We start from the raw sequence: 72,089 nt of genomic DNA, 5'->3' as shown, positions 1-72,089 counted from the left end.
CAGTTAGAATGCTCTTCCCCACATACTATGCTCATTCTTCAGAACTCAGGCTCAATGTCACCTTCAGAGAAGCCTCCAGTGTCTACCACGTTAAGTAAACTTTATTATATCCTATCCATCTTCTTGGGCCCTGGATTATTCCTTTGTACTTTATTATAATTTTTTTCAGTTTACCTTTTCACTGATAGCCTCCCCAAATAGAATGTAAGTTCCATGATGGCAGGGAAAGTGGTCAGTTTTGTTCTCCGTTATATTCTCAATAAGTAGCACAGTGTTTGGCATTTTTAAATACTCAGCAACTATGTGTTGAATTAATAGGTAACTTAGTGTAGGCTTTTCCACCAAAGACCTGTGTCCCATAAGGAGTATTCCATTAAACTAGAGAGAATCTCCAAGGGAAATCAAATGTAGACAGGTTGACAGAAAGAAAAAGCAACAAAAATGAATATTTGTGAAAGTTAGGACCTATTAGAAAAACGAGGCTTCCTAGTATTAATGTTATTTGCCCGTGTAAATACGCAATTATAATTTGTTATATACATCTCATAACAGAGGTCCTCCCATTTTGCCTAGAATTTTTCTTTGAATCCTTTCTTGGACATGACACAAATGTCATCTCCTCCAAGAACACTTTCCTGGCTCTCTCCACTGGGGTAGGGTGCCTTTTGTGTCTCTAAGAGCAGTGAATTGTCAGAAGATATGGGTGGGGAAAAGTGTTAGGAATAGATTGTGCAAATTTTTACATTTCATGCTAGAACATTTGGAATTTATCTACGGAACAACAAGAATATAACCGAAAGCATGATCAGATTTGTAGTTCAGAAAAAAAATGTTCTGATTAATCTGTGAGTAGAGTGGATTCAAAGAAAGGGAGACTAAAAAGTGAGAGGTGGTTGATATGCTAGGGTCAAAGATGATGAGAATCTGAACTAGATCAATAGCAAAAGCAATAAAAAGATGGGTATGGATTCAAGAATTATAAAGAAGGTGGATTCTACAACACCAGGCAATCGTTCTATAGGAATGAGCCAAAAAACGAGTTGTTTAAGAGAAGCAGCTGGGTTTGTAGAAAAGAGAGAGAATTTTACTTGGGACAAGTAGAGTTTGAAGTGTTGAGGGATATGCAGGTAAAGATGTTTAGTGGACAATCATAGATACATACCTGGAACTCAGGCAAGCTAGTGATATAAATTGGAAGCCATTAGTAATGATATAGTTCACTCATAGATGGATGACTTTGTTGATGACCCTTTGTACAATGAAAATGCTAGGCATAGTGATTATGAAATTTATCAGAATATTCTCCAGGGCAGAACAACCTAAAATAAATGGCATCCTAATTGTAAAATAAAAAAACCTACATACTTTATGCTCAATAAATAAAAGATACTTACTCGTATGAATTACTAAAACTGAAGACAGAACCATAGATCATTAACCTTTGTTTCCTACAATTTCTAGCACTTGGTAATTACCTCCAGGTACCCAAGAGAAAGCCCTCTGACTGTAGAAATACAGATATAAAATGCTGGAGTTCACTGAAATATGTTAAACACTAATTTGCTGATGTGTTCCAGATGTGTTTGGCACTTCCCATAATGAAGATGAGTTTGCTTATACATTTTGCTCCTTTTGCTCAAAAGTTGCCATTACAAGTTTCACAAAGCACACGAATACATTCTTTGCATCCACCTAAGTCTAATCATGAATTTTAGCTATTTATAATATATGGTAATACTGTGACTGAATTCAACTAACTTACTTAAAGAAAATGGCATTGAAGAGAAAATTAATTGTGTACAAGTGCAAAATTATATGAATTTACTATAAACCCAGTTCACTCATTTGGTCTTTAAAACAACCATAGGACATGTTAACATCATCCCAATTTTACATCCCCACAAAAAAAAATCTAAAACACAGAGAAGTTAATAACTTATCAAAGTCACAGAGCTGATAAATAGTAAACCCGAGTATATTAGTCCCTTCTTACACTGCTGATAAAGACACACCTGAGACTGGGCAGTTTACAAAAAAAAAAAAAAAGAGATTTATTGGACTTACAGTTCCATGTGGCTGGGGAGGCCGCACAATCATGGCAGAAGGTGAAAGCCACGTCTCAGATCGCCAGATGGCGGCAGACAAGAGAAGAGAGCTTGTGCAAGGAAACTCCTCCTTTTGAAACCATCACATCTCATGGACTCACTCACTATCGCAAGAACAACACAGTAAAGACCCATCCCCCATAATTCAATCACCTCCCACCAGGTTCCTCCCATATGGGAGTTACAATTCAAGATAAGATTTGAGTGGGGACACAGCCAAACCATATCACTGAGCTTCAAACTCCATACCTGACTCTCTCTATAATTTCTCAAGGTCTTCCTTTACGTCATACTTTGAAAACGTCAATGACTTCTCCTCCCAAAACAAAGTAGGAACTAACAAATTAAATGCCAATTTGATGCACTAATAAATAATGCATGGACATTCTATTCTATTGTGTCCTTCACTCCAAAATTCTACTGCTTTGACCTTCTGCGGTTTCCTACTCAGCCAGTCTCAGCCTCATTCTGCTCTCTTGTTGTAACCCATTCTGTTCTAAGCACAGTGGTTCATCATTTCAACACTGTCCTCACTAGCATTGCAGAGTGCCTTAACTCTTAAACTCCCATTGAGTCAATCAGCCAATTCATGGGTTAAATCCAGAGAATTCATAGTCCCTGTCTGCCGCAGGAGAAGCTCACACAGGGCTGCTTCGTGGGTAGATGACCCAGGCAGCCACACAAAGCTTCATGCTCAGATGTCCCTGTGCTTGGTTTCATGCTCTGTTGTCATTGTCTTGAATTTCTTAATAATTTTTGAGCAAGACACTCACATTTTTATTTTGCACTGGGACCTATAAATTATACTACCAATCCTGAACTCACATAGACTTACTCTTATTTCTCTTCCTACCTTCTCTTGATTTATCTTTACAATGATTTACTTAATTACATTTGGGATAAAATATAAAGGAATACAGGGGTGCTATGCAAGGGGTAGGGAACAAAACTAGTCAGATAGATTAGGGAAGCATTCTTGAGAAAGTCATATTTCCTCTGCATTCTGAAGAAGAAGTAGGTGCTAACTAGGCCGAGTTGGGAGACTGTATTGCAGGCTGAGCCCTCGAGCTTAAAGCACAGGGTGGGCTAGCAGCACTAACAAAGGATATTTAACACAGTGACTGACGACCAGAACAAAGCGAGCCCACTACGGAGGACAGGCCAGATTATGGAGGGACTGCAAAACAGCTAAGAATTTTGATCTTTATCCCCGAAAGCAGTGAGTGGCCATCATAGCATTTAAATCAAGAGAGTGACAAGATATGACACAATATATCACACCAAGGGTATGATATCACACCAAGCCCTCACTTCTTTAAGCTCTGAGCGACCCATTCTGCATTGGCATTGACCACATCTGCAGTTCCTTGTCTCACAGTTCTCCATCTCTGAGGATGTCACCTTTTCACACCTAGCAGGTGACTTCATCTACCATTTCTGAGAAGGGTGAAGCTTCCCAGTTTCATTATTTCCATCTCTTCTCTCCTTCTCATCACAATGCTTGTAACTTTAAAGTGGCCTTGTTTTTCCGTAGGCTTACCTCCACCCCTCTTGTCTAGGAAGACATACCACCTTCATTTCTTCCCAGACTAATCTTTCCAACTATGCCCTTAATACCACCTTCATTCTTCCCCACTGGGCCTCACTCCCCACCCTCAAGATAAACAGATCTCCTTGTTCTGGCATCTGCAATCCCACACTATTTAACCTCTCCCTCTTCTCAGCATATAGCTATAGCTCTATGCTTTCATGGAAAGTGAAAGAATATGCATCTCTTGAACTACCATCCCTGTTTTTCTCTTCCCTTACCCACCACTTTCCTAAAATACTAAAGTAGCCACCTCCTCTATAACTCTATGGTTTGGATTTGTATCTTTCCTTTATATATGGCATCCCAGGCTCTTATCTCCAAATGTATACTTGTGTGATTGATTTCTTGGAACCAAATAAAAGCATCTTAAGATGATATTTTAGCTTGAATCCATTGCCTCAGCTTGTCAAGGTCTTTTGGGATTCTTAATCTGATAGTCCAACTATTTCCTTCTCCTTCCAGCAGTGTGTGATCTGCAACTTTACAATGGATGCCTTCTGTGTGATAATGACCTTGTGAGTGAATGGGCATGGGTAACAAGCAGAATTTAACACTAGTTCAGGATATAGCTTATTCCATCCATAGAAAGCGTGTTGTGGCTGGGCCCAGTGGCTCAGGCCTGTAATCCCAGCACTTTGGGGGCTGAGGTGGACAGATTACCTGAAGTCAGGAGTTCGAGACCAGCTTGGCCAATGTAGTGAAACCTCGTCTCTACTAAAAATACAAAAAATACTAGCCGGATGCGGTGGTGGGCACCTGTAATCCCAGCTACTTGGGAGGCTGAGGTGGGAATCACTTGAACCCAGGAGGCAGAGGTTGCAGTGAGCCAAGACCATGACATTGCACTCCAGCCTTGGCAGCAAGAACGAAACTCCATCTCAAAAAAAAAAAAAAAAAAAAAAAGAAGTGTGTTGTAATTCTTTGCCTATTTTCAAATTCATTCTTCTGGACAGTTATATTTTCCACTAATACAATTACACTCAAATTTTTACTAAATAAATGGAAGATCCAACTGGCCCTATCATTTTGGATGCCAGAAACATTATCAAAAATCCAATTAAATAAAATTATTTTTAAACAATAAGATATCTATAAGGTATACATTTGAACAAGAACATAGAAACAGCTAATCCAAGAGGAAAAATATATTCATGGTTAGAAAATCTAACTAGAAACAAAAGCACAAGAGTATTATATCCTATCAGACAGTCCTCATTTTAGACAACAATGGTTTCCCCAGCGTGCTCAGGGCTCATGCTGCCTGGTCTCATCAAAGCAGGGAGTGTGACTGGAGTCAACCCATTTGTGTACATAGGTTGCCCCAACAGCCAAATGAGAGGGGTGCTGAATGGGATAGTATTAAGATTTCAATGCCTATTCAACCTTTTGCTTTTTGAAAATTCTACAGGCCTAAACTAGACAAACAAAGAATCTAATAACCTTCCTCATAATTAGGGTAATCTTTAACAGAGCATTGTATGTGACTTCAATAACCACATAGCAATTAGGCGATTATTTGCGCCCAGTAAAAATATACCATCAAGCATTAAGAAAAAAACACAGATGAACAATAATCCCACTGTATTTTTCATGGAGCTGTAACCTGAAGCGTAACAATTATCATGTGCTATAATGTCCAGAATATAAATAACAGTGTAAAGACAATTTGAGAGAAAAACAGAAAAAAAAGAAAAGAAAAACTCAATCTGGACTAACTAGGGAACATATGCCAACAAAAAGAAGCACAGACAATGGAGAAAAACCAAATAATAACAAGCATCATCATCTTTCCTTATAGATTCCCACAAGCAAGTCCTATGGACTGTACCTCTTGGATCCATGCCTGTTGCTGCTGCCCTAACTCAAGCCATCAATATGTCTCATCTGGACTAGTTCAATACTCTAGTATTCTTCTAAGCAGTCTCTTGCTTCTGTCCTCTATCTGCTCCTTTCTAATCTCCACCCTGCTACTAGAATTCTCTTTCTAAAATAAAACCCTGTTCATACCACTACCCGATTTGGAAATCCTCCATGGCTCTTCACAGTTTATAGAATAAAGTCCATATTCCTTAGTACGGCAACCAAAGCCCCTCACTAGTAAACCTTCACTACCCTCTTCAGTCTCACCTCTAGGCAATCGCCATCCTCCCTCATCAAGCTCCTTCCCTCATATATGCCACCATGGTACCCTCCTCATGTATTTCAACCATGATGGACAGTCTGCTAGGTTCTTCCACTGCTCTGCTCTGGATGGTCCTCTTCAGGTAGCAGAGTAGAGTGCCTAGGAGCATGGACTCTGGAGCCTAAGCACCTAGATCCAACCTCCGTTGTGTTTCTTCTTAGCTGTGTGACCTTGGAGAAGTTACTCCTTTGTGCCCATTCTTCTCACCTGCAAACTAGGAACATAATTAAAGTGCCTACCACGTAGCACTTCTGAAAGGTTCAAATGAGCTATCACAGGTACAATACTTAGAACAGTGAGAAATATATGAGCATGTAAGTTTCCTTTTTATTATTGTCCTTGATTTTGCCATCTGTTCTCTAAATTCCTAATGATCATTTAACACTCCAGTTGAATGACATTTTTCTGTAGGCCTCACCTATTCAACTTTCTCAACATTAGTCATTAGGCACTTCATTTCCTCTTCTCCCATAGCACCAAAGAATTTTGATCATATAATCAAATGACACTAATTCATTTATTGAACACCTGTTAAGAGCTATGCAAATACTAACCACAAATAAAAGAAGCTGACATAATCATTACCATTATACAGATAAAAAGACTGAAAATCAGAGAGGCAAATGAATGTCCCCTTTATATCACCAGCAGGTAGAAGAATTAGAATTCAAATTCAGCCCCATATGACCCAACCTCATACCTTTTTTCCACACAATACTGCCACCCAAGTGCACACTCATTACCCTGCATCATAGATAGGTGCTTATACATCTGTTTCTGTCTCAAACTGTGAGATTCATCTTATTTATCTCTTAATTGCAAACAACTTGCACAAGGCCTAGCACATTATATGTACTCAATAAGTTTTTACAGCCTTTCGAAATCATACTTTAAGGGAAAGTTGTCCAAGGGAAATATAATGTGGGCCACATGTATAATTTTAAACGTTTTAGTAGCCACTTTAGAAAAGATAAAAAGAAACAAGTAAAATTAATTTTCAAAATATATTTTATTTAACTTAATGCACCTGCAATATTATCATTTTAACATGTAATCAACATAAAAACATTAATGAGATATTCTATCTTCTTTCACACTAAGTTTTGAAATCCAATGTGTCTTTTATACTTACAACACATCTCAACTCAGAATGACCACATTTCAAGTGCTCAGAAATCACATGTGACTAGTCTACTCTATTGGACGTTGCAAATTGAAGGAATATAAACTGTAAACATAAAACTAACAGGGAATTTCATCCACCCTGTGCAGGTCGACTCAAACAGTCCAAGTAGACAACACATACCCGCAATCTAATCAAATCTCTCTCCTACATTCAAACAATGCCTCTACTTTCCACTCTAGGTCACTGGGACCTTCTCACAATCCTCTGAGAGTCAGGATTACTTTAGCTCTTCACTTCCTTAGACAAAGTCCATATAGGACTACTGAACAAATATTTTAACTTTTTTTAATCTTTAAATTTTTAATTTTACTAGTAAAATTTTTAAAGATTTAAATTTTAAAACGTTTTGAATTTTATTTTGTCCAAAGTAATGAGGATTCCCTGTGGTCTTAGAGAGTTCCCACTACCTAGGGGGATTAAGCACACATCTACATACACAGTAATTGATTTGTGCCTCTCTTGAGGAATTTTTTAAGTTCTTCCTTGTTCTTAGACCATCTGCCTGCAGAACATCTCTGCACACAATATTTTTAATTAGAAAATTCCATGGGTTTGGCTTGACACAGGGCTAAGCCCCCAATAGTTGTCCCTTGAGTCACTGTTTGACACCCAATAGACAGTAATGGAGTAAAGAGTGTCAAGGAATTTACCATGTGTTTGGGCTGTAATTCAAATTTAGGAAATCTGACTGAGGCAGGATTGATCATCAAAGTCTTCAAGGTTGAAATAGAATGCAACTAAAAATAAACGCTTAAGTAGAAAAAAAGCATCAATAAGAACATTTCAGGCAGAAAACTATGCCCCAAAAGACTCAAGGGAAGGTACTGATTTCATAAATAGTTACATAGCATTTCTTACTACATACAAGGCACTGTTCTAAGAAATTATCAAACAGTAACTCATGTATATTTTATGGACAACCCACTAAGGTAGGCCCATTTTTGCAGATGAGGAAAAGTAGTTAAGAGACTTGGAATGCATATTCTGTTGAAAAGCAACATCCCTGAGATTTGAACATAGAACCTCCACTTCCAGGGCCCATCTTCTTAAATACTATGCTTTGCTGCCTCTGTGGCAATTATATGTTACATCTTGACCTTAAATTATGTTGGTTCTTGATGGTGGGTTCAAGACCAGCCTGGCCAAAATGGTAAAACCCCAACTTTACTAAAAATGCAAAAATTAGCTGGGCATAGTGGTGTGTGCCTGTAGTCCCAGCTACTCGGGAGGCTGAGGCAGGAGAATCACTTGAACCTGAGAGGGAGGTTGCAGTGAGCTGAGATCGCACCACTGCACTCCAGCCTGGGTGACAGAGCAAGGCTCTGTCTCAAAAAAAAAGAACCAACTACTGCAGGTAGATGGGCTACCTGCAGTAAAAAGAAACATAGGTTAATTCTAATTGAGCCATCTTAAGAGACCACTGAACATTTTAATAGAAGACTCATTTTACATCCTAAGATCATCTCTGGAGTATTTGATCTGGAGCAGAAGTTTGGAATATTTGAACTCAACATTGTTTTTTCATAGCCATTAACTCACTTTACTAGAAACACATAAACAAGGTCTGTCTATAAGTTCCCACTGCAGAGTACATGTAGCTCCAGCACAGGAGCCATAATAGAGGGAACTTTATTTTTAAACTTTAGGGACATTCTAGTGACAAGTCAACAATAATACAGGCTCTTGTTTTATTTCAGAAATGTTTCCAGTTGTCAAATAGGCACAACCAAAAGCTATTCTTTTTTTTTTCTTTTAATCTTCCTCCTATGGCTACTTTGGTAAAATCAAGGAGTAAGGTAAAATCACTATTCTCAAACATCTTACAGTTTTGTTCATTTGTCCATTTTGTTCATTTTTTCATTTCAATTCAATTTAACATATAATTGCTTAGCACCTATGTGCCAGGTGTCCTGGTAGGCAATAAGAAAAGTAAGATGAATAAAGCACAAATCTTCCCTCAAGGAGCTTAACATCTTATAGATACATAAGAAAATAACTATTATACTCTAAGACAAGTTATATGGAAGGATTAGAAATACATGCTATGAACCTACAAAAGAAGCTACAACTAATTCTGGTAGAATGAAGGAAATGGGCATTTATTTGCTTAATAATGATTTTTATTTTATTTTATTTATTTTTATTATTATACTTTAAGCTCTGGGATACATGTGCAGAACATGCAGGTTTGTTTCATAAGTATACAAGTGCCATGGTGGTCTGCGGCACCCATCAACGCATCATGTACATTAGGTAGATGCTATTCCTAATGCTATCCCTCCCCTAGCCTCCCACTCACTGACAGGCTCCAGTGTGTGATGCTCCCCCTCCTTGTGTCCATGTGTTCTCATTGTTCAACTCCCACTTATGAGTGAGAACATGCAGTGTTTGGTTTTCTGTTCCTGTGTTAGTTTGCTGAGAATGATGGTTTCCAGCTTCATCCATGTCCCTGCAAAGAAGATGAACTCATCCTTTTTATGGCTGCATAGTATTCTATGATGTATAAGTGCCACATTTTCTTTATCCAATCTATCATTGTTGGGCATTTGGGTTGGTTCCAAGTCTTTGCTATTGTGAACAGTGCTGCAATAAACATACGTGTGCATGTATCTTTATAGTAGAATGATTTATAATCCTAATGGTATTTCTGGTTCTAGATCCCTGAGGAATCACCACACTGTCTTCCACAATGATTGAACTAATTTACGCTTCATGATTTTTAAAGGATTGTTTAGAAAAACATTGAGCTAACTACAATAAAAGAATGAAATAAGTATACAGATTGTACAGGGAGAAATCCAAGGAAAGAATGATTAATTTTACCTAGGAAAGTAAAGAAAGGCTTCAAGGTGGCAATGACATTTGAGCTAGGAAGAGTACATAAGACTTCTTTAAGGGACAAGTGGCATGGTCACAAGCAGAGGAAACGTGTGCAAAGAATCAAAGATATAAAGCATCATAGGAGGAGTGAGTAATTTCTTTGCATTTAAAAAAGCTCTCACTAACTCTCTGTTGGCAATGAGATTTGGGAGGTAATCACTTCATATAATTCTAAAACATTTACTGAGAATTTATTATGCATCACCACCTTGCAAAGTGATAGGTATATAATAATATATAAGACATGATTCCTCTTCCTGAAGATTCAAAGCTAGTAGCAGAATTATCAGTTAAGTAACTAAATGTAATTCAGTGGGACACTTGCTATAATAGAGGCAGAGTATAAGGAAAATGATGCTATTAAATTCAAATTAGGGATAAAAGGCTGGTCTAAAGGTGTGATATTTGAATTGGATCTTGAAGGACGAATAAGAGTTTTCCAAGGGACAAAAAAAGAAAACATTATTTCAGACAAAGGGAACATGTGCAACGATATAATTATATAAAATATTATAGCATATTTCTGGAAAAGCAAGACTTTGGCATTGCTTCAAAGAACAGAATGACTATGAAAAAGATTGCATAGGTACACAGAGCTTGTATAATGGACAGCTTTATTTTTCTTTAATAATTTCAACTTTCATTTTAGATTCAGGGGAGTATATGGGCAGGTTTGTTACTTGAGTATATTGCATGATGCTAAGGTTTAGGGTACAATTGATCTCATCACCCAAATACTGAGCATAGTGTCCAAAAGTTATTATTTCAACCCTTGCCCCCGCTGCCCTAAGTAGTCCCCAGTGTCCATTGTTGCCATCTTCATGTCCATTAGTGCTCATTGGTTAGCTTCCAGTTAAAACAGAACATGCGGTATTTGGTTTTCTGTTCCTGCATTAAATTGCTTCAGATAATGGCCTCCAGCTGCATCCATGTTGCTACAAAGGACATGATTTCATTTTTTTTTTGTAACTGAGCAGTATTCCATGGTGTATGTGTACCACATTTTCTTTATCCAATCCACCATTGATGAGTATGTAGGTTAAATCCGTGTCCTTACTATTATGAATAGTGCTGCAATGAATATACTAGTGCATGTGTCTTTTTGGTAGAACTAGTTATTTTCTTATGGGTATATATTCAGTAATGGGTTTGCTGTGTCAAATGGTAGTTTGCATTAAGTTCTCTGAGACATCTCCAAACTGCTTCCCACAGTGGCTGAACTAATTTACATTCCTACAAACAGTATATAAGTGATTCTTTTTCTCCACAGCCTCACCAGCATCTGTTGTTTTTTGACTTTTTAATGATAGCCACTCTGACTGATGTGAGATGGTATCGCATTGTGGTTTTGATTTGCATTTCTCTGATGATTAGTGATGTGGAACAATTTTTCATATGCTCATTGGCCGCACGTATGTTCTCTTTTGAGAAGTGTCTGTTCATGTCTTTTGTTCATTTTTTAATGGGCTTATTTATTTTTTGCTTGTTCAGTTATTTAAGCTCCTTATAGATTCTGAACACCCTTTTCCAATGCCTAGTTTACAAACATTTGCATTCATTCTGTAGGTTGTCTGTTTACTCTGTTGATAGTTTATTTTCTCTCTGTGCAAAGCTCTTTAGTTTAATTAGGCCCTATTTGTCATATTCTGTTTTTGTTGTAATTGGTTTTAAGGACTAAATCGTAAATTCTTTCCCAAAGCCAAGGTGCAGAATAGTGTTTCGTATGTTTTCTTCTAGGATTCTTATAGTTTGAAGTCTTGCATTTAAATCTTTAATCCACCTTGAGTTAATTTTTGTATGTGGTGAAAGTAGGAGCCCAGTTTTGTTCTTCTGCAAATGGCTAGCCAGTTATCCCAACACTATTTGCTGAATAGGGAGTCCTTTCCCCAAAATAAAGAGCCTTATAAGAAATGCATAAATGTTGGGACTTCATGCTGTTTGTTTGTTTTTTTATACAGACAGGATATCACTTTGTTGTCCAGGCCAGTCTTGAACTCCTGGGCTCAAGTCATCCACTCAGCTTTGCCTCCCAAAGCGCTTGGATTACGGGCATGAGCCATCACATCTGGCCTGCTTGGGACTTCATTCTGTAGGCAACAGATTCATTGAGGCTTTTAAGCAGAGAAGTAATATGATTAACCCTGCCCTTCAATCAAAACTAGGCTGGAGAATTGGTTGGAGAAGTTCAGACTTCAGGGCCTGGTAGAAGGTGATGGCAATGATCACTGGAGAGGAGATGGTAGCCTGAAGAGTGGCTAAGTGGAAAAGGAGGTAGCAGAAGGTATAGAAGAGAGACTATTTCAGGGGTAGAATCAACATTATGTAATGGCCATTTAGATTGTGAGGAGGTTGATAAAAGGATAGTTTATTAAAGAAGGTTGATAAGGATGACAATTTGTTTCTGGATGGAGCCATTAGATAAATAGCAAGGATAACGGTAACCAAGATAGAGCAGGTGCTGTCTGACAAAAAATATGATGGCATGGAGAAGTGGAGGTTGATGCTGTAAAGTAGAAATACCATAAGGAGGAAGCAATCCCTTCAGGCTTTGGATGGCATCAATCTATCAGACAAATTTCCATCTGCTCACATCTACTATTTACGTCGTTATTTCTTCCAAAATAAAAGAGCAATCAATCGACATCTAGTCTCCAGTCGCGACTATCCCTTCTACCTGGGATACTCATGGCAAAAACTGGCCAGGCTAAAGCAAGTAAATCAATTTGTGTCTGCCATGTTAAAATCTCTGTAGGAAGTTAATTGATCCTGCTTTTGACGCAAGCCAAAATGACAGATAAGAAGTGGGGGAAGATGGAAAATGGCTGGCAGTTCATGACACAAACAATGTGGGGTTGTCCTCCCATAAACAGGCTGTCTGGACAGCAGGTTATCCATGGAGCAAATCCTCAGGGAAGGTCAGAAGTTAACGGGTGCCTGAGGGTGAAGGGAGTGATCCTGTAACCACAGTTGTCATGGCAACTGCAGGGAAGCCACCAGACTCAGACACTGAAAGGCACAGACTGGAGGGGACATCCTCTCTTGGCCTTAAGGAACAAGGGGCGCAGAGTAAAGCCAATGGAGCACTGTCTCAGCTCATCCCACCAGACTTCAACATGTGGCCACAGGTTAATTTTGGAAACCCTTGAGAGTTTAACCCTCGTCCACTGCTGCAAAGGCACTGGACTTGTGATCCTAAGGACAAGCATCACGGACATGTTGCTTAAGTTATCTGAAATTAGGTAACTCATGGCTAAGAGAAGGTTCATAATACTTAGCTCACTTCTTAACGAACTGAGCAACTTGGGGCAAGTTAACTGAGCTTCAAAGACTCTGTTTTCTCATCACTAAAATGTGCTAACGCCTGTCTTACTTGACAAGACTGTTCAGATGAATAAAGGAAGTAATTTAAAGGCAAGTGTCTGGTACACTGAAATTTGTTAAACATATAATATTTTGGTTTTAAGATAATCTAGGATCATTAATGGAGAAACAAATGTTCTCACTCCAGCTCTACTGTGTCTTAATTCGGGATGTATCAAGCCGCTTTTCAGCAAATGTCCTATTTTCACAATGTAAGCCATTCTTGCCAATAGTGTGGAGAGGAATCAAAAGTTCCCTAGCCTCTACATAGTGCATTTACCTTGGTCCTTTCTTTGGTATCCAGATCATAGATAGCACACCAGCCCTTTGACCTCTGATCAAAGAAAGAGATAGTTGTCCCTGCCCTGTTAGTACCACATTCTGAGGAACTATCCACATCCTGCTGGCTATATTCTACAGTGACATCAGAGAAACGGATGGAAAGCTCACGATAAACACATTTTCCCTTTGGTACATATCTGCCTATGATGAAGAGAATAGCAGGGATGGCTACAAACACCTTTCATCCAATTCATTACTGTAGGGCTTAATATTTCTAGCCCTAACCAGGATGATGCTGCATAAACTAAATTTCTTTGTTCCTTAGTTTTCTCCATCTATAAAATGGGTATGGTACAAAGATGTGAATAAATGTATAGAAATCACATCCTGAAGTGAAACTATCTTTAACTTACCTAGCTGTTGCCTAAGGCTGAAGGCCTCAGCTCAGCTCTTTTTGTGGTAAGCCTCCAGGTGGCTGAGGGCAGGCTGCCAATACAGCACGCCCTTCCCTTCTAGAGAAAGAAGGGAACGTATTTACTGAATACCTTTAAAGCTTCAGACACTGTGCTAGGCACTTAACAGATTATGTCTTATTTTAGGTACATACAGACAAAATTCTGTGATAGGGAATCGGATAAGTTGTGTGAGCCAAATCCAAAAGGCTAGTAAATTATAATGCTGAGTTCTGCTCACTTGTTTTTGTTGCTGGTTTTTATTCTGAGTGTGACGTCTTTGCTGAAGAACACACTGATCTGACACTAAGTAGAAGAAATATTTAATTTTATAGAGTCCATTCTTTCAGGAGAATTCGTAATGTCCTCACTTATCTTGAAAGCAGACCTATTACAGAGGTAAAGTACAGGGGAAGTGGCATAAATGTTGGGAAAATAGGGCTCAATATTAACTCTGCACTGATATGAGGAAGGTATAAATAGAAATACAGTGCCATGCTACAATTTCCCCTATTCCCAGAATTATGGTGACAGTCAATAGATGCTTTTTCAATGAATATATTGAATTCCTATTGGGCTAAACTTCAAGAATGAAAAGGCCCTCCTAGCCATCACCACCACATTTGTGTCCCTGTAAGACAAAGCTAGGGACCTAAAGTCTTGGTCTTTCAATGTCAGGAGACAATAAAGCTTAGGGAATAAGAACAAGCATGTTGTAATCCTACAGACCTGAGTTCAAAACTGGCTTTATTACTTAATCATGGTGGGACCTTAGGCCAGTTTTACCACCAGCACATTTGTCCTGGGATTGTAGGAATCATGTCTGTCTTGCTCCGTGTCCTATTCTAGCACCTAGAAGCGTGCCCAGTGCATGGGATGAGGGCAATTGGTGTTTGTTAAATGACTGTCTTAAAATCCCTTAACCATATAATAAGCACTCAAAATATGGAATTTAGGATTTCTGCAGAATTCTAAATTTACAATTTGCACATAGTTGATGTTATCCAACGTTAGAGATGGACAGACTTTGGCAACCACGTCTCTTTGTAGCCAAAAAAACTGTAGCCCAGTGAACAACTTGCCCCAACTCACCTAGCTAGGATTTGAACCTGGAATGCCTGATATGTGTTTGGCTACACTTAGTTATTTTCCATGTAAGCCCACAGGATTTTAGACACAGCTATTTTAATGATAAACACTGGTACAAAGACTTTCACAAGACGTCAAGATTATCACTTGCTTGTTTGACAGAAAGAGAAAATAAAAACTTCTGAGGATATCCATTGATACAGATGATCCCCAAGTTTTTAGTGAGCATGCTCACTAAAAACAATGCTAGAGTTAGATCCACAGGTCAGAAGTGAAAGGTCACCACTCAGGCCCTATCAGGTAATAATGAACTGCACACAGCCCCTTGGGTACTTCTTAGTGAACTTCATAGGGAAAAAGAAAGCTCCTGCGCTCAGCAACTGGCTGCTCCCTATCTATCCTCAGGGACTGACTTGTAAAGAGAGGAACACTGTATCCCAAACAATGTACATGTGCATGGTGCCTGTGTTTGATGCAAGTTGCAAAGAAAAAGAAATGTGATGGAAGAAATCAAAGTATTCTTTGTACAAAGTGGGGGAAAAAGAAAGAAAAATGTTGATAGCTAAAAATCTAGGCCACATGGTTCATATTTAGTTTCATGTTTATGTTTTCAGTAAGATATGAGCTGTGGTCTGGGCAATGCAAATTGTGGCTTTTTGCTAGTCATAGTCGCAAACCTTTGAGTTCTCATGAAGGCTTATTTGAAGCAGCTCTCTCTCTACAACAGAAATCTCAACTCAGGGATGTTGTTATGCTCATCATACCTAGTAGGCTTCCCAGGCTAAAAGTACATTTGTTTTTCCTTTTCATAACAGTCCTTTTCAGAACAGTCATGTTCCACATAAGGGTGTTTCTGCCAACTGCATATTTGACAGTGGTCCCATAAGATTATAATGAAGCTGAAACGTTTCTATCACCTAGTGACAGCATAGCTGTTACAAGTCACAACACAGTGCATAATTCACATGTTTGTAGGAAGGCTGGTATAAACAAACCTACTGCAGTGACTTTTGTTCATTATTTTATAGTGTAATTCTCTGTTTATAACAACAAAAATGTTAACTGTAAAACAGCCTCAAGTAGGTCCTTCAGGAGGTCTTCCAGAAGAAGGCACTGTGATCATAGGAGATGACAGCTCCGTGATGCTATTGTCCCTGAAGACCTTCCATTTGGACAAGATGTGGAGGTAGAAGACAGTGATATTGGTGATCCTGACCCTGTGCAGGCCTACACTAATGTATTTGTGTTTTAGCCTTTAACAAAAAGTTTAAAAAGTAAAATAAATAAATAAAATTTTAGATAGAAAAGTTTATAGAATAAGAATATAAAGAAAGAAAATATTTTTACAGCTATACAATGCATTTGTGTTATTACCAGAGTCAAAATGTTCTAAAAATTAAAAGATTTATAAAGTAAGAAAGTTATGATAAGCTAAGGTTCATTATTATTGAAGAAAGAAAATTTCTTTATAAATTTCGTGTCGTCTAAGTTTACAATTTATAAAATCTATCATAGTGTACAGTAATGTCCTCGGACTTCACATTCGCTCACCGTTCACGCACTCACTCACCCAGGGCAACTTTTAGTCTACTTATATGTCCCCTATGCAGGTATACCATTTTTAAATCTTTTATACCATATTTTTACTGTATCTTTTCTATGTTTAGATAGGTTTAGCTACAAAACTCTTACCATTGCATTACAGTTGCCTCCAGTCCTCAGTACATGCTGTCCATGTTTGTAGCCTAGAAGTGAGAGGTGCAGGCATGCTGGCAGTCCTCTCAGCCCTCACTCGCTCTCGGCACCTCCTCTGCCTGGGCTCCCACTTTGGCTGCACTTGAGGAGCCCTTCAGCCCACCACCGCACTGTGGGAGCCCCTTTCTAGGCTGGCCATGGCCGGAGTCAGCTCCCTCAGCTTGCAGGGAGGGTGGAGGGAGAGGCGCGAGCCGGAACTTGGAACCCGGAACCCGGAACCCGGAACCCAGGCTGCGCGCGGCGCTTGCGGGCCAGCTGGAGTTCCGGGTGGGCGTGGCCTTGGCGGGCCCCGCACTGGAAGCAGCCGCCGGAGCAACCGGCAATGAGGGACTTAGCACCCGGGCCAGCGGCTGCGGAGGGTGTACTGGGTCCCCCAGCAGTGCCAGCCCACCGGCGCTGCGCTGGATTTCTTGCCGGGCCTTAGCTGCCTTCCCGCCGGGCAGGGCTTGGGACCTGCAGCCCACCATGCCTGAGCCTCCCACCCCCTCCGTGGGCTCCTGTGCGGCCCAAGCCTCCCCGATGAGCGCCGCCCCCTGCTCCACGGCGCCCCCTGCTCCGCGGCGCCCAGGCCCAACGACAACCCAAGAGCTGAGGAGTGCGTGCGCACGGCGCGGGGACTGGCAGGCAGCTCCACCTGCGGCCCAGGTGCGGGATCCACTGGGTGAAGCCAGCTGGGCTCCTGAGTCTGGTGGGGACGTGGAGAATCTTTATGTCTAGCTCAGGGATTGTAAATACACCAATCAGCACTTTGTATCTAGCTCAAGGTTTGAAACACACCAATCAGCACCCTGTGTCTAGCTCAGGGTTTGTGAATGCACCAATGACACTCTGTATCTAGCTACTCTGATGGGGCCTTGGAGAACCTTTGTCCACACTCTGTGTCTAGCTAACCTAGTGGGGACGTGGAGAACCTTTGTGTCTAGCTCAGGGATTGTAAATGCACCAATCAGCGCCATGTCAAAACAGACCACTCGGCTCTACCAATCAGCAGGATGTGGATGGGGCCAGATAAGAGAATAAAAGCAGGCTGCCCTAACCAGCAGTGGCAACCCGCTCGGGTATCCTTCCACACTGTGGAGGCTTTGTTCTTTTGCTCTTTGCAATAAATCTTGCTGCTGCTCACTCTTTGGGTCCATACTGCCTTTATGAGCTGTAACACTCACCGCAAGGGTCTGCAGCTGCACTCCTAAAGCCAGCGAGACCACGAACCCACCGGGAGAAACGAACAACTCCAGACGCACCACCTTAAGAGCTGTAACACTTGCCGCAAAGGTCCGCAGCTTCACTCCTGAGCCGGGGAGACCACGAACCCCACCAGAAGGAAGAAACTCCCAACACATCCAAACATCGGAAGGAACAAACACCGGACACGCCACCTTTAAGAACTGTATCACTCACCACAAGGATCCACGGCTTCATTCTTGAAGTCAGTGAGACCAAGAACCCACCAATTCCGGACACAGATGCAATAGGCCACACCATGTAGCCTAGGTGTGTAGTAGGCTATACTTCCTAGGTTTGTGTAAGTACACTCTATGATATTCACACATCAACAAAATTATCTAAGGATCTATTTCTCATTGTATCCCCGTTGTTAATCCATGCATGACTGTGCTTGTTAAGCATTTATAAACACACAAAGAATTCATTCACGGCTCTGTAAAACACAGTATTTCCTATCTCAGCTACATTTAAAATGCCCCAGCAAATACAATGGCTTTGCTCATGCTCTTCTCCAATAGCTTTGCACCCTGGAAAGATCAACATGAAATAGAAGCTGATTGGCTTGGGGCTTTAGCAGTAGCTCCTGCAAGCAGCCTCACAGCCTAGACTCCTGAAGTGAGCCTGCCTCCTCTACTTCTTGTAGTCACCAAAACAGAAACCCAAGTTATCGCTAACCCCAGCCAACTCAGTTGTTAACTGGAAAGCTAAATACTTTGCATATCTTCCTATCACCCAAATAACCCAGAATTAACCTAAGTTTCTCTGCTTCCTTATTTTGGCTTCTTACTTTCGGGCGGCCCTATTGCAAAGTGTACTCTGTTACAAAAGTACATCTGACCCTGTTCCATATAGTCTTTTGAACTCCAGCAGGCCCTTGAACTCCCAGGATATTGGCCTGGCTTGTTCTCATGGTGATAGCAGAAAAGCAAGAGAGAAGAACAGAATTGCTAACTGTCAAAGAGGCTTCTTGAGACACAAACATAGAATGGGCACATTGTTACTACTGTAGTCTTCTGGGAATAAAGGAAGACCACCCAAATGAGAACAAGCAAAGGCTTTTTATTCAGAGCTTGATAGAGCAAGGAAGTCAGCCACTGTCACTTGCATATGACAGAGATTCAAAGACAGGCAGAGGTGTGGGAAGCTTTCTAGTGGAAAAAAAGAGAAGGCCTCAGGTGAGCTGCAATTGTAGGTTGTTGCACGGAGCAACTGTAGGTGAGCTAACTGGGAGCAGGGCATCTTATGTGATTGGTTGGGGGTGCATATTTAGTTTTATCCAGTTGGTTCTAATTTGGAAGCAGGAGCAAAAATTAGGAAAGTTGTCAGTTATTAATCAAGTCCTGACCATTTGTGGCCAATGGTTATGAAAGTTATTGTTTCTTTTTCTGGGCTGGGTGCTGCTGGTTGTGGGCCTATTTTTATATACAATCTGGATATTGTTCATTTAAATATGAAGACTTTCACTCTTTTGGCAGAGTGAGTCACAAAATTAACCCCTATTCAAAGGTGGGGAAATAGACTCCACAGTTAATGGAAGGAACTGAAAAGCCACATTGCAAAGAATGTGGACACAGGGACATCATTACTTGAAGTCATGAAGGCAATCAGCCTAAAATAAGCTTCCAAGGTGTGTGAGGGACTGAATGTGAATTAGGAGGGAAAAAAGGGGTCGAAGTTGATTCCAAGAGTTTTTGCTCTAAGCAACTGGAGGAATGGAGCATTAGGACCTAGAAGACAAGGAGTAGAATTAACAGCTTCATTCTGGATTTAAATATCTGAGTGGAGTTCGCAACTGGGTATACAAGTCAGGAGGAAGTTAGAATGGAAATAATAATTTGGTAGGGAGTGACTCAAAGAAAAGTAAATAATTTGTAAGTCTTGAATATTAGAGAGATGCAGCAAAGCAGACAAAGAAGTGGCCAGTGCGTTAGGGGGACTCCAAGTAATGGTGGTATCCCAGAAACACAGGGAAATAAATGCTTCAAGAAGGACATAATCAATATAATCAGCTTGTGTCGAATGTAGAGCAACAGGAGGACAAGGAATTGACCAGTGAATTTGGCAACAACTTGTAGATCAGTAGTGGCCTTGACATTGGTGACCTCGTAAGATTGTTTCTAGACTGTCTTTTTCTCGACCCCTACTCCTACTACATAGGGGGCCAGTAACACCTGTCTCCCAGAAGATCGCAGTAGACTTACTACTGGCCTCCCCACAGCTGCTTTGCCTTCTTCCCAATCACTGCCCATACTGTAGCCCATCAAATCCTAGCCTCACCACCCCATTTAAATCCCTATGATAGCTTCACAGTGGTCTTAGGGCAAAATGCAAACCCTTATTATGATTTGTAGCCCGTGCCTATCCCTTCAGCCCTCTTGCTACATTCCTGCCATGCTGGCCTTCTCTTACTTCCTGGGGTGCAATCCTGCCTCTCACCAGAGCCTCTTGGCTTGTTATTCCTTCTCCCTGAACCATTCCCACATCCTCAACCCAACCAACACCCACACTGTGTGTATGCCTTGCAAAGTTACAAGCATGCTTCCTATGTCTGTTAAAAGGGAAGCAATGTATGTCTGTCTAGCCTACAATAAGTCCTTTAAACACCCTGTACCCCATACCCTTCTATCCCACATATCTTGAATATAGTCATGGCCAAACTTTTAAAATTATGAATCATTGCTTTGTGCTTATTTGTTTAATATATGCCTCCTGTGTAAGTCTGTGGGATCCTGAAAGGCTGCCACATCTCCTGACTCAAAACAGGGGCTTAGTTAATATTTTTAAAATAAATTAATGACATCAGATGAAGTCTGTGAGATGCACAATATTGTCCCCGTTTTACAGATGGGGAAACGGATTCAGTGAGGTCAAGACTTTGTTCCAGGAACTCAACAACAGTCTGCCTCACTCCTACCTGCTGACTTTTCATGTATATTTGTCTGGGATGTGGGGGGTGGGTGGTGCTCACCACTGGCTGGAGTTTTGTTTTTTGTTTTTTTTTGAGACGTAGTCTAGCTCTGTCGCCCAGGTTGGAGTGCAGTGGCTAGATCTCGGCTCACTGCAACTTCCGCCTCCTGGGTTCAAGCAATTCTCCTGCCTCAGCCTCCTGAGTAGCTGGGATTACAGGCACCTGCCACCATGTCCAGATAATTTTTGTACTTTTAGTAGAGACAGGGTTTCACTATGTTGGCCAGGCTATTCTCGAACTCCTGACCTCATGATCCACCCGCCTCGGCCTCCCAAAGTGCTGGGATTACAGGCATGAGCTACCACACCCGGCCTAGAGTTTCTTAAGGACAGAGTTCATATATTATTCATTTTGGAGTTAAAACTCATCCCTGTGTTTCTGATACTAGTCTCAACAAATATTGACTGGATTGAGTTGCAGAGAATTGAATTTCATAGATTTGAGGTGAACTGAAAAAATATGCAAACCTTGTAAAAATATGTTTAGGTTTATCTTATGAATTTTATTTTCAGTTTATAATGGCAATTCCTGCCTCCCTCTTCCCCCTTTCATTGTTGTGGTTTCTTTCTTCGGGGAGATATTTTTTCATCCACACTTGCAGCTAGTTGGCTCTGGCAGAGGTTACCTATTGTGCTTTCTGGCTCACCTCAAGTACTATTTGTGTTTGTCTGATGGAGAGAGAATTCAGCCCATTATGAAGCAATAGAAATTGTGTGAATGCTTTCAGCCTGGGAGTCAGTGCACTCATGGGAAGTAGGGCTCTCAAGCTCCGGCAGACTGCGGACCACTTAGGTGAAATAGACGAAGCCCACGAACCAACAACCGCCCTCATTCCCACTTGGGTCTGCCCCAAATGAAAACCACACCCTAAGAAATGGGAAGCTGGTACTGCCTCTGATGAGCTGCAGACAAGACAGTCCCTGCTTTTATTAAATATCATAAACAAATAACTTAATAATACCCAAAACCAAACCATCGATGCTATCACACAATCTGAAAGCATTAATGCCACAAGACCACTGGGTTCTGCAACTGTAGACTACCAGGTGGCACCCAACAAAACTTCAAAAATATCCTAATTAATGGTATTTTTACCCTTAATAATAATAATGGTAATAATATTGATAAAAATAATACATGGAAATATAACTTTGAGTCTGAAGTAAAGTTTATGAAGAAGTTCAATTTGATCTCTCAGAGCAATACGTAAGTTTGGTTTTTGTTTGTTTGCTTTTGTTTTGTTTTCTTGAGACTGAGTCTGACTCTGTCTCCCAGGCTGGAGTGCAGTGGCGCGATCTCGGCTCACTGCAGCCTCTGCCTCCCAGGTTTAAGCAATTCTTCTGCATCAGCCTCCTGAATAGCTGAGACTACAGGCGCACACCACCATGCCTGGCTAATTTTTTTTTTTTTTTTTTCAGTAGAGACGAGGTTTCACCATGTTGGCCAGGATGGTCTCGATCTCCTGACCTCGTGATCCGCCCACCTCGGCCTCCCAAAGTGCTGGGATTACAGGTGTGAGCCACCGCACCCAGCCCCATACAATAAGTTTGTGAGGAATACTGAATAGGGATTATGGTGACCATTCCAGCACAGATGAAGGCTCAGAAAAGATGCATGTTAGGTAAAATGCTTCATGGACAGGAAGTGACAAAGCCAGTAGATCCCCAACTCACACGCTTACTTGGCCATCTTGAGGGTCTGGTACTATGATAGACTGAATTACTGCTCCCAACTTTTCACTCCCTCTCTGTTATAGAAGTATACATCTGAACATGTTGCCATATAACTTTATAGTTTATAGTTCTTCCCCATATGGGTGGACTACACTTCCCTGCCTCTGTGAGTTCAGCTGGTCATGTGACTTGCTTTGGCCAATAAAATGTTAATGAACATTTTACTGTGGGCAGTGGCTTTAGAGGGTTCCCATGGCTTGGCTGGCTCTCTTGCACTCCTATCATTCACTATGAGAAGATGCCTAGGATTCTGGTAGAAGGAAATTGAGAAGGCATTTGGAATAGACCTGCATCCAACCTGCATGGCAGAGCCAAACCTACTTGAATCCATCCAGGTCCAGCTGAAATAAGCCAAATACCATCCAACTTACAGATCCACGTGTGAGGAAAATAAATGTTTACTGCTATGAGCCAATGAGTTTTGGGGTTGCTTATTATGCAGCTCTATTATAGCAACAGCTAAATAACACAGAAACTATGTCTTATTTCATGAGTGGGAATTTGGCTAAGGGGTGATGGATCTGTTGCCATGTGCAGAAAAATGAGCACAGGTTTTGTATTCATAACTCACAGAACAAGCACTCAAATCCCAGTTGTGCCACATCTCAGCTATGTGACCTTGAGGAAATTACCTACTTGTCTGAGCCTTATTTCGGTTATCTACTAATCAGGATAATAATATCTATTTTGTAAAGTTGCTGTATGGATTAAATGAGACATTTTATGTCAACAACTAGAACAATATAGGAACCGCAATTTTCAATGATTGTTTCTGTCTCAGATCTGAGTAAAATATCTTTTTTTTTTAACCATATATGCTAGATTTTGGCCAACGTCGGGGGTCAGGGTCTGGAAAGGTATCTTTAGTACTACATAACTTTCATTTTATTTTATTTTAAATTCAGGGTACATGTGCAAGTTTGTTACATGGATTAAACTGCATAATGCTGAGGTTTGGGCTTCTAGGATACCCATCACCTAAATAGTGAACATTGTACCCAATAGGTAATTCTTCAACCCTCATTCCCTTCCCACCAGCCCCCTTTTTGGAGTCCCCAGTGTCTGTTATTTCCATGGTTTTATCCATGTGTACCCAATGTTTAGCTACCACTTTTAAGTGAGAACATGTGATACATATCACGTTTCGAACCCAGGGTTTAATCAGTGAAGAAAGAAGGAAAGGAAAGGAAAGGAAAGGAAAGGAAAGGAAAGGAAAGGAAGGAAGGAAGGAAGGAAGGAAGGAAGGAAGGAAGGAAGGAAGGAAGGAAAAGAAAGAAAGGAAAGAAAGAAAGAAAAAGAAAGAAAGAAAGAGAAGAAAGGAAGAAAGAAAGAAAGCATATAGAGAAAGAGAAGAAAAAGAAAGAATAGAGAAAAAGGAGAAAAGAAAAAAGAAAGAGAAAGAAAAAGAAAGGGAGGGAGGGAGGAAAAGAAGGAAGGAAGGAGGGAGGGAAGGAAGGAAGGAAGGAAAAAAAGAAAGAAAAGAGAAAGAAAGAAAGAAAGAAAGAAAGAAAGAAAGAAAGAAAGAAAAGAAAGAAAGAGAAAAGAGCAAAGAATGGAAGGGAGGGAGGAAAGGAAAGGAAGAAAAGAAAGAAGAGATGAGAGGAGAGAAGGAAGGAGGGAGATAGGGAGGGAAAAGAGACAGACAGAGAAGTAATAGGGGAGGGAAAGAAGGGAGAATGAGAGTTTAAGTGCAACTAACCTCAAGACCTCACGTAGGAAAAAGTGCTTCCTCATTCCATCCTCTCAATGCATTCCTCTCAGGCTTGCAATGAGAGTACAGAGACTGAGCCCAGATGTGCAAGAAGAGCGTGGTGAAATATGAGAAATGAAAATGAAGAAGTTGACTAATGTGATTAAGATCACATTAATCACTAACTAACCAGTCATAATAAGTACCTGATTCCTGGAACTGCTTGCTTGCACCTTCTGTGTGTGCAAGGTACATGGCTTGAGCTCAGTAATTAGGTGCTGATTGAGTATATCTGGGATTGTGCCATAACCTCTCTAGCCAGAGGGTTTATGTGCCCTCCAGGTCTAAAATTCTATGATATGGCAAGCAAGATGTAAGCACAGTGAGATAAACACCACATGGAGGTGGTTCATCGGCTGGTTACCTAAAAAAAATGTTAGTGTATTATATGATAATATAAATGTTTTTGTTTCTGGCACAGATTCTTACTTTTAATAACGTTTAATACAATGTAGGCATCTCATTACCATGTATTGATATATTCATAACCAGCTACATTTGGCCCCTCTCGTTTCAATAGCAACAGCTGATACTTTATTTTGAACAATTCTTTTGATGCCCTTCTCCTTCTTTAGGAAGGAGAGTGTGTACCATACTTTGCTAGGCACTGAAGATGCAGAAGTAAAAAAAAAAAAAAAAAAGTGTCCTTTCTATGATCTCCATTCAATCAAATTCTTCATGGGTCTGGACCAGTCATTTTTGGCTCCTTGTGAACAAGCAACTTACCCAATGCTGATTCTCAATTTCCCTTTCTTCTCATGAGTTTGGTGAATCTTTGGGAGTAATTACAAATATTCCAGGAGTTTTTGACTCCCCATTTTATCTCAACCCTTCTCATATGTAATAAATTACTAGGTGGGATGTTTTCCCAGGTCACAAATTTTTCTCCTTTTAGCCATGCCAACTGCCCTCTGGTCACAGCTAAATTATCCAGAGTTATGACACAAGAACCAAGCTGAATCAAACAACTTCTGTTATTCAAGAAATTGAGATTTGAATTCAGAGACACAGAAGACCCACAAAATTTACTTAAAGCAACAATTTGTTTTTTCTCATGAGCCTGTGGGTAGCTGGACAGTTCTGCTGATCTGAACTAGGTCTGATGGGGCTCACTCATGTGCCTGCAGTCAGCTGCGGGGTGGGATATGCAGTTTTCAGATGGGTTTTCTCTCATAGCTGGGGGTTCAGCTCAGAAATCTGGGATGTCATAGCTCCACATCTTGTGCCACATCATCCATCTTGAGCCAACATCTTGCTTGCCACATCATCCATTCGGCTAGCCCAGGCATAATCTCATGGCAAAGACAGGGAGCAACCAAGAAAGTGGAAACCTGAAAGTGTATTAGTCCATTCTCACATTGTTATAAAGAACTACCTAAGACTGGGTAACTTAAAAAGGAAAGAGGTTTAGTTGATCTACAGTTCTGCATGGCTGGGGAGGCTTCAAGAACCTCACAATCATGGCAGAAGGTGAATAGGAAGCAAGGTACATCTTATATGGCAGCAGGAGAGATAGAACGAGGAGAACTGCCAAATGCTTTTAAACCATCAGATCTCATGAGAACTCACACACTACCATGAGAACAGCACGGGGGAAAACCACCCCCATGATCCGGTCACCTTCCACCAGATCCCTCTCTCACATGTGATTACAATTCGAGATGAGATTTGAGTGGGGACACAGAGCCAAACTATTTTTGCAAGTGTTATTCAAGTTTTTGCTGACACTATATTCACTACTGTTCCATGGCCAATTTCAGATTCAGCACGAGAGGGGGCTACAGAGTTACAGAGCAAAGGGCATAGATACAATGAAGTCTTTAATTGAGACCATTAATAAAAGTAACTAATCATAGATTCGAAGTCAATAACCCTAATGGCAGTACTCTAGAAAAAAGATATGTGGAGGCTCACTGCTGAGTTCCCTAGAGAGCCCCTGATTTCTGCATTTCCAAGATTTGAATATTCAGTCCTTTCTTTAATTAGATGAGCTACCCTAGAATCCTTTTGATAAATCTTTCCTTCTTAATTCCACCAGTCAGTTTCTCTTATCTTCCACACACACAAAAAGTCATTATTATCGTCATCTACAATGACCTTTAACTAGTATACCACTTTTTGCCAATTCTATATCCCAAAATCTCTCATATTCATCCCTTTCTTGACACTGTTAACAGTTACTGCTTCAATTTGAACTTTGATTATCTCTAGCCTGAACCACTGCAATAGGATTTCTCAACCAGAATATTAAGGTGTTGGACGTGAACTCCACTGTAAATTGGCTTCTGGCCTTTAGTATTCCTCAGTTACACTATTTGGTTTAGCTATTGCACTAGGCAATTTCCAACTATCAGATGTCTCATGCCTTACATAGAAGAGCTAGTTGGTGATTTTCTATGGCGTTTAATGAGAGTTTAGAAGCTGTGTAGTGTTTTCCACATTTTCCAAATACTTACATTGATTTTTGTAAAAAAAAAAAATTATTTTACTTTTTTTAGTTAGCATCTTATTTGAGGTCTCCCAGTCTCTCTGCCTCTGTATAGCATGTAAAAATAAATAAATAAACAAATGGCAAAGAAATTGTCCTTTTAGAAATGTACTATTTATGATACCTTCAGTAAAGAAAATAACATTATTGTTTTACCTTTTAAATAAATGTTATCTATCCAGCTCTAGGATATTGAAATTGTTCCAACAACATGATAATCTGTTGGTGTCAGGGAATTTAAAGATTGCATTAAAATTGAGTTGATGATAAGAAGAAAAAGAATCAGCCACTCAACTACAGCGGAACCGTAACAGTTTTTGCATGAATCAGAGTATGCTCTCACTCAGTCTTCTATGGTTAACTATGTGTAATACTTGAAACACTGGGCATGCATATATTTAAAGAAGAGTGTTGTTTTATTCCAAGCACCTACACAGTCATACAACTGATACAGTCATATAGTATATATACAGTAATGGATTTTCCCCTCAATATATGAGGAAAACAACATAAAGCTTATGATGCCCTTTACAGAAAATGTTTTCACCGCCAAACTCCATCTTCATTTAGCACTTTTTTGGATTTTTTGTGTGTTTTTGTTCTGAGGATGTATGGACTCAAGCAGGGGTTGGCAAACCAGTCTTGCAGACCAAATTTCACCGACTCCCTGCTTTTATATTCCATTTGCTTTTATAAGTAAAGTTTTGTTGAAACGCAGCCATGCTCATTTATTTACATGTGGACAATGGCTGGTTTTGCTACCTCAGCAGGTTGAGTAGTTGCTACAGACACCATATGGCTCATGAAGCCTAAAATATTTACTATTTCCCAAAAATGTCAGCTGGCTTTGGTTCAAAGGAAAGAGGATTTGCTTGGGGTCAGTAGATATGGTACATTAGAAATGTACCATTCATGATATCTTCAGTAAAGGAAATAACATTATAGCTTTACCTTTTAAGTGAAGGTTTTATTCTGAAGAGAACAAAGCGATGACTTTTGGCAGATTAATTTTCTTAGAGCCTGGCTTTTCTCCTTGTTAAATGGAAACAATAACCCTAGTTTTACAGAAGTGTTATGAGAATTAAACAAATACATGAACAGCTTGGACCTCACAGACAGTAATTTTTCCAACCTTCATCCCTTACCCTCCATATACATCCTACACCCCTTCACTTGAGCTGTATAATTCAAACCTACAACAACTTATGTTTTAAATCATTTCAAAAATCATGTTTCAAAAAAAATCACATATGAAGGACAAAAGCCCAGCCTCTTCATGATTTCTGAATGGGTGTAATTTCCCAGTTTTCTCTTCCCTTTTCTTTCCCCTGATGTACTTCTAAAGGGATGGAGCAAACAGCGCATCTACCAGTTTGGGTAAGAATCGCCTTATAAAGTGAGAGCAAAACAGCACATTAAAAATGTAGGTGTGGTTCCAAGTTATTTAAAATCAATGCAATTTAAGTTCCACAAAATGATTCTCTTGCAGTTAAAGATGGGATTTGGTTGCACCTGAAGTTCAGCATTCATAAATTAATATTAATGCTTGACAATTAAATTATAGATTGTAGCTATCACAGATATTCTCCAAAGAAGTGCCAAATTCTCTAGTAAGAAGTTCTATTGATCCTTGAAGTCTTTTTGCCATCACTTTTAAATACGTTTTTGTGTTTCTGTGATTAGGAAACAGATGTTCAAGAAGATCACCACAATTTTCAAGTTCAAGTTTGATAGTCTGCAGCTTTCATCGTCACTCCCAAAAGCAGGTTCCCCGTCTCCTAAACCCTGTTCATGCATTTCATCCATGACCTTTGATTCCATTTCCTAGGCAAATGAAAAGGCTAATCTCTACATCCAGGATTGGGGAAAATATCCAGGAGTCCAGATGAGAACTTGCCTATAGGTTGCTGTGTCCAAAATGGTCATAGGCTATTGCAGAAACTGTTCAGTTTGGATGAAAATGAATTCTAGTTAGGTAGATTGCCTAACAAAGTAAATAATTTAAAAAGAAAAAACAAGAGTGAGTAACCAGTATGAAAACCTAACTGGAGGGATAATAATAATAATGATAATGACTGCTTTTTTATAGATATGCTTTCCTTGCACTGGACAGTACGGTAAATTTGTCAGTAGGATGAATATGGTTATAAAGATTATTCATGGCTTAGCACTGAGCACAGTGTGAATGTCACCCCCTAGAGTCAAGCAGTGTGCAGCCTGTAGTCGTTCATGGCAGGCCTACATGAATAGACTATAATTGCATTATTGCACTGAAGATTTTCTACATACTTTACCTCATTCAATATCCGCAACAAACCTCTGAGGTAGATTTTGTCACCCTGTTTTCTAGAGAGCTATCTAAATCTGGAAACTGACTACCAGAGAGGTTAACTAACCCATGGCCGCATAGGTACTAAGCAGAGGACCCAAAATTCAAACCCAGGTCTGCCTGACTCCGTGTTTTTCTACCATTCCACTGTGCCGCCCCTTAATTTTGGATTGTTAGTGAATACCTTTTAGAACACAAGAAGTCGAGGAGCTTTTACAGTTTGCAGTATTCCACCAGGACTGAAGCAATTTCCTGGGAAAGAGAAGAAGGCTCACAGAAGGAGACAGAGCTCTTTGAGGCCGTGGTGGGGATACCATTTAGTAAACTGTGGATGAGCCTCTGAAATGGAAAAGACAATGATCAACTCTGAAATGAAATCTCTGTGAATGGGTCTAACATGCTCCCAGAGGGTCAGCTTCCTTGAGAAGAAAGGCTACAGGGTTAGTACAGGGACAACACTGTCAATTGCTAACTCAGTTTCTGATAAGAATTTATTTCCCCCATAATTATGTCAGAAATCAATGCTTCCTAATGGACAACCCACATTCAGTTGGCCTCTTTATCTTATCATGAAGCTTTATTTGGATTTAAACATAACCATAATAATTAACAAAGAACCCAAGTCTAAAACCACCCAGTTATTTATTGACTGTGAAAAGCAGGTTTCACAAGAGGTGATTTATAAGAGAGATTATAAAGGTGGTGCTATAAGCCATAAAGACAATGAAAAGAGTCAAAGATCTACTCAATTTAGCCAACTTTGGACAATATCACCATCTCATTTTTGTAGGCAGCTTGGCCTAGGAAAAAATACAGGCTTTGGAATCTGAAAGACCTGACCCTAAACCTTAAACTCATGAGCTATGTGCCCATGCACAGTTACTTAGCCTCAATTTCTTTCTCTTAAAATTAAAATGATGCTATCCATCTCTTTTGATGTAATGTAAATTTATAAGAAAGTATTCCTAGAGAGCCCAGCACATTGTACGTAGCACATAGTGGGTATTCTGTAAAAGTCCATTCTCCTCCCTCTACCTTCAATGTCTGTGATTTGTTGGCCTTGGAAACTTGATCTTAGAATCTCAATTCACATAAACCTGTCAATATTTGATTGCAAGCAACTTGAGAGAAATTGCCTATGGTTATACCCAACACAAAGTTGTTTCAGATTCCTGCCTTGGAAAGATAGAATCTTGCAAAGCAAAAATAAGAGTGACTTTTATTCATTAAGTCAACCAATGTCATCACGTATGAGCACCCGCTGTATGTAATGATCAAGACTCATGCTCAAGGACAGGAGGTAATTTCAATTTCAGAGCCCCGCTATTACCAAATTTCAATTTCAGAGCCCTGCTATTACCCATTCAGAATATTCCTTGCCTAAGATTCCTCCATTAACAAAAGACATTGTGTCTTGCCAAGTTTCAGTAAGAACAATAATACCAAGGAAAGGATTACAGAGTTATAATACCAGTTAAAATATAAGAATACCAGGTTATGGTATGAAGTGCCCACTGATAAACTTATTCTCCCTAAACTTACTTCAGGAAATAGAGTGCTTCAAGGGAATTGTTTGGAGAGTTAAAGAAAAAAATCACAGTTACTTCACAAATATGTCCTACTTTATAAGAGTTTGAAGATACTGTTTCTTCCCTAACGCTTGTAGTTTCACCAGGAGACAGTGCAGAGCGAGATACTTGAAAAAGCAACACTCAGTGTCAACCATGCCCAAGGGAGACATCTGCTTCCCATGATTGTCAGGACTCAAAAGAGAGCTAACCCACAAGTCAGTGTCACATAGAGAAAGAGAAACCACCAGGCAACCCTAAGTCTCAAAATGATGTCTTGGTTGACATATCTTTGTGATAAATTGCATCTATGGCTCTAATTCCCCACCCCTCCCTATTTTCATGTCCATTGCCACGTACTGTACTTTTGTAGTGCCCTTCAGTACAAGTGAGGGCACTCTTTGCTCATTTACTTTTGACCCAGCCATGTGATTTGCTTTAACCAACAGAATGAGATGAAAGTGAGGTGTGCCTGTGCTGAATTTAGGTCTAAAGCAGTCCTGTGTGCTTTCCCTTGCCCTCTTGCACCATGTCTAGGCTGGCCTGATGGTTCTAGCATAAGAGACATGGAGCAGAGCCACCGGCAGCCAAGCCTAGCCTAGACGAACCAATCCCCAGCCAACCCACAGACTATGAACAACAGGAAATGATTGTTTGAGGTTGACTTGCTACACTCAATATCTAACTAACACACTTCAATATTTTTTCTTCACAATAAAATCAGAGGTACCATAAGATCCACCAACACTGCAAAATAAAACCAGAGCCAGGAAATGAAAGGGAAATGAGAGGAAAAATATAAGAAGATCATGGGTGAGGAGCACGCCCCTGAATTTTTCTCTGAGGCTAAAAATCCTAATAATTACAAATACAGAAGGAAAACAGTAGAAAAGACACCCAAACCCACAGATATTTCTAGTGACCCAGACAGCATTCACCTGAAGTGTGGGTACACTGGAAAGTCACAGTCCTTAGAATGAGAATTTGGGTCCTCAAATGATGTATAAATGTTCTGAGCACTTTTATCTTACCAGTTAAAACAGGAAAATGATATTTCTTTTTTATACAGTGGACATGAGGATTGGAAACAATAGCAAAATAGAAGAGAGGAGTACCTGACAAATTAGCAATAAATGATATGTACTGGTATTGGTGATAATTAAATGTCGGCTTAATGTTCTGGTCTCTATACTCTGCCTATCTTTTCCCCAAGACTTGGTTAATTTATCCCCTTCTACACATCCTTGTTCCCAGATCCTTTGACTTGCTCCTGATATGGTGAACTAATAGCTGGATCTTACAGTCTTGTCCCTGACAATGATGATAATGTAAATGATTTTTTAAATAATGACAGTTAAGTCAGTTGAAGTGCTTACCAGGCAAGTGACTAAGCACTTTATTTATATTAGATCTCCCCCACATACTGGCTCTGCTGTTTTATCATCGTCTCCATTTTACAAACAGTAACACTGAGAAGCAGAGACATTAATTACCTTTTCCAAGACTACTGCCATTAAGAGGGAGATAAAGGATTTAAATCTGGAATTTTAGAGTCCAATATCAAAGACTATCTTTTTTACAGCTACAGAATTCACCCACCTCCCATACTTTCAGAACTTTTCCATGGTTGATAAGTCCGTAACTCAGTACCCTCTGCCTCTAGGACACCAGTTTCTTAGTGAGTAGATGTGATGATGAGTTGAAGTAGGCGCTCTCGACCCCTAAGCAGAGGCCAGTGACAATTTCCAACCCTGCCAAAGTTGTAATGGCAAGGACTCTGTACCCCTTACCAGAAAAGATACTACAGAATAACTCCCAACCTCCCTACCCCCATGAGGCGAGGTGTGCAAACGGAGGTGCTGAGCGGCCAGGCCACTGCTGTCTATGGGCGTTTACTTTCTGCTCTCAGGCTCTTCTCAATTAGGCAGTGTAGCAACTCAGTCAGTATGTTCTAGGAGGTCACTCTGGGAAGACTAAAACAATGAGTTAAAGTTTCAGTTTAGACCCTTAATAGCCCAATCAATAATTTAGGGAACAAAGAAAACAATTTCTGGGAAAGCATTAGCTTAAAACTGAAAAGTAGCTTCTCGCCCCTTGGAAATTACACAGTTTTAGCAAGGGTGGGGTCAAGGCAGAAGAGGCTGACAACTGCTTTTCAAATACTCTCTCTCTTTTGTTTTTCTCTCCCTACTTCTTCCTCTCTCCTATCTACTCCTCTGTCTTGTTCTCTGTACTACTTGTACTACTATTTGGTATTTTTTTCTCATCTTTCTGAATATTGCAATTACTGGTGCAATAACTAATTAGTACCATAACAAATCTGTTGCCATAAATTATTTTTTCTTGGAAACAGATCAAAATCATTATCTAGTAATGTTTAACTTCACTTGAAGTGTTAGCCCCACTTAAAATTAAAGATTCACCTTAAAGAAATTTCTGCAATTTGAATCAAAATTGTACTTTGGCCGATGTGCTTGGCTGACTAAAAATGGTTAATTTAAAAATGTAAAAATAGATAAGATTCTAAGAGTTCCAAAGCTGTTTTAAGACTTTACATGACAATTAATAATATATCCAACTTGCTCAAACCTTTGAACTGATATTCAGGAAACTATTCAAAATGCATTTTTTTCCTCTCTCTAGTTATTGCTGATTGCAAATGCACTAAGAAATCCATTTGGTTTGGGAACAAGCAAGACTTCAGAGAAAGTAACCTGACAAAGACTTTTGCCTCAAAATTTGTTGATCTGGACTGAATTATAATACAAAATCATAGCCTAAAAATCCAAATGTCCTATACTTTTTTAGTAGCCTTAATGATGGCTCACCCAAACAGTTCAAAGTTATAACAGAAATTAGACTTATGAAAGAAAGTTGGTCCTGAAGTGGTCCCTGCTAAAAAGATGGAGAACAGAAAACTAACAACTAACAAATGATAGACAGCTTGTCCTTTCTTGTCCTAAAGAAAAATAAGGCATTTGGATGGATTAAATATGTCAACTGTAAGAGTATCGTCACATCCATCCCTCATCCATGGCAGACACCTGCAAATCCCTCAAAAGCCTGCCTATCAGGGGATTAGAGTTGTCAAAGAGAAAAATCCGTATTTGGAATCCCAGGACTAGATGACTGTTCAAACTTTTTAAAAAAATTGTAGGTCTTTAAAATGGAATTATTTGTTCAAGTTCACAAGGCCAAGGTAATGGCTAAAACCTGGTATCTTGATTTCTAGGTTAGTTGATGTTTATAAATTGATATTGTCTCTCTAAGTCCTACCCACACCCTCTGTGCCTTGTGATATTACCGTGACGAGGAGCCCAGGCACATGCTGGTCTGTCTACTGCTGACACTGCCCCGGGAGACAGCCCTACTGAGCTGACCTCCACTTCTACACAACTTCCTTAGTGAGACCTTAGTCCATTCCCCAGGCAGTGGATCTCCAGCTTTAGCTGCATTAAAATCACTTAAATGCCTGATAAAACACAAATTGCTCAGTTTCACACCTACAGAGTTTCAGTCCCCATAGGTCTAGATGGGGCCAAAAACTTTTCGTTTCACACACGTGTTTTGGAATAATTTCCTATGAGTCTTTTGTATTTCTGCACATCTTGCAAGCAGAGGCACTATCTTCCTTTTTTTGTGGCCTACTTTTCAAGGATGTATTTAGACTTAAATACAAGGATATATTTACTACTCAGAAGATAATAAAAGGTAGGTGTATTTGCTGTCCTATATAATAAAGATAATAATGTCTCTGTCTAGAACAAAGGTCAGGCGGGCTTCCTGTCCATTATGAAAGATTAGAATTCCCTAAACTCATGATTCTTCTCCTGTAATGCAAGCCACTGCACGTGCAGGCACTTTCCAGCCTTACTGGCATTGCCAGTGGTAATCAAGGATTGGTGCAAGCACTGTAATAACATGTTTCAATTTATTTATAAGGTTTTTGTCCACATCCCCTTTCTAGTACATCCAGTGAGTTCAGGACTTCTACTGTTTCTATTCCTGTTTTGGTCCCAGGATTAAAACAGAGCCAGGTACAGAGTGGGTGCTTGATAAACATTTGTTGAATGCATGAATAAATACATAAAAAAATTAATGACCAACAACCCAGCAAGTTTAGTACAACTCTTAACTCCATTTTATAGATGAGAAAAGGGAAGTTTAGAGAGTTTAAGTAATTTGGCTAGAATCACAAAGTTAGGAAGTTGTAAAGCTGGGATTTGAACCTAAGTCCCCTGACTCTCCCACCTAAACTCACAAACATGATATTCTACTTCCTCTCTAACATGTATATGTATATCTGTGAAAATAATGAGAACAGACTAGGTGAGTAGTGGCTACTTGATAATCCTGGTGATTGTTTTCTTCTTTCCACATACCTACACTTTCTAAATTTTCTACCCAAAAATGAACATATGCATATATATATATGCATATATATGTATAAGTATATATATAAATTCTATAGTGAGAAAAAAACAATTTTTTTGAGGCAAAGTCTCGCTTTTGTCCCCCAGTCAGGAGTGCAATGGCGCGATCTCAACTCACTGCAACCTCTACGTCCTGGGTTCAAGCGATTATCCTGCCTCAGCCTCCTGAGTAGCTAGGATTACAGGTGCATACCACCACACCCAGCTAATTTTTTGTATTTTAAGTAGAGACAGGGTTTCACCATGTTGGTGAGGCTAGTCTCGAACTCCTGACCACAGGTGATCCGCCTGCCTCAGCCTCCCAAAGTGCTGGGATTGCAGGTGTGAGCCACCGCATCCAGCCAAAAAAAACTATTTTTAAAAAAATCTGCTGAATGGCATTATTTCAATGATGCTTCCACCACCAAAAGTACTTCCAATGTCTCCTCTAGAATTTCCCTCAGGAGTAGTAAACAAAGCACACAAGAAAATGCTTCTTCATACATTGTTATGCTTCATCTTGATCCCAAGTGGGCTTGCCCCCCTCAATCACTCCCTTATTTAATTCACCAAACCTGATATGATTTCAAACAGCATTAATTTTTTTCCCAAAATCAAGCTGGACAAACATTTGCAACTGCTGAAGAAGTTAAAAGAAATCAATATAAACTCTAAGGTCAACCCCTCATATAGGTTCCAAAAATAATCTTCAGCATCTGTAAAATTCGTGGCTTAGTCTCCGAAGACCATTAAACGTGAACTATAGTTTTTTTCTCTATATAAGTTTTAACAGTCAACATCCTTAAATCAAAGTCGTATTCCAAGTTTTTCTTTATTATAAATCTTTGAAAAGTGGTTGTCCTTATGGCAAGCAACTCTATCAGCCTGCTAGCAAGAACCCACCCGGCCGTGCCCCACCCCTAGGCTCCCTGACCAAGACAGCTCAGAGTTTACTGGAAACACAAAAAAAGGAATTATGCATTCCCCAGCAGCACTCAGACCCATGTCATTTAGATTCACTAAGATAATCAGTATTTGATCATTAAGAGAACACTGTACTGTTTACAGTTTTCAAGCATTTGGGACATTCTCCTTTGTTCATTATACCCAATTAGAAATTTGAATTAAGGTTTCCATTAAGCAAACACGGATCTCTTTTCCCATGTTTGTTGTGGAACAGAAGCCAACAAGCCTCTTTAATTTCCTTCCAAGTTTTGTATATGTATTACCTTGTTGAGAATGGAGTTTGGTAATATAATTGTTCTCCCTCTGTGCATTTGGGCCAATTGGTAGAAGACAGTACAACTCAATCAAACCTCTCTCTTCTGAAAATCATTATAATTTTTCAATATTATTGCCTTAGCATTTGGAGATACATTTGCAGAATTTTGTGAAAATCAAAATATACATTCTGCACATTGTCTTTATAAATAATCTTATGATGCCATGAAAAGAACCCCACTTCGGAAATCAAGAAATCTGGATTCATGGTTCACTTGCATTTACTAACTGGAGGATTTAGAGAAAGCTATTTAGCTTCTCTGAGTTGAAGTTTTCTCAACATTAAAGCACTGGATTTACAATTCCAGTGCTAACTACCCTATAAAATTATTATCAAGATCGAATGAGATTATATGAAAATGTTGATAATGTTTATTTAGAATTAACAGTCACATAATCAAATTTCATTGAAGGTAATCCTCAAAGACGTACCTAATTTACAATTTGACTCTCCAGAAATGGTTCATTATAATACAGTCTAATGTCTCATTGGAACATTTAATCTATCAACAAAGAGCATAATAGGAGGACAGTCTCTATTTAATCATGCAAGAATAATTGTAATAGGAAGGTTACACTTGAAACATCAGCTCTTGGAGGTGGGGGATGGGAGCGTATTGTGCTTCAGCTTTCAAATTCACAAAAATGAATCCTTCCTTCTTGTGTGGCATTTCACAATGTTTTTGTCTTGGGAAAGGGGCGGGGCAGGGGCTGCAGAAAGAGGGACAAACTGGAAAGGTCTCATTTCTTTTCAATTACTACAGCCAGACTCCAAGGACATTATTCACAATGGGTAGTACACAGAGATGCTCCCTTCAGAAAACACTTTAATTACGGGCTGCTGGCATGTGTCCAGGAGGGAGCTGGCTATCGGGGACTGGGAGGCTGAATCCCCGGGTGGGGGGGGGACACAAAGTAATTACCATCATCAAGAGCAATTGTAACAATACCGGAGTTGGTCTCCGGTTGTTCGCAAACAGGCAATTCCTTTTATGCAGACATTCCAGTTGACCCCCTTGTGCAGAAGCTCCAGAAGTAAAAAAAAAAAAAAAAGCAGGATATAACCTTTTCCTTCTTAATCATCAACATTTAGCAGGGTAAATGTCATCTGCTGTCTGACTTTTCATTAACCATATAGAATTCTGGGAAACCATCCCTGCATTTAGAGACATGCTTTAAAAAAAAAATGATTTCCCCTATTTCTTTCCTTTTTGTTTTAAAAACCAGCTATTTCATTTTCATGATGTCCCGCCATGGGGATTGCTGGAGGTGCCACCTTGCAATGTCCTCATCAAAAGTTTCTTAAGGCAGAATTGTCAGAAGCAAATTGGGTAACTGTGCCAATGAGGAGACTCAATTTAACTGTCATCGGGAAATTATAAAATAGCTTATCAGAGATTGAATGTGAAGGAAAGACCCCGAGGATTGTCATTTAAGAAGCAGTAGGTTAAACTGTGTAGGGCAGCTTTCCTTTAGCTCATTAGTACTTGAAGTCACAAGCATTTAAAGATCTAAGTCCCACCAAGGGAACAAGCCTGCCTTCGGTGCTCCTGCTGAAGAATGATTAGCTGGAATTAACGAGAGCATCGCTAGGGATTTCTTCCCAGATCAACTCAAACGGCAGTTACCCTGATACAGAAATCTTAGGAAACAGTTAACCTGGTTCAGCAACCCTGTATGCATGCCACAGCAGTGGGTACATCAGGCATTTTCTCTCTGCAGAGCAGAATGTCACCAGGAAATTATTGAGATAAAAACACATCCACCCTGCACCTGTCACAAGTCATGTCATGATGAGAAAAATTACCTAGTGATGCCTACTTCTGTGGATGTCTCCATTTTATTCCCCAGCCTGCCACTCACTCATTTGTAGCTCCATGAGCAAATTCCCTTAGGCAGGGTTAATGGTTAGCGGAGGGGAGAGGCAGCCATCAGTCAACTATTAGTTTTAGCAAGCATTTCACCAGTCCGATTCACTTTGTCTACGCTGACAAGAGGCATGCAGTGTAGGACAAGGATGGTATCCACACTCCAATCTTAGGTTGTCTGAACACAATCTCCACAATGCCTTAGACGCACACTCTACATGGTTTTCCTTGAATACGAACCAGCTTGCTGAGCAGAACGGGCACCCCTGATTAAATTAAATTTCAGGCTATGGTCTTAGTTTTGCAAAGTCTCATAGCTGTCATCAAAAATAGAATATTACTAGAAGAGTTGGGGCTTGTCATCAAGAAACCTGGGCTTGAGTCCCGGCTCCACCACAAACTGCATGACTCTGTGCCAGTCACCAGAGCTCAGGAACCCCATCTCTAAACGTGGGATAATCAGGAGAATACTCATCTCACAGAATTAAGTTAAGTACCAGCCTTAACAGTGTATTTCCAAACACGCTGGAAAATACCAAGCAAAATGCAAATGCCCACAGTTATTACTGTCAAGAGAAGAGAAATTCAGCCGAATCGATACTCAAATCAAGATTTTCCTGTTGGTAACTCATTTAAAGTTAGCTGGGCATGGTGGCACTTGCCTGTAGTCCCAGCTCCTTGGGAGGCTGAGGCAGGAGAATCGCTTCAAACTGGGAGGTGGAGGTTGCAGTGAGCAGAGATCGCACCACTGCACTCCAGCCTGGTGACAGAGCGAGACTCCGTCTCAAAAAAAAAGGATAGTTATAATTAAATAAAACAATGAAATAAAATCTTTTCATCGTTGGTCAATATTTTTCCAAAATAAAACAGACTACAGGGTGGAGAAAAGGCAATTTTGATTCATTAAATCTACTAATTAGTTGAGGTGCAGTTGGTATGTATATAACACTACTGAGAGTAGAGTGTGTTTATCAGTATTCTTGGCTGCAAGTAACAGAAAACAACTGGCTATCTTCAAAGGAAAAATAGGTATTAGAAGTTTAGCAAGGGAACACAGAATCCTTAACAGGCTTTTTTATAAAAAAGGAAAAAAAAAAAACAGACTTCAAAAGTGGCAGGAAAGGAGGGGCCTGCACTGGGCCAAGAACACAAATGACGATGACCATTTTGTTAGCAATTGTCTACTCACCCATTACAGACACCACCATCCCACTTTGGATGTCCCCCAAACTCTCCTGGTCTTTGCGGAACTTGTTTCCAATTCGAAGCCCTGAATGGAAGCATCGGATTGGCTCAGCCTAGGTTATCTGTGCAAACTCTTGCTAACGGGTAGTGGAAGGATGTATGGTTTTTACTCTAGTTTTTAAGAATGGAGATAGGGCAGGTAGGATGTTTCCCAAAATAGAAAGATAGATGCCAAGCAGCCAAAAATGGCAGCTGTTGCTGGTGACTGACTATTGGGTGTAGCCTACATGCCAGATCCTTTTCACATTTTGTTTCACCAAATCCTCCCAAGCACCTGGGAAGATGTTATCATGCCCATAATGCAGATAAGAAAACCAGGGCTCAGGTAACATTCGTGCATTTTCAAGAATTGTGCATCTAGTACGTGATGCCAGGTCTGTCCTATCCAGTTGGCTTACTTGCATGTAAATTGCTTTAAGCTTTGGACTCAGGGCTGAAAGGAATAGCAAATCAGAAAAGAAACTTATGAATCAACATGACAGGAGAAGAGAGTGATGAGAAATAAAATCAGCTCCCTTTTCCTTTGTGAATACAAGGCCTGGTGTCTCCTCTGCTGGTCTACACCTCACACAGGAAAGTGTGGGTAACAATGCTGCTCACCATGCCCTGCACACTCTAGTGGCTTCACCACTCACTGGAGCAGAAGTTGGATCCCATCCTTCCATCAGTAAGTTATCGCTGTGCTGTATGAACTTGGCTGCCCTGGAAGTTCTGATGCTCCCTGAGCCATTAATATTTATGATTTCTATTTTTCCAAGCACCAATGGCTTAACCCAAAGATGATGTCGATCAGAAAATGCTCCATCCCCTCCCTAGAGATTTTTTCTTCCCTGGTAAACTGATGACATTAAAAACAGCAATGGAAATTACTGGCTGTGTGTTTTATTTCCTAATATTTTAACCATTTTTATTCATATGAGACTGGACAATGGAGTGAATAATAATAGTTCAAATTTCATGTCTGAAAACTTTTCATACACAATTATAAATATTGTTTTCCTTCAACTCTCTGGGCAGGATAGAACAGTAAAGTATAAAGTTTCAAAATAAAAGCTGGACTAGGATCTTTGCTCAGCTAGCTATTAACTGATTACCTTGAAGTAAGTTATTTCACCTCTCTGAGCCTCAGTTTCTCCATCTGTAAAATGGAGATAATAATACTGAATTCATAGGGTTATTGTGAGAACTTTGCACAGTACCTGGTATTTGGTAAGTAGATAAATAAAGGAGAGTTATTATTATCCCCATTTTACAAAGCAGAACTTGGAGAAATTAAGTTTCTCCAAAATCACAGGCAGGATCACAGGCAGCAACAAAGACTTAAACCCAGCCTTTTGATTCCAAATACAGGATGCTTTCTATTATATCTCTATACCTTATACTTCCTAGCCCAACTTCTCACTGGCCTTTATACACATACTACCTTGCTGATTCACATTTATTTTTGCATTCATTATGATTAGGAAAGAGGTAATAAATTCTATTCTTGGCTCAATAGGTTTGTAATCTCTGAATGTTAAGTGTTATCTCCCGTTGTGAGCCCCCTTTGGCTGGGTACATCTCCAGCACTCTCCTTTCCCTTAGTGTTCTGCTAAGCATATGTTTCTCCATGTCTGCTTTCTAGAATTTCCCAAATTCACATTTTTGTGTGACCTTGTAAATGAATTCTTAACATTCATTCACTGCAAGGTGAAGTAGGACTTCCCTGCCTGAGGGGTACCGTCACTCACTACTGCATTCTTTACCCAAGTACAAAGCAGAACCAAAACTCAGATTCATGAAGTAACTTAGGGAAGGAAGATCAAGGTACAGACACAAAAACAACACACGAGAAATCGAGGATATATACTTCTTCATGTAAAAACAAAAAAATCCAATAACCAACAAAGCCCCAAAAGATTGGCAAATTCTAGGCAGCATTAGAAAGGGTTTAGAAATAAATGGAGTGAAATAATATCAGCCCTTGGTACGCCACACCAGAATGCAGTCATTCTCAGTATGAGCCCTAAGAAAACTAGGAGGTGATTTTATCAAATTGTAAAAAAAAAAAAAAAGCTGGCTGGGTGCGGTGGCTCACGCTTGTAATCCCAGCACTTTGGGAGGCCGAGGCGGGCGGATCACAAGGTCAAGAGATCGAGACCACGGTGAAACCCCGTCTCTACTAAAAATACAAAAAAATAAATTAGCTGGGCGTGGTGGCAGGCGCCTGTAGTCCCAGCTACTCGGAGAGGCTGAGGCAGGAGAATGGCGTGAACCCGGGAGGCGGAGCTTGCAGTGAGCCGAGATTGCGCCACTGCACTCCAGCCTGGGCGACAGAGCGAGACTCCGTCTCAAAAAAAAAAAAAAAAGTTTTAAATTATTGATTCTAATTGTTTAATATGTGTGAAAAATAAATTCATAATGAGATGTACATTTTCTTTAAAATGCTCCCTCAGAATACAGCAGTAGTGCCCACCCAGGAAGGATTGGCACTCTGATGCCACTCTGGCACTCCATCATTGTTTTATTTTATGAAACTGATGTCTTGGAAAGTTGCATGGACCTTAAAACCAGGCAGAGCTTGTATTAGTCCATTTTCATACTGCTGTGAAGAAATATCAGAGACTGGGTAAATTATAAATAAATAGAGGTAAATTATAAATAAAAAGAGGTTTAACAGACTCACAGTTCCACATGGCTAGGGAGGGCTCACAATCATGGCAGAAGGCAAGGGAGGAGCAAAGGCACATTTTACATGGTGGCAGGCAAGAGAGCATGTGCAGGGGAACTGCCCTTTATAAAACCATCAGATCTTATGAGACTTATTCACTATCACGAGAACAGCATGGGAAAACTCATCACCATGATTCAATGACCTCCCACAGGTTCCTTCCCATGACATGTCGGGATTATGAGAGCTACAATTCAAGATGAGATTTGGGTGGGGACAAAGCCAAACCATATCAGGCCTAAAGGCTTGAATCCTGACTCAGCCTTTTAGTAGCTGCTACAATTGCTTTTCCTTCCTCAGCCTCAGTTTTGCCATCTATAAAAGGGAATACCTCTCTCAGGATTGTATAGAGATTCAATTAGCATAAATCAACACTGAATCAATAAATGTTACTTTTATTCCAAATACATATTACAACTTGTAGTAGATGCATTTTGTGTCTATAGAGTGGACTTCCTTTTCCCAAATTCTTCGATTGTTATTTTACTTATCATCACAACCCTGTGAAGAAGACAAAGTAGATGGAATTAAACCTACTTAATATATAGAAAAACTATGGCAGCAAGGTTATTTAGAGCTGCTCAAGGTCACAAGCCAGCTAGTGGCCAAGTTGAGCTAGATTCAAGTCCTCTGATTCCCTGTCTATTCTTCTTTGAGCATCTTCTAGGTCTTTGTAATGCTTGAATGTTTCTATCCAGACATATCTCCTGAGTACTCAGGTGTCACTTTTCCTCTCTTCCATTTTCTTCCATTGATTCACAATGACTTGGCTCTTCTTTGGGCATATATTACCACCTCTCTATTATTTATTTAGAGGTAAATGATTAATACAAGTGCTAATGTTAATTTCTATTTCCTTCAAAATATTTCACATCTCATAATACCTTCCAAGGAATATTTTGAGTATTAAAAATATGTACAACTAGACATCCATATGTTAAAAGGTATTTATCACTATCTTGGCATGGGTCTGAACTTAGAGTTATTTCAAGCTGAAAAATTTTAAGTGTTAAAAAAAAACTTTGATGGAGCCAATTAGTAAGCATGTATATCTAGCATTCTTAATATGTTTTTGATTTAATCAAAATAGAAATCAAATTGAATAACTCTACTTGAACTGAAGCAAAACTGTTTCTAGCTTAAGGGAATATTATAAAAGGTAACTTTCTAATTACATTTCTAAGCCTCAAATAGACATGTGGCAAAATTATACATTATGTACGATCCAGGGCTATTTACAAAGCTGAGCAAGTTGTCCCATTAGTCAGAGCTAAGAGTTATAAGGAAATGATGTAAAACTAATAATATGATTTGCCATATAGATAACATTTATTGAAGTCTCACTATTTGATAGGTGCACTACCAACTACTTTATAGTCACTGTTGCTTTTAAATTGCACAACAGCACAGTTCTCATGCCATTTTTAAATATAGGGAAGCGTCACAGGGAAGTAAAGTTATTGGCTGAAGGTGAGGGTCTCATCTCAATAAGTGGTAGAGTTGGAGATTGAACCCATGTCTATCTAACTATTTTACAAAGTATATGCTGTTAAGTGTACTTATTCAATAACTTTATCCACAAACATCTATTGAGACCTCTGAAGTGCTGGGTGGAGTTCAAGCTTCCAGAGATACAAGAGTAAGAAAGGCAAAACTTCTGGCCTTCTCAAACATTCTGTTGAGAGCAGACGGAAAATCAGTCCATGAACTGATGAGCAAGATCACTGCAGATGGTGACACGTGGTATAAAGAAAGAAAGAAAAAAAATGAGACAAGGAGGCAGAGATAGGGAGGACAACAATTACTGTGTATAGTTTCGAAGACCTCACTGAGGAGGTGACATGGGGACTGGATTTTGAAAGACAAGAAGTTGCATGTCATGAGGGGCCTGGAGGCAAAGTCTTCTGAAAAGCCTTGCCCAAGGGACCTGCTAGGAGGTCAGAGGGACTGACAGTCTAGGGTCGCAGGAGCACAGAGCAGGAAGGGATACTTGGTAGGGGCTGAGGTTAGAGACAAGCAGAAGGGGACCTCATGACAATTTGGAAAAGTAAAAATCATGAACATAGAAACCCACCAGACTCATTCAAACACTGCCAACAGTTTCATAATAAAAAGTACTTATGGCTGGGCGTGGTGGTTCACCCCTGTAATCCCAGCATGTTGGGAGGCCAAGGCAGGTGGATCACCTGAGGTCAGGAGTTTGAGACCAGCCTGCCCAACATGGAAAAACCCCATGTCTACTGAAAATACAAAAAATTAGCTGGGCATGGTGGCAGGCGCCTGGAATCCCAGCTACTCAGGAGGCTGAGGCAGGAGAATCACTTGAACCCAGGGGGTGGAGGTTGCAGTGAGCCGAGATTGCGACACTACACTCCAGCATGGGCAACAAGAGCAAACCTCTGTCTCAAAAAAAAATAAAAATAAAAAAAAATTTAAAAAGTACTTATTTCAAACACCTTATAAGGGAAAGATCTCACCTGGATGCCAATATAGCATGATATTACTCTTCATGTTTAGATAGGAAAACATTCCATTTTCATTGTTGCAAATTAGTTTTGGTTTGAGGTATTAAATGCGTGGGGGTTATTAAAAAATGTAAAGTAAGCATCTTCTGGCTTTAATTTACAAACTCATTGAATGGACTTTTAATATTTGTATTATATATAACACAAATGCTGATGCATCATTATTTTTTCAAGTCCTTTTAATGAAAAGACCAAAAGGAGCACACAATTTCACAGTTTGATTTGATCATTGTAATTCCCAAGCATACAATAAAAGTATTCACTGGACCTTAAAAAAAACTCACCTTTAAAAAATGTACAATTCCGTGGTTTTTAGTATTTTCATGAATTGTGCAACCATCACCACTGTCTAATCCCAAAACCTTGTCATTATACCAAAACGAAACCTTGTGCCCATTAGCAGTCATTCCATATTCTCTCCTAAACTCAATTCCTGGCAACTATTCATATATTTTCTGTTTCTACAAATTTGCCTTTTCAGGACATTTCACATGGGTGGACTCCTACAATACATAGCCTTTTGTGTCTGGCTAGTCAAGCCAAGAACTGCAGGAAAGAGCATTCCAGGCAGAGGGAACAGCTAGTGAAAATACCTCAACCCATAATTGCAAGGATGATGAAAGGAGCTGAAATCCAAAAAATAGAGAGCACCAAAGCAAAACAAAACCCTGTCAGTTATGATAATGGATGTCTGTGGTGGTCATTGAGACTGTTCACAATTTTTTAGTTCTCTCTTTCAGTGAAATGTGACATGATAGCTGTCTGTACCCAGCTGAATGCAAGTGAGGTCATGTTACTTGCTTCGACCTATCAAAGTTGAGATGCCAAAGAAATGAGTCACTTCCAGGCAGAAGCTTTTAAATAGCCAGCACGGAATTCACCTCATCTATTTGCTTTGCCTCAGTGATCACAGCAGTCCAGGTCAAAATGGAGCCTCCATCAGTCGAGGTCCCTGAGTGTCAATGATGACCAGAGCCCCCAAGTAGACCCACAGTTGATGTGCAGCATGAGAGAAAGATAAACGTTTTTAAATAACTTAACTTCTCCTGACTGATGAGTTATAATTTATTCTTAGTTCTCTAAAAAGGCATTGGGGGAATTTAATTAAAGGCATGATATGATATAACTAATGTCTCTAAATATGTGTAAATAAATTGAAAGAGTAAAGAATAGAAGCAGAGGGACAGAGAGAGCTGTTAGAAGAGTTGTTACAGGGGTCCAGGTAAGAGTTGATAGTGACTTTGACTACAGAGGTGTATTTAGAAATGCACAGAAATCGGCCGGGCGCGGTGGCTCACGCTTGTAATCCCAGCACTTTGGGAGGCCGAGGCGGGCGGATCACGAGGTCAAGAGATCGAGACCACGGTGAAACCCCGTCTCTACTAAAAATACAAAAAATTAGCCGGGCGCGGTGGCGGGCGTCTGTAGTCCCAGCTACTCGGAGAGGCTGAGGCAGGAGAATGGCGTGAACCCGGGAGGCGGAGCTTGCAGTGAGCCGAGATTGCGCCACTGCACTCCAGCCTGGGCGACAGAGCGAGACTCCGTCTCAGGAAAAAAAAAAAAAAAAAAAAAAAGAAATGCACAGAAATCATAAGAACTTGCAAGGGATTGAATGTTGGGAGTATAAAAAAGAGAAAGAGCCAGTCACTATCACCATGTCCATAATAGCACTACTACCGTCACTGAGTTGCAGGGAGGATAAACTAAGCCTACTTGTGAGAGAGTCTAACACATCATACTATTATGCTTCAGGAAAGGTTAGTTTTCATTCTCCCCTCTCTACCTCCACTACCATCACTGCCTCTTTGTCCCAGTGCTGAAATCAACAATAACATTTTCTTCTTCAAATTTTACCATTGTCTCATCACTAGGTGGGGACCAGAGGAGAAGAACCTGAGCCACTAATCAGAAGACTTTGCTCACCAAATATTTTACCCAGAGCTGGCTTACAAATATATTCGTGTTCGCCTTTCCTCCAGCAGTGAGTTAAGCCTATAGCTAACAATAAATGATGCCTTGTTCACAGCGAAGCAGCTAAACAGGGAATAAAAATCAAATAAGATTGCTCCACAATACTACTGAGGCAACTCCTTTACTTATGATTGTTCTTGACAACCAAAAATGTGTGGAAAGAGATGTTTGGGTTATATTGTTTCCAGTAGGTTTGTGATCACTTAAGTTCAATGAAAGAATTAGATATCCCTTCTCTTTATAATAACCACAAATATTTATTTAGGAGAATAAGCAATTTTTCCTGTAAATACTGCCCAGTTTTCCATAATTTTCTATTGCAGCAACAAGGCAAAAAATCTTGTCATTGTTTTACCCATGAAATATCTAGTGTTTTAGAGAAGGCTTAAGGAAAAAAGATTATAATTGTGGACTCTAGGCATCAAGCTCTAACTGGATGGCAGTGAGCAAGGAAAACATTTCTTGCAAAAAATATTTCTAGGTTCAATGTCTTCCTGATAAAACCATATTATTTCTGGAAGCATTTTTTACAGGTTGATGCTCAATAGTATGAATTTATTTTAACACATCGTATGCATTAGAAGAGAGGAGAACGCTTCACAGTTGTGGTAAGGCTAGGCAGCCTGGGCAGAATAAATATAGCAGGGTTGAGTGTTTGCACAGAGAAAGGGTGGAAGAAAGGGCTCCCCAATATCCTTCAGCACTGTCTCCCTGAGAGGCATACAACCGTTCTCATGCCGATGCCATCATGAAGTCACTCAAGCTTTTAAATGCTCAGATACCAAACAAGAGTAAGAAAAGAAAGGAATCAATCTCTGAAGGAAGAAAAAAAGCCCTGGGTGGGATTCAACTGAACATTCAACATAGTCTCTTTTGATAAAGAGACTAAGAAAATCTAAAATAGGTCATTAGAATTGCCCCTTTTCCTAATAGTTGGAAAGGAATTAATGAACAAGATATAGGCATTTGTGGGCAGCAAGAAAAAGCAAAACTTCTTTTGCATCATTGCACTGTAGAATAATTCTTCCCTCCCAAAGATGTCCATATACATCTTTAGATCCCCAGAAGATGTGAGTATGTTACATGGCAAAGAGGAATTACCATTGTAGATAGAATTAAACTTGCTAATCAACTGGCCTTAGAGAGGTTACCTTGTAGTATCCAGGTGGGCTCGATGTAATTGCAAGGGTCCTTACCAGTAGAAGAGCCAGTAGAATGAGGAAACTATGGCTTACGGTGTTTGATTTGCCCAAGGACACACAGCTAATGAGTGGCAAAGCCAGAACTTTCTGTGTCAACCTGGGATCTCTCTGCTGTGACTCCCCTCCAGCTCTCAAATGGAACCTGGGATTTTCTTGCAGTCTTTCTTCTTTGATCATGCCTTGTTTTAAATTCTGTACCCAAAGCTATGTATAATTTTTCTAGCAGATGCCCTTGTAGTGTTTTATAAAATATGCAGTAGAGATTCTTCTTCCAAATAAATATCAAAACAAGAATATCTAGGTTAAATGAAGAAGAGGGAGAGATGAAAACTGTGCCTGTAGAATTTGCCACCTATACCTGGAGACACCATGCAGGTCACAGGGCATTTTGTTTTCCATCTGAGAATGTGGATCCTCTCTGCTAAAACAAACCCAAGATATTCTTCTGCTAAGAGATCCAAGCTGATTATGAATACAATGCATGGCAACATCTGTGGTTTGCACATTGTTGAACTAAAAAGGCTCTAATGTGTTGGAGCAGAGGCCAAGCAACCAGTATCCATGGCAACTCCGTGTTTAGTTTCAACCGACAGTCATGGAGAGTATTCAGTCGCATTCTTATATTTGTCTAAATGGCACCCAATAAATACTTCCCATAGCCAAGATTTTTGTCTTAGCTTGGAAACAAAGGAAAAGAAATGAGACCTTTGGAGCGGAGGAGGAAAACAGAGGAAGAATTCGCCCACTGAAAAATCTAACTTCAGGAAAGCTAAAATTAATGTTTCACTCATCAAGCGACAAGAATTAAGGACATTGTAATAGGTATGAATTTAGGAATGAGTGGAAGGAAGGAGGAAAAACAGGAATCAAATTTCCTAGTCTAATTTTACCTTTAAAAATTGATTTTCAAAAAGCCATGAATCTGCTTGTGTTTACAAACAGTCCACTATTGTTTATGGTGTCCATTCAGGCGTTGTGCTGGACACTTTACACATATTATCTCTAATCTTCACCAAAAACAAACAAAAACACCTACAAGAAAGCTATCATTATCTCATTTCACACTTAAGGAAACTACAGGGAAGAAAATTTCAATAGTTTATGCCCCATTACAGATTTTGCCAGTGAAAGATTTGAATTTAGCCTACCTGATTTAAAAGCCCCCACCTTTTTTCAATGTTTCACATTCTGCAGGGACTAAGCAATATGGATTAAAAAGAAAAAAAAAACCCTATCCTTGTTAGAATGAATGCTTTAATAATATTATTCTGGCAAATGAATTTTAAGTTCAACTCTGAAATTTTTTATTATTGCAATATCTTGTCACAAAGTAAACAGGACTAGGCATAGTGGCTTATGCCTGTAATCCCAGCACTTTGGGAAGCAGAGGTGGGTGGACTGATTGAGCTCAGGAGTTCGAAATCAGCCTGCGAAACATGGCAAAACCCCGTCTCCACAAAAAAATACAAAAATATATATACAAATATATATTAGCCTGGCATGCTGGCGCATGCCTGTAGTCCCAGGTACTAGGGAGGCTGAAGTGGGAGGATAGCTTGAGCTTGGGAGGCAGAGGTTATAGTTAGCGAAGATTGCACCACTACACTCCAGCCTGCGCAACAGAGACCGATCCGGCCTCAAACAAAAAACAAACAAACAAACAAAAATTAAACAGCTCCATCTTAAACTGGAAAATAATTAAATGTGTAAATGTTCTTCATTTGCATGTGATTTGCATATATTCATTCTAGGTCAATAAAGAGTAGAGACTGGGAGGTGAGATCCAGCCAGCTGGATGCTGAGAACATGAGGATGTGAGTACCCAAAGAGTTCTGGATAGAGACCTGACCAGAAAATTGGACATGAGATGCTGCCTTTCCGCATGCAAGCATTGAAAAGCAAACTTCCCCTCACTTTTTGGAACTCACTGGCATTCCTAAATTGAATGACTGATTTGTCTCTCATGTCAGTTACACCATCTGGAATGCTTGCAACTTTCAGTATGATACCAAGCGTAATTCCAGAACAGTGGACCCTGCATAAAGATGAAATGAAAGCATAAATAGCCAACTCTGGGATAGAATATTAATTACTTAAGAAATTGAATAAGAAAGCAAACAGCTTTATTGGGATATAATTAACAACAACAAACTGCATATGTTTAAAGAACACAACTTGGTAAGTATTGATATCAGTATACATCTGTGAAATGATCACCACAATCAGGATAATAATGAACATGTCCATTCCCCCAAAATTAGTTTTCTCATACCTCTTTGAAGTGACTTTCTCTGATCCCTCCCTGCCCACCTACTACCATCCCCAGGCAACCACTGATTTTCTTTCCATCACCATAAATTAATTTACATTTTGTAGAATAGAAGGTATACTTTCAAATTCTCCTGACACCAAGTTGCAACCACAGAAACCAAATAAAAAGTCACCATAGCTACCTACTTTTCCAAACAGAAGTAATTCCAAGCCCTATCAATATTTAACAAGTATTTTCAACCTTTTCTCTTATCAGCTCCTCTCTGCCTTGGCCATGTATTGTTTTTGGTGACTTCATTTTAGACAAGCTACAAAGGCCTGATCTCCACTGGGGCATCACTTCTCATTATTCTCTCTCAACCTGATGACCATCTCCATGCCTGCCACAGATAGGGTCCCAGCCATGCCCCCGGACACTGGTTGTCCAGAAACAAGACTGAACAGTAATAGATAGTAGCTTTTTAATGAGAAGCCTGGCCCAGATATTCTGGGCACTGATGGCTCCATTGTGTGGCACCAATAGCCAGAGGATCTGGGAAGCACAGGAGCTAATTTTCCTCATATGCCATTCACACAGCAGCTCTATACAGTACTTACCAAGCTGGATCCATCTTCTCAACCAAGGTAGCCAGAACACCTTCTTTTGCAGAAATGTGTTCATAATGTATGTCCAAGTGGCTCAAGTTGGAAGTTGGTTGGTTGTTTATTTGTTTCTCTTAAATAGCTAATTATCTTTTTAAAAGATTCTAGAACAAAAAAAGATATTTTCTATTTACCCACATATTTGCCATTTCTGGCACTCTTTACTCCTTCCTGTAGATACAAACTTCAATTTGTATTCATTTTTCTTCTGCCTGAGGAATTTCTTTAACATTTCTTATAGTGCAGATCTGCTGGTGATAAATTATTTCTCAGGTTTTGAGGTTCAGAAAATAGTCATTATTTTGCCTTCATTTTTCAAGATGCTATCCCTAAGCATAGAATTCTAGTTGACAGTTTTTTCTTTCAGCACTGCATGATTTCTGACAAGAAGTGTTCTGTCATTCCTATCTTTGTCCTTCTGGGTGTAATATGTCATCTTTTCTTATCTGCCTTTAAGATTCTTCTCTTTCTTGATGATTTTCTGCAGTTTCATTTTGATATAACTTGGTGTGATTCTTAGTATATTTTTTCTGCTTGGGGTTTTTTGAGCTTCTTGGATCTATGGGTTTATAGTTTTAATCAAATTTGGAAAACGTTTTGCTGTTTCTGCAAATATTTTTTCTGACCTCCTTTTCTTCTGAGACTTCAATTACGTGTACGTTAATTCACCTGATATTTTTCCACAACTCACTGCGGGACAGCTTTTTTCCCCATTTTTCTCATTCTGTTTCAATTTAGGTAGTTTCCATTTTCATGTCTTCAAATTCACTGATATTTTCTTCTGTAATATTTAATCTGCTGTTTGTCCCATCTAGTGAGTATTTCATTATAGATATATTTTTGATCTCTAAAAGTTCCATTTGTGTCTGTTTTCTCTCTTTTACTCCTCACCATATTCAAGCTTTCAAAAATTTTATATTATTGAACATATTTAGAAGATTTATAATGGCTGTTGTCTACTAATTTCATCATCCCCTGATTTGGGGGATATGTTCTATTGATTGATTTACTTTTTCCTGGCTATTGGTCATATATTTATGTTTCTTTATATCTAGTAATTTTTAATTGCTTGCTAGACATTGTGACTTACATTGTCGAGTTCTGGGGTTTTTTAAAATTATTATTCCTTTAAACACTGCTGAATTTTCTTTTGGTCTCTGTATTCTTTTGGTCTCTGATATAGCACTCTATTGGTGCTGTATCAAATCACCACAAATTTTATGGCTAAAACAATAAAGTGTTATTCTTTTATGGTCCTGAAGGTCAAAGTACAAAATAAGTCTTACAAGGCTAAAGTCAAGATGTCAGCAAGCCTGGTTCCTTCTGGAGAAACCAGATGAGAGTCCATTCCTTACCTCTTCTAGCCTCTGATGGCTGCCAGAATTCCTTGGCTTGTGGCCACATCAGTACAATCTCTACTTCATCAGTATGTTGCCTTCTCCTCTTCTATAGTAAAATATTCCTCTTAGGCATCACTCAAATAATCCAGAATAATTTTCCTATCTCACATTCCTTTATATAATCACATCTTCAAAGTCTCTTTTTTTAACATAAAAACTTTCAGTTTCCAAAGATCAGGACATGGATACATTTGGGAGCCTTTATTCAACCTACCACAGCACCCAACCTAAGTAACTTGAAGAGGAAATTTAATCACACAATGCTTGCCTTTAAGTTTTGTTATGTCAGGTCCAGACCAGCCTTTATTCTGGGGCTAACTTAACTACACTATTAAGGTATGACCTTTCTGAAGACTCTACCACATGCCCCAGAATAATAAGTTATGACTTGTGGAAATACAAATTACTCTCAACCCCGTATGACCTTCAGAAATTTTTCAGCCAATCAGTTTCCAGTGGTTCATTTTTTTTTTTTTTGTCTCAGGCATTTTCCTCCCATGCATGCACGTATTAGTACTCAGTCAAACTAGAGGAGCCACTTTGTAGGTCTCAGTTTCTCTCTCTCTTTCTCTCTATGCCCTACCCTCCCTCCCTCCTCTCCAGTACCCTGACCCTCAAATTCTAGCTACCTCATTAACTCTGAAAAACAACTTTTGTCTCCTCAACTCAGTAAGGCCACTGATCCTGTTTCAATTTTTCCTTTTGAAGAGTAAACTGAGACAATCATAGGGCTTACCATGTCTATTTCCCTTCTCCTATGCATCAGAGTCTTGTATTGCCTATTGTCCAATGCCTGGCAATTATTAGTTCATATCCTTTTCTCAGTTATATCTGGTTATGGCATGAGGGAAATTTCTGTAGCAGTTTATCCTTCATGAGGAGAAACAGAAAACTCTAGGAGTTGAGTTCTAAACAGTCAATAAGAAGAAAGGAAAATATATCAAGTGATGTAAGAGTATCAACCAGCACCTTCCAAGCTTACAACTGGCTGAAACACTGTGACCAAAGGTGGCAGGTAATCATTTACATGATTAAGTAAACCCCTTTACCCCAATATTATTTCAATTTAATACCTTAATATTTAACTCATGCCCTTTTGCCCATGATATAAAAATAAAGTACTACCAAGACTGATAACAATATTTTTTTTTGAATTAACTAATTTTGGGAAGCAGATTTAGTAGGCAATCTAGAGGAATTGTTTAAATTTTAATAAATATAATCTGCATACAGAAAGGTGCACATCACATTTGTACAGCTTAATATATTTCCAAAAACTGACCACACATGTTGCCAGCACCAGGTTGAGAAACAGTACATTATGTGAATCCCAGAAGCCCCCACTCATTAACCTTTCCCACTTTTTCATCTCCTCCCACAGCAGTATCCATAATTGGGACTTCCAATAATATAGATTAGGTTTGCCTGATTTTGCATTTTCTAAATTATTCATAAGGATGTATTCTTTTCTCTTTGCTGTGGGTAGTTGCAGATCCAACATCCTTATTGCTGAATAATTTTCCACTGTGAGAATGCAACACAAATTTATTTATTCATTCTACTCTTGGTGGCAATGTAGGTATTATCCAATTGAGAGTTATTACAAATAATGCTGCTATGAACATTCTTGTGTATATCTTTTGATGTACACATATATGCATTTCTGTCAGGCATTTATCTAAGTGTGGAATTGCTAGTCCTAAGTTATTCACATTTTCAGCTGTAGGAGATATTGCCACCTGATTTTACCAAGATGCTTACTATATAGGCCACTTTTAAAACCCAGCAGTATGTTTAAAACAGCAGAGGAGCAACTTAAGGTCAGTATCCCTGGGATGTAACAGATCAGTGTCAACAAGTAAAATCAAACTTCTATTTCCAAAGCTCAAGTCCAGGTATTACTTCCTTTAGGTCATTTAAAACCCATGATGAGAATTAGTAATTATGAAATAAGCTTAAAAAATTTTTTTTAATCTAAAGCAGTACAGTTGATTCAAAGTTGTTCTTTTTTGCAGCCACAGAATCATTTTAACCTGTTTTTTTTTTTTTTTTTTTTTTTTTTTTTTTTTTTTGCAAACCTTTTATATATAAAACCTATAAAAGCCGGGGAACTCTGGAGACAGCAATTTTTGGAACCACAGGGCTCTGAAGAACTCAGCTTGAAGACGCTGCTATGGTCTATTTTCTTCTGTTTCAAATGAGAGAACTCTGGCCCAAAGAGGAAAAAAGAAATGCCGTCGAGAGGGTCACACAGTAAGATAGTGAAAAGGGAAAGGATTAGATTCCAACGTCCCTCATCCTCCTGTTCAGCAAACTTGCCTTATCCTGTTGAACTGAATCCTAATTTGGACTCAACCACTGAGATAATCAGGTTCTTGCCGAATTCAAAACAAGTATAAATAGATTTTCCGAGGCTCATTTCCTCTTGACAACCTTCAATTGGCTATTTTCTCTCAAAGTTGCTTAACATACATAGAGCAATGTATTTTCCTACTAAGAAAATGAACCCACTCCACCCATGAGAAAGAGGAATCACAAAAGCTACAACATGCCATTGCTGGTTCAAAGCAAAACTTATTTATTAAATACTGAATAAAAATGGTTGTGAACAAAATTTATGACCTCCTAACATCTACCAGAAAATAAGCAATGTGTAAATACACTCTCCCAGTGTGTGAATCTGCTGCCAGCTAGCAGTAGAAAAAGATTGAACTTTTGAATCTTACTCAAATATTTTTTTTCAAAGTGTTGAGAAAATGCGGTTTGAACTTCATCCAAACAATTGACTTTAGGTCTGATTTGTGAAGACCTAGAAATCTTGCACATCAAATAACACTTATAAAATTTTGCAAAGACTCAAATGAAGCTGAATTCAATTTTCCCCTAAAGAACATATGGACTTTCAAAAAGGCAAGGGAGGAGGTGGTTGGCAAAATATGTTTTCAGTTTTAACACTTTTTTAAAAACAAAATAAAATAAAAATCATTGCTGGATTGCCCCAGCCCCATTCCCAAAAATTACCGTTTTTCCTATCATTGACCTATGACTGTTAAAGATATTCTGATTATTTTACATAAAATAATCATTCTTTATGCTAACAGTGCTTGAGCAGTTGCAAGGAGTTGGCAGGCAAGGCAAGTGTCAGTTTTGAACAAACCCATGAAGTCAACAGTTCCTTGTAAATCAGCTGAAATAAAGACTATTTCCAGAAACCAACGGGGGTAATTCTGGGTTAAACATCGATATTTCAATTCCAAACCTCATTAGACAATGTAGAGTTAATGAAAAGACAAAAACGGAAGAAGAAAGACAGAAAAAAAACAAAGGAAAGGGAAGTGGAAGCAGAGAAGAAATTTTAGAACTATTACATCAAAAATCAGTGCATTATTGAGTAGAATATTGGTTCTTCGGGCTCTAGCATGAGCAAGATTCAGTTTTGTTTTTGAACAAAGTATATTGACATGTTTTACTGAGAATATATACATACGGAATTCAAGTGACCCAATCCCCTGGGTCAAGTGAACCAGAATTTCATTTTCCAAAGAGTTTTTAAAATAATTCTGTCTCTGTCATAAGCTTAGCACACATTTAGCACAATCTCATCAGTGTTTTGGAGAAAAGAATTAAATCACTAGATCAGTATCCTACCCCCAAGTACCTAATGGTATTATGCACGTGACAGAAAATTGAAGGTGACTAAGTAAGTTGGAGAAGGAGGAAGGCAAGTCATTTTACCTCAGCTGGGATGAGGGAGCTGAGACCAAGGCTGCCTTATTATAAAGGAGGCTTATAATTTTTTTGTGACCCAGCCCCCACCTTAGTCTCCAGTCCCACACTTATTCTAGCTGTACCCCTTCAGCAGTCTCCACTCTACCTAACTGAAATCCAGACACACAGAACCCCTTTTGTCTCCCTAAACACGTTGTGCTCTTTTACACACCTGATTCTAGGAGATGTCATTTCCTATCCCTGTTCCTTTTTCCTAGACTGAAGGTATCAACTTCTCCAGTGCTGTCCTAGACAAAATTCCTCCCTCATGAGACTAATAAAAATGTTAGACAATATTTATTTATTTATTTGTTTGTTTGTTTGGAGACAGGGTCTCACTCTGTATCCCAGGCTGGAGTGCAGGGGCACAAACATGGCTCACTGCAGCCTTGATCTCCCAGGCTCAAGCAATCCTCCCACCTTGGCCTCCCAAATAGCTGGGTCTTCCAGTTAGCCTAAGCATAAATTAATTTAGTAAAATATATGTATGACTCATAGAATCTCTGTGAAGCCCAAATTACCAGATTTATGGTACACAATCCAGGATAGATTGAGCTAGGTAAAAAATGCACCCAGAAGATACATTCAAGTCTACCATGGAACCATCCTAGAGGAACCATCATTGCTAGTACTGCATGTGTAACACCCTGTACCAGATGCTAGCAATACCACCATGGCTGCCTTAGACACCACCCCCACTACTCGTTAGAAATGTCAGTCTCGACCGGTGGAGCCAAGATGGCCGAATAGGAACAGCTCCGGTCTACAGCTCCCAGCCTGAGCGACACAGAAGATGGGTGATTTCTGCATTTCTGTTTGAGGTACCGGTCTCATCTCACTAGGGAGTGCCAAACAGTGGGTGCAGGACAATCAGTGAAGCGCACTGTGCACGAGCCGAAGCAGGGCGAGGCATTGCCTCACTCGGGAAGTGCAAGGGGTCAGGGAGTTCCCTTTCCTAGTCAAAGAACGGAGTAACAGACAGCACCTGGAAAATCGGGTCAGTCCCACCCTAATACTGCACTTTTCCAATGGGCTTGGGAAACGGCACACTAGAAGATTGTGTCCTGCACCTGGCTTGGAGGGTCCTATGCCCACGGAGTCTCGCTGATTGCTAGCACAGCAGTCTGAGATCAAACTCCAAGGCGGCAGCGAGGCTGGGGGAGGGGCGCCCGCCATTGCCCAGGCTTACTTAGGTAAACAAAGCAGCCAGGAAGCTCGAACTGGGTGGAGCCCACCACAGCTCATGGAGGCCTGCCTGCCTCTGTAGGCTTCACCTCTGGGGGCAGGGCACAGACAAACAAAAATTCAGCAGGAACCTCTGCAGACTTAAATGTCCCTGTCTGACTGACAGCTTTGAAGAGAGTAGTGGTTCTCCCAGCACACAGCTGGAGATCTGAGAATGGACAGACAGCCTCCTAAAGTGGGTTCCTCACCCCTGAGCAGCCTAACTGGGAGGCACCCCCCAGCAGGGACAGACTGACACCTCACTCGGCCGGGTACTCCTCTGAGACAAAACTTCCAGAGGAACTATCAGACAGCTGAATTTGTGGTCTCATGAAAATCCGCTGTTCTGCAGCCACCGCTGCTGATACCCAGCCAAACAGGGTCTGGAGTGGACCTCTAGTAAACTCCAACAGACCTGCAGCTGAGGGTCCTGTCTGGTAGAAGGAAAACTAACAAACAGAAAGGACATCCACAGCAAAAACCCATCTGTACATCACCATCATCAAAGACCAAAAGTAGATAAAACCACAAAGATGGGGAAAAAACAGAGCAGAAAAACTGGAAACTCTAAAAAGCAGAACGCCTCTCCTCCTCCAAAGGAACGCAGTTCCTCACCAGCAACGGAACAAAGCTGGACGGAGGATGACTTTGACAAGTTGAGAGAAGAAGGCTTCAGACGATCAAACTACTCCGAGCTACGGGAGGAAATTCAAAACAATAGCAAAGAAGTTAAAAAGTTTGAAAAAAAGTTAGACGAATGGATAACTAGAATAACCAATGGAGAGAAGGGCTTAAAGGAGCTGCTGGAGCTGAAAGCCAAGTATCGAGAACTACACGAAGATTGCACAAGCCTCGGTAGCAGATGCGATCAACTGGAAGAAAGGGTATTGCTGACGGAAGGTGAAATGAATGAAATGAAGCAAGAAGGGAAGTTTAGAGAAAAAAGAATAAAAAGAAATGAACAAAGCCTCCAAGAAATTTGGGACTATGTGAAAAGACCAAACCTATGTCTGATTGGTGTACCTGAAAATGACAGGGAGAATGGAACCAAGTTGGAAAACACTCTGCAAGATAATATCCAGGAGAACTTCCCCAATCTAGCAAGGCAGGCCAACATTCAGATTCAGGAAATACAGAGAACGCCACAAAGATACTCCTTGAGAAGAGCAACTCCAAGACACATAATTGTCAGATTCACCAAAGTTGAAATGAAGGAAAAAATGTTAAGGGCAGCCAGAGAGAAAGGTCGGGTTACCCACAAAGGGAAGCCCATCAGACTAACAGCTGATCTCTCGGCAGAAACTCTACAAGCCAGAAGAGAGTGGGGGCCGATATTCAACATTCTTAAAGATAAGAATTTTCAACCCAGAATTTCCTATCCCGCCAAACTAAGCTTCATAAGTGAAGGAGAAATAAAATACTTTACAGACAAGCAAACGCTGAGTGATTTTTTCACCACCAAGCCTGCCCTAAAAGAGCTCCTGAAGGAAGCACTAAACATGGAAAGGAACAACCAGTACCAGCCCCTGCAAAAACATGCCAAATTGTAAAGACCATCGAAGCTAGGAAGAAACCGCATCAACTAATGATCAAAATAACCAACTAACATCATAATGACAGGATCAGATTCACACATAATAATATTAACTTTAAATGTAAATGGGCTAAATGCTCCAATTAAAAGACACAGACTGGCAAACTGGATAAGGAGTCAGGACCCATCAGTGTGCTGTATTCAGGAAACCCATCTCACGTGCAGAGACACACATAGACTCTAAATAAAGGGATGGAGGAAGATCTATCAAGCAAATGGAAAACAAAAAAAGGCAGGGATTGCAATCCTAGGCTCTGATGAAACAGACTTTAAACCAACAAAGAGCAAAAGAGACAAAGAAGGCCATTACATAATGGTAAAGGGATCAATTCAACAAGAAGAGCTAACTATCCTAAATATATATGCACCCAATACAGGAGCACCCAGATTCATAAAGCAAGTCCTCAGTGACCTACAAAGGGACTTAAACTCCCACACAATAATAATGGGAGATTTTAACACCCCACTGTCAACATTAGACAGATCAATGAGACAGAAAGTTAACAAGGATATCCAGGAATTGAACTCAGCTCTGCACAAAGTGGACTTAATAGACATCTACAGAACTCTCCACCCCAAATCAACAGAATATACATTTTTTTCAGCACCACACCACACCTATTCCAAAATTGACCACATATTTGGAAGTAAAGCTCTCTTCAGCAAATGTAAAAGAACAGAAATTATACCAAACTGTCTCTCAGACCACAGTGCAATCAAACTAGAACTCAGGATTAAGAAACTCACTCAAAACCGCTCAACTACATGGAAACTGAACAACCTGCTCCTGAATGACTATTGGGTACATAATGAAATGAAGGCAGAAATAAAGATGTTCTTTGAAACCAACCAGAACAAAGACACAACATACCAGAATCTCTGGGACACATTCAAAGCAGTGTGTAGAGGGAAATTTATAGCACTAAATGCCCACAAGAGAAAGCAGGAAAGATCCAAAACTGACACCCTAACATCACAATTAAAAGAACTAGAAAAGCAAGAGCAAACACATTCAAAAGCTAGCAGAAGGCTAGAAATAACTAAAATCAGAGCAGAACTGAAGGAAATAGAGTCACAAAAAACCCTTCAAAAAATTAATGAATCCAGGAGCTGGTTTTTTGAAAAGATCAACAAAATTGATAGACCACTAGCAAGACTAATAAAGAAGAAAAGAGAGAAGAATGAAATAGATGCAATAAAAAATGAAAAAGGGGATATCACCACCGATCCCACAGAAATACAATCTACCATCAGAGAATACTACAAACACCTCTATGCAAATAAACTAGAAAATCTAGAAGAAATGGATAAATTCCTCGACAAATACACCCTCCCAAGACTAAACCAGGAAGAAGTTGAATCTCTGAATGGACCAATAACAGGTTCTGAAATTGTGGCAATAATCAATAGCTTACCAACCAAAAAGAATCCAGGACCTGATGGATTCACAGCCGAATTCTACCAGAGGTACAAGGAGGAACTGGTACCATTCCTTCTGAAACTATTCCAATCGATAGAAAAAGAGGGAATCCTTCCTAACACATTTTATGAAGCCAGCATCGTCCTGATACCAAAGCCTGGCAGAGACATAACCAAAAAAGAGAATTTCAGACCAATATCCTTGATGAACATTGATGCAAAAATCCTCAATAAAATACTGGCAAACTGAATCCAGCAGCACATCAAAAAGCTTATACACCATGATCAAGTGGGCTTCATCCCTGGGATGCAAGGCTGGTTCAACATACACAAATCAATAAATGTAATCCAGCATATAAACATAACCAAAGACAAAAACCACATGATTATCTCAATAGATGCAGAAAAGGCCTTGACAAAATTCAACAACGCTTCATGCTAAAAACTCTCAATAAATTAGGTATGGATGGGACGTATCTCAAAATAATAAGAGCTGTCTATGACAAACCCACAGCCAATATCATACTGAATGGGCAAAAACTGGAAGCATTGCCTTTGAAAACTGGCACAAGAGAGGGATGCCCTCTCTCACCACTCCTATTCAACATAGTGCTGGAAGTTCTGGCCAGAGCAATCAGGCAGGAGAAGGAAATAAAGGGTATTCAATTAGGAAAAGAGGAAGTCAAATTGTCCCTGTTTGCAGATGACATGATTGTATATCTAGAAAACCCCATTGTCTCAGCCCAAAATCTCCTTAAGCTGATTAGCAACTTCAGCAAAGTCTCAGGATACAAAATCAATGTACAGAAATCACAAGCATTCTTCTACACCAATCACAGACAAACAGAGAACCAAATCATGAGTGAACTCCCATTCACAATTGCTTCAAAGAGAATCAAATACCTAGGAATCCAACTTACAAGGGATGTGAAGGACCTCTTCAAGGAGAACTACAAACCACTGCTCAGTGAAATAAAAGAGGATACAAACAAATGGAAGAACATTCCATGCTCATGGGTTGGCAGAATCAGTATCATGAAAATGGCCATACTGCCCAAGGTAATTTATAGATTCAATGCCATCCCCATCAAGCTACTGATGACTTTCTTCACAGAATTGGAAAAAACTACTTTAAAGTTCATATGGAACCAAAAAAGAGCCCACATCGCCAAGTCAATCCTAAGCCAAAAGAACAAAGCTGGAGGCATCACGCTACCGGACTTCAAGCCTTGGTTACAAGGCTACAGTAACCAAAACAGCATGGTACTGGTACCAAAACAGAGACATAGATCAATGGAACAGAACAGAGTCCTCAGAAATGATGCCGCATATCTACAACTATCTGATCTTTGACAAACCTGACAAAAACAAGAAATGGGGAAAGGATTCCCTATTTAATAAATGGTGCTAGGAAAACTGGCTAGCCATATGTAGAAAGCTGAAACTGGATCCCTTCCTTACACCTTATACAAAAATTAATTCAAGAGGGATTAAAGACTTAAATGTTAGACCTAAAGCCATTAAAATCCTACAAGAAAACCTAGGCGATACCATTCAGGACATAGGCATGGGCAAGGACTTCATATCTGAAACACCAAAAGCAATGGCAACAAAAGCCAAAATTGACAAATGGGATCTAATTAAACTAAAGAGCTTCTGCACAGCAAAAGAAACTACCATCAGAGTCAACAGGCAACCTACAGAATGGGAGAAAATTTTTGCAACCTACTCTGGCAAAGGGCTAATATCCAGAATCTACAATGAACTCAAACAAATTTACAAGAAAAAAACAAACAACCCCATCAAAAAGTGGGCAAAGGACATGAACAGACACTTCTCAAAAGAAGACATTTATGCAGCCATAAAACACATGAAAAAATGCTCATCATCACTGGCCATCAGAGAAATGCAAATCAAAACCACAGTCAGATACCATCTCACACCAGTTAGAATGGCCATCATTAAAAAATCAGGAAACAACAGGTGCTGGAGAGGATGTGGAGAAATAGGAACACTTTTACACTGTTGGTGGGACTGTAAACTAGTTCAACCATTGTGGATGTCAGTGTGGCGATTCCTCAGGGATCTAGAACTAGAAATACCATTTGACCCAGCCATCCCATTACTGGGTATATACCCAAAGGACTATAAATCATGCTGCTATAAAGACACATGCACACGTATGTTTATTGCGGCACTATTCACAATAGCAAAGAGTTGGATCCAACCCAAATGTCCAACAAGGATAGACTGGATTAAGAAAATGTGGCACATATACACCATGGAATACTGTGCAGCCGTAAAAAATGATGAGTTCATGTCCTTTGTAGGGACATGGGTGAAACTGGAAAACATCATTCTCAGTAAACTATCACAAGGACAAAAAACCAAACACCGCATGTTCTCACTCATAGGTGGGAATTGAACAATGAGAACTCATGGACACAGGAAGGGGAACATCACACTTCGGAGACTGTTGTGGGGTGGGGGGAGGGGGGAGGGACAGCATTAGGAGATATACCTAATGCTAAATGACGAGTTAATGGGTGCAGCAAAACAACATGGCACATGGATACATATGTAACAAACCTGCACATTGTGCACATGTACACTAAAACCTAAAGTATAATAAAAAATAAATAAATAAATAAATAAATACCTATTACCATCCAACATACCATATAATTAACTTAAAAAAAAAAAAGAAATGTCAGTCTCTCCATGGCATACTACTCCTTTGTTTATCTTCACCTCCAAAGTCTTCTAATTGGCAGATCCTAGATCATGTATCTGTACCCTAGCTACAAAGTAGTTAGAGCAATGTCAGTTTTAGCTTTCCAGTTTCTATAATAAAGGAAAGCAACTTCCACGTGGATTGGAGTGAGTGTTGAAGCAGCAAACACACAGCCCACGATCTTCAGTAGTTATCAAATAAAGAGAGATAAAAATTTAGGATACCTGGAATAGGGGCTTGACTGGTTTCTAAGATAGGTGGAAGTGGATGCAAGGAAAAGGTCCCCAAAAAGAGGAGAGAGAGAGAGAGATTAAAGATGGTGCTATTCAAGAGAAACTAACAAGGTCATTCTGTTGGTTTCAGCCTGCCTGGGAGAAGAGTGGTTGAACTGACTTGAAGAAAAGATGGAGTGACAGCAGCTACTTCCAGGCAGTGTATCTATTCTGTTTAATTTATATTCATTTTACACTGGAGCTGCCTAGCTTGCCTCTCCACAAATTATTTCAAACCATCCATAGATAAGCTGAAGCAAAATAGAAAAATGGAATAATGCAAACAAAGATGTAAACTGAAAGAAGAGGGAGGAAGCTGTAGACTGGATAGAAAATGCTTTGGAAACCAGAAACCCACCCAACTATTTATAATATTCATGACATTGGTGGCATGCATAACAGCTAAGAGTCACAATATTCAGAAAACTGTCATTCTAAAAACGTATTCCACATTAGGTGATCTTGGAGAAACATGAAATACTATAAAACTATAGATAGTTGATTAAAACAAGTTTTTGACAACTTGATGTGTCAATACTCTGGTCATTTAAACAATTGGTATTTGTCAAGTTGTTTTTAGGAAATTGCTGTTACATGAATTGACCTAGAACACTTAGCCCAGTGACTCTTCCTCCAAGAAGATTCCCCAGCTTGGCCACTCTGTAGCAACTCCTTTCCAGTCCCTCATTCACATAATTGTTGAATCTACTTTACGGCCCTTGTCTCTCTCTCAAATTATTTTGTGAATTCATTTGTTCAGGGCATATTGTCTAAAACATATTGTCTGTTACATTTCAACAGAAAGTAGGTTCCATAAAAATCACGACCATGTTTTATCCTGTTTCCTTATCCCCACTGCCTAGAACAATCTCTGGTACATAGTTGGTGCTTAAAGAAGGTTGTTTGTTTCCTAACAATTATAAGTAGTAATGCTTTCCTCATAGAGTTGTTAGGAAGATTAAATTTATCAGTATGTGTAAACCACTTAGAAGAGTACTTGGCCCACCATAAAATGTACTAAATGCTGTTATTATCATTTATTTTGGAACAAGGCTTATGTTGTTGTATATAATGCTAGTAAGAAATATTCCGTTTAAAGACTTCGACTAAGCTACCTGGATTCTAAATCTGGCATTTAAAAATGGAGGACCAGTGGCGGTTTCCCTACATCTCCATGTGGTCCACAGAATGGTCTTTGCAACATTAATATTTAACACAGTGTAATAATATACATTCACATCTGCTACAGATTAATAATTTACATGTGATATTTAATATGAACCAGAATTCAAATCCTTAGTGCATCTTCAAAAGTGTTGCCATCTGGCTCCCAAGTCCTGGGGAATATTTTGTGGTAAGAAACCAGAAGTGGAAGGCTTATGGTCCAAGGGGTTTCTCTGCTTCTCTTCCCCCTTCCACTAACAGAACTGGCCTTGGGAAACAAATAATTAATAAAGATTTAAGACTTCAGGAGCATATGGAACTGACCGCCTAGATGACTTTGCAAACTTATAATTAAAGACTGCTCTGTATGTTTGTCCACAGAATGTTGCAACCCTGGGATACTGGCACTGGAAGAAACTCTGGAAATCACCTGGCCGTAGTCGTTCGTTTTATGGAAATGGAGGCTCAGAGAAATAAACTGAATTGGTCAAAGACACACAGACAATTTTTGGAAGAGCTGGTCCTAGAACTTGGGTTACTTCTATGATGATATGATTTCTAGTTTTTGTAAGTTTCTCCTTGGGTAGGTGCATCTGGGTTTTCAGATACATGATGAATGAAATCATTAAAGAAATAAAGCATTTTTACTCCTTGTAATCTCAGGGAATGATTATCCCATCTATGAATAATTGTCCCATCTTTGTCCATTTCTTCTACTTAGCCCTTTGCCCTCTTGTGCTTTGCTTTTTGCTTTGGGGGCAAAAAGCCCCCACCTATGAATGATTGTCCCATCTATGAATGATTGTCCCATCTGTGAATGACTGTCCCATATTTGTCCATTTATTCAACTTAGCTCTTTGGCTCTTGTGCTTTGCTTTTTGCTTTGGGGGCTTTTGTTTGTTTGGTTTTGGATTTTTGATAGTTTGATCACGCCATTATTCAAACCCAAAGGCACGTTCAGGCAGTAGAAAAGAAAACTCAACCCACACAGTGCTGGGTCCATCACAGAGGTGTATTAAATATTTATGGACTTCAACCAAACAATATCTTTACCGGTCAGAATTTAAGAGCAAGATGAGGAATAAGGTTGAAATTATTTCCTAAGAAGAGGGAGTTTATGTTTTAGTTACCATTCTGTTCACACATGTGAGGAAGACGGGATACTGTAGTAGTTAAAAGGGAAGCTTGCTTCAAAGCTAGCCAAAGCTGAGTCTGAATTCCTGCTCCACTGTGAGTACCAGTGGAAGTTGCTAGAAGTTTTGAGAAATGACCTGTTTCCAGACAGCAACTGGAAGCTGTGTAGGGAAAGGATCAGAGAAACAGACTGAAGACAAAGAAACAGGCAGAGACACTAGCAAAAGGCAGGTTGAGGGATGATAATCAAGCATATTGTTCTTTCTTGTTAGCAAGAACCACCAAAAATTGGCAATAATCGCCATGCCAAATTATTTCCACCTGGTGAAGGTAGCAATTGTAAATTAGTTCAAACATTGTGGAAGACAGTATGGCGATTCCTCAAGGATCTGAAACCAGAGATCCCATTTGACCCAGCAATCCCATTACTGGGTATATACCCAAAGGATTATAAATCATTCTACTATAAAGACACATGCACATGTATGTTTATTGCAGCACTATTCACAATAGCAAAGATTTGGAGCCAACCCAAATGCCCATCAATGATAGGCTGGATGAAGAAATGTGGCACATATACACCATGGAATACTATGCAGCCATAAAAAGAATGAGCTCATTTCATTTGCAGGGACATGGATGAAGCTGGAAATCATCATTCTCAGCAAACTAATACAAGAACAGAAAACCAAACACCGCGTGTTCTCACTCATAAGTGGGAGTTGAACAATGAGAACATATGGACACAGGGAGGGAAACATTACACACCGGGGCCTATCAGGGGGTGGGGGATAGGGGAGGGATAGCATTAGGAGGAATACCTAATGTAGGTGATGAGTTGAAGGGTGCAGCAAACCACCATGGCATGTGTAAACCTATGTAATAAATGTGCATGTTCTGCACATGATGTTCTGCACATGTATCCCAGAACTTAAAGTAAAAAAAAAAAAGAAAACAAAACAAAAAAAAACCATAGGGGAGAGAGAGGGAGAGAAGAAAACCAAAGAAACAGGAGACGAATGAAGAGTTGGTATGGGAAAGGAAGAAGAGAAGGAGGGAGAAAAAATTCTTGATTTTTCCCATCACCCAGTGCATTTTTTTCAATGGATTTTTATAAATCAGTGGTTCTCCCTACGAGCAACATAAGCATTATCTGGGAGCTTGTTAGAAAGGCAAATTCTTGGGTCCCACCCAGGTCAATTAAATCAGAAACTCTTGGGTAGGACCCAGCCATCTGTGCTCTAACAAACTATGTAGGTAATTTTGATGCATACCCAAGTTTGAGAATTACTGTTGTCTGCAGGTGTCTGTGTGTGTGCATGCACATCCTAGAAATATGAGGCATAGAGAAAGTTTTTGTTCAGTTTGAATCATAAATAAATCATGTCTGTGTAACATATAAAGCAATTTGCAAAATACAACAAAAAGGTAATTATTCAAGATTTAAATAAACTATTAATATTAATGGTTTGTTTTAATATCTTTATTCTATTTTCCAGGGAATACACCCTGTTCATAATAACAGCTATATCCAAAGGTTTCTAAGATTATGGTAGACTTGTTGAATGTTAACATTTCAGTATTTCAAATCTGAGTAAATCCTCTGTCACATTTTGTAGTTTGTGTATATCATATGTGGAAAAAAATTTATTACAAATTCAAATTCCACAAGAACTTTATGGACATTCTCATATTCTGATTCATAGACAGGGAGTCCTGGAACTACTAGCAGTGTCCAAGACTACTATGCCTTCTAGGACTATGAGACTGCAGCTCCTTAACGTACATACTTAACATACATTAGGAGCTGGACTTCAGCCCAAATAGCGGGCAGGGGACAACAATGATACTCTCCTAGAATCCACAGAAGAGAAATGAATAGATCACAGAGCATAAACAGAAACTAACAAAATAGAATAGCCAGAGGCACAAAAATATTTTAAGGCGGTGCTTAAAAATATTAGAGTCCAGCACAAATCAGTTGTTTTAGAAGCAAGTGAGTGACCAGCATAAAACGTGTTTACATAGATAGTACTAGAAGGGAATTGCAGAAAGAAAAATATTATTCTATAGTGATGGCTTTATGGTAATGTTTTTTCTTTAATCAAATTTTCATTTTTAAAAATGTGATTAAGAAAATGTTTTTTATATTAGTTTGCTAGAGTTGTTGTCTTAGTCTATTTTCCGTTTCTATAACTGAATATCTGAGACTGGGTAATTTATAAAGAAAAGAAATGTATTTCATTCAGTTCTGAAGGCTGGAAAGTCAAAGGTCTGGCAGTCTCATATGGTGAGGGCATTCTTGCTGGTAGGGACTCTGCAGGGTCCTGAGATGGCACAGGGCATCACATGCCAAGGGGGCTCACAAAAGGCTAGCCAATTGGTTTTTACAACAGACCCACTTTCATGATAACAAACACATTCCCTCAATAGCCCATTAATCCATTAGTCAATCAATGGATTGATCTTCTCATGAGGACAGAACCCTCATGATCCAATCACTTCTCAAAGGTCCTACCTCTCAACAGTCCTGCACTGGAGACCAAGCTTCCAACACATGCCTTTTGGGGGACATATTCAAGGCATAGTAGTTGAGACGAAGAAATACCACAGACTGGGTGGTTTATACAACAGAAATTTATTTCTCACAGTTCTGAAAGCTGTAAGTCCAAGGTCAGGTGTGTCTGTAGATTTGGTTTCTCCTGAGGTCTCTCTCCTTGGCTTGCAGATGACCATCTTCTCTCTGTGTCCTCACATGGCCTTGATCTGTGCACATACATCCCTGATGTTTCATCTTATTCTTATAAAGGAATCAGTCATATTAAATTAGGGACCCTTCTTGTGACCTCATTTAACCTTGGTTACTTCCTTTAAGGCCCTTTCTCTAAATATAGTCACATTTGGAAGTAAGACTTCAATATATAAATTTAAATTCAACATATAAATGTGTCCAAATATATGGACAATTGAGTCCAAAACAGTTTCTAAAAGTTAGAAACAAATGTATACCAAAAATTAATAACTGAGCTATGTAATGTAAAGTACCATATTTCTATGATTGTGACATGGGGGAAAGTTCATGAAGAGAGGAATGGGAGGCTGGGTCCTTGTCTTGTCTTTGCTTTTCTCTATGACCTTGAGCAACTCACTTGCCTCATCACTGAAGAGAAGCCTTTGTACATGAGGATTTCTCAGATTCCTTATGTTTAAAATTATGATTATTTCAAAAAAAGTTGTTGCTAAAAACACAGAAATGCTTAGAAAGGTTGAAGTTATTAGAGTGGAAAAAATCAAAAACTATAACAGAAATGAAGAATGTCTTTGATGAGCTCAATAATGGACAGGACACAGCCAAGGAAACAAATAAGTGAACTTGAAGACACATCAACAGAAACTTCTTATGCTACAATACATAGAGAACAAAAAATTAAAAAAAAAAAAAGGAACATCTAAGAACTGTGGGAAAGTTTCAAAAGATATATCCAAAACTGAAATACCAGAAGAGAGAATGGAGTAGAAAAAATATTTAATGTAATAATGGCCAAAAACTTCCCAAATTAATGACATATCAAATCAGATCCAGGAGCTCAGAGAACAAGCAGGATATATACATACTGCTCCCACTCTCGCCCTTCAGGTAGTCCACAGTGTCTATTGCTATCTTCTTTATGTCCGTGAGTATCCAATGTTTAGCTCTCACAAATGAGAACACACAGTATTTTGTTTTCTGCTCCTATGCTAATTTGCTTAGAATAGTAGCCTCCAGCTCCATCCATGTTACTGCAATGGACATGATTTTGCTCTTTTAGATAGCTGTGTGGTATTTCATGGTGCATATGTACCACATTTTTTTATCCTGTTCACCACTGATGAGCAACTAGGTTGGTTCCATGTCATTTTGTATTGTGAATAGTGCTACAAGGAGCATGAGTGTATGAGTCTTTTGGTAGAATAATTTATTTTCTTTTGGATATATGCCCAGTAATGGGATTGCTGAGTTAAATGGTAGTTCTGTTTTAAATTCATTGAGAAATGTCTAAACTTCTTCTCACAGTGGCTGAACTAATTTACTTTCCCACCAATAGTGTGTAAGCATTTCCTTTTCTCTGCAACCTTACAAGTGTCTATTGTTTTCTGACTTTTTAATAATAGCCATTCTGACTGGTGTTAGATGCTATCTTTTTGTGGTTTTGATTTGCATTTCTCTGATGATTGGTGACGATGATTTTCATGTTTATTGACTGCTCATATGTCTACTTTTAAGGAGTGTCTGTTCATATCTTTTGCCCATTTTTTAAAGGGGGTATTTGCTTTTTGCTTGTTGAATTAAGTTCCTTATGAATTCCGAATATTAGACCTTTCTTGGATGCATAGTTTACAAATATTTTCTCTCATTCTGTAGATTGTCTTTTTACTCTGTTTATAGTCTCTTTTTCTGTGTAGAAACTCTAGTTTCGTTAGGTCCCCCTTTTCAATTTTTTTTTTGTTTTTTAGTTTTGCAATTGCTTTTGAGGACTTAGTCATAAATTCTTTCCCAATGCCGATATTCATATAAGTATTTCCTAGGTTTTCTTCCAGAATTCTTATAGTTTAATTTTTGTATATGGTGAAATGTAGTGGTCCAGTTTCATTCTTCTGCATATGGCTAGCTAGTTATCTCAGCCCTATTTATTGAATAATGAATCCTTTTTCCATTGCTTATTTTTGTTGACTTTGTTGAAGATCAGATGGCTGTAAGTTTGTACCTTTATTTCTGGGTTCTTTGTTCTGTTCTATTGGTTTATATGTCTGTTTTTGTACCAGTATCATGCTGTTTTGGTTACTCTAGCTTGATTATACGGTTTGAAGATGGGTAACGTGATGCCTTCAGCTATGCTCTTTTTGCCTAGGATTGCTTTGACTATTCAGGCTCTTTTGGGGTTCCATATGAATTTTAGAATTTTTTTTCTAGTTCTGTGAGAGAAATGATGTTGGTAGTTTGATAGGAACAGTGTTGAATCTGTTTGAAACCATACCAACCATATTCTTAAACCACAGTGAAATAAAAACAGAAATTAATACCAAGAAGATTTCTCAAAACCACACAATTACATGGAAATTCAACAACTTGCTTTCTCAATGACTTTGGATAAACAATGAAATTAAAGAAGGCATCAACAAATTCTTTGAAATAAAAAGCGACAGCGACAAAACATACCAAAGTCTCTTAGCTGCAGCAAAAGCAGTGTTAAGAGGAAAGTTTATATCAGTAAATGCCTACCTAAAAAACTTAGAAAGATCTGGAATTAATGATCTAACGTCATACCTAGAGAAACTAAAAAATAATGAGCCAACCCCAAAGCTGGTAGAAGAAAAGAAATTGCTAAAATTAGAGCAAAGCTGAACAAAACTGAGACCCCCAAATTGAATACAAAGGATCAAAGAAACCAAAACCTGTTTTTTTGAAAGGATAAACAAGATCAATAGACTGCTAGCTAGAGTAACAATGAAAAAAAGAGAGAAGATCCAATTAGAAATTACAAACATGACATTACAACTGATCCCACAGAAATATAAAAATAATCCTAGAGACTATTATGCTATATCCCACAGAAATATAAAAATAATCCTAGAGACTATGACTATTATTGCTCTGGGCAGCATGGCAATTTTAATGATACTGATTTTTCCAATCCATGGGCATGGAATGTTTTATCCATTTGTTTTTCTCACCTATGATTTCCTTCACAGTGTTTTATAGCACTCCTTGTATAAAGTTTTTACCTCCTTTGTTAGATGTATTCCTAGGTATTTTTAGTGGGATATGGCTATTGTAAATGGCATTGCATTTTTTATTTGGCTCTACTCTTGAACATTATTCATGTATAGAAATGTTGCTGAATTTTGTACATTGATTTTGCATCCTGAAACATTACTGCAGTCATTTATCAGTTCAAGGAGCATTTTGGCATAATCTTTAAGGTTTTCTAGGTACAGAACCTTATTGTCCACAAACAGAGGTAGTTTGAATTATTTTTCTATTTGGATGCCTTTTATTTCTTCCTCTTGCCTGATTTCTCTGGCTAGTCTTTCCAGCGCTATGTTGAGTAGGATTGGTGAAAGTGGGCATCCCTGTTTTATTCCAGTTCTCAAGGGAAAGGCTTCCGGTTTTGCCCATACAGCATGATGTTAGCTGTGGGTGTGCCATAGATGGCTCTTACCATTTTGAGGTATGTTCCTTCAATGCCTAGTTTCTTGAGGCTTTTACCTTGAAGCGATGTTGGATTTTATTGAAAGCTTTTTCCACATCTGTTGAGATAGTCTTGTGGTTT

The 72,089-nt window shown here is 39.3% G+C and overlaps 1 long non-coding RNA gene across 2 annotated transcripts; it reads left to right on the top strand.

The window, feature by feature from the left end:
• The first annotated feature begins 48,748 nt into the window (after positions 1–48,748).
• Positions 48,749–65,301, top strand: LOC134732683 (uncharacterized). 2 transcript variants are annotated; one of them, XR_010116107.1, is made up of 3 exons: positions 48,749–48,978; positions 49,908–49,970; positions 65,026–65,301. It is a non-coding gene; the product is annotated as an uncharacterized lncRNA (long non-coding RNA). The 2 variants fall into 2 exon arrangements; XR_010116106.1 differs by lacking the exon at positions 65,026–65,301 and adding an exon at positions 63,572–63,621.
• Positions 65,302–72,089: the final 6,788 nt, after the last annotated feature.

Source organism: Symphalangus syndactylus, chromosome 16, assembly GCF_028878055.3.
Source record: "Symphalangus syndactylus isolate Jambi chromosome 16, NHGRI_mSymSyn1-v2.1_pri, whole genome shotgun sequence".
NCBI classification, from domain to species: Eukaryota; Metazoa; Chordata; class Mammalia; order Primates; family Hylobatidae; genus Symphalangus; species Symphalangus syndactylus.
The sequence above is the reverse complement of the archived record's forward strand: the minus strand, read 5'-3'. Positions and strand labels throughout refer to the sequence as shown.